The following is a 57,036-nucleotide window of genomic DNA, read 5'->3' on the forward strand; positions in this document are numbered from 1 at the left end:
GAAACAGATTGCAGCGTATAATCATGGGCATGATACATGGGGTTTGTCTTTTTATTCATCCCATTTCGTCTGTGTAACCAAACAAAATCTAATGCAACATATAGTTCTACTTAATATTTCAAATGAAATATGAGGATCTTTGTCTTTCATATTATAGGTCTCAGTTTTTTGCCATTAAAATTTTTATTAATTAGTTGGTTTTATCCACTGCTTGGTGTCGAGTCTTTAACCATGAGTTAGTTGTGCACTCAAGTCTAAATGAGTAGAAATCTTTGGAACCAAAAGAAAACTTTGCTGCCTCATCAAGGTTAACTTTTGATGCAAGCTAATCCATGAAAACGTAGATCCACTTAGGTTTGGTATTTAGTGGCAAATAACAAAGCACAAGCATTATTCAAAGTATCATTACAAGTCATTATGCATTGAGAAGTTTTAAGGAAAATTGAAAAAAAAAGACATGCCCAAAATGCCTTTAGTCAAATGTACGGTCATTTTATGCCTAGCTATGTCTTGAAACGAAACTATAAAATTTGGATAATGAGATAAGATAAGATAGTTTTAAATGAAATTTAAAAATTAAATAAAATATTGTTATAATATTATTTTTTTAATAATATTATTATTTTGATATTTAAAAAAGTTGAATTGGGATTTGGAAAAATTAAATTATTTATTATATTTTGTGTGAAAATTTAAAAAAATTGTAATAATAAAATGAGATGGATTAAGAGTGTTTCTTAATCCAAACGGCTTTTAATCTTTCTTTTTATTTTGAAGTATATCTGTCATTTTATATTAAGTCATATCAACCTAAAAAATATATTATTGTAAATTTCTTTTGGCAGACCTAACACTTCTAACATTTCGTTTACAAAATTAATCTCCTAGGTGGCTTTATTATTTATTTTTAGTTCTATTTTCGTTAAACAGCCATGGATGCCACCTTGCCAAAAAGTCCCTAAGCCATTCTTTGTCTTTTTCATTATATTTTCTTCAAATGTGGGCAACCCACTTTTTATTATGTTGCTTAATGTTTACTTATGCATCCGACCAATACCAACCCATTTCAAACCTTTTGATAATTCTACCTGCCTTACAATTTTCTAAACTTTAGGATTGTCTTTTTGGCTTTAAGACTTGACCTTCATACCAACGCTAAAAGCTCCAAGCCAGCCTTTTTCTTCCTTTCTTTATGGCTTCCATTTTCATCCAAATTTTTTTTCCCATTTGTTTATTCTCATCTGATGAGCCAATCTCCATTAACTTAATAGCTTCATCTTCATTTATTTTCTATTATTTTCTCTTATAAACTCACAAATGCCACCAAATATTATCTTTGAATATTGTCCTTTTTTCTGTCTTCTAGCCTTGAGTGTGATTTTTTTAACAAGTTTCAATTTACATCTTAAATTATTCATACATTATGTCTTTCTCTTTTTTTCTTTTTTTCTTTTAAAAAAATTATACACCTAGTGAAAAATTAACGATTTAACCAGTTTCGTATAGGGAAGTTTCTGAAGATGTGGTGCACGGGATCGAGATTTACTCCGTAGGGGTAGATTTGAAGAGCCCTGCGTTAAAGAGGTTTCCCAACATTAAAAAAAAAAAAAATAGTAGAGATTGAAAATATATAATTTAAGGTATCAATTAAAATTGTTGATAGTTTGGATTACAAATAAAGAAATAAGTGATAATTTGTAGATAAAAAGTATAATTTCCTTTTTTCTTTGACAAAGATGGGTAGATATTTAGATTTATGTGTCTAAGGTGCATGGCAAGGACAACAATATAGTTTAACTTGAATGGTCCTTGAGAACAGTTAAAGAGTTTTAGGTATGCCCAAATTATTGTTGGCTTGACTTCAGTCAACATTGACTCATTCTTTTTTCATGAATTAAAGTCTACATTCTTATTAATGCTTGAGGTGCCTAAGTCTCCACCATTCCCAGATCTTGTCCTCCAATATAGCAAGGTGTCATTTCCAACTTGTTTTGATTCCAAGGAAAGTATCCAAAGCAATAACTGCATACATTATATGATAGATACGAAGGAAAACCATTAATAATTTGTGTTTGTTTGATGGGATTTAATCATGTGAAACTTCCTAGGGTATTATTATATCTTCCAAAACCTCTTTAAATTTGTTTGAAATTTTCTTTTAAATTCAATAATTTGAATATGATATATCAACGGTAATAATATATAATGTGTGTCGTTCTACACACTAACTTACGAATGAAATGGCTCGAAATTGCGATAACTTAAACATGATAGTCACATTATAACATTCTTTTAATTATAAGTTAGAACATAGGTGAATTTGTAAATATATCATTTTATAACTCCCTTTAAGGTAAAAAAATAGCAAAAGAATTATCCAAAACATTATCCATACCTGTGGGTGGCGGTACTAGTGTTAAACTACAAACCAAATGCTTTCTATGCTTTGCTACAGACACACGTGACACAATCTTGTATGATTCGAACTAATACTGATATTTGCTTTAATTAAAAGGTTTTTTCAAGATCAGATGGAAGAGGTATAAATATTTTTAGGTCATCAAAATTCAATATATGAAATGATGTTCCTTACTCAAATTTAATTTTTATAAATAGTAGGTTTTATCTAAAAAATCTGAAGATGGGAATATTTATTTTTGTATAGAAAAATGATTCTGTATGCAGAATCACCAAGCAGTAAATCAATTATCATTACCAAACCATATTTTCATTTGCAAAATAAAAGATTAAAAACTAACGAAGGGTAAAAAGAATTGCTACAGAGATGGTGAATGAGTGAGTATCATGTGAGTTGCCTCTCTCTCTCTCTCTCTAACTCACTTTGAATCAAAAGCAACAAACTTACTCTTGTTTAACCCAACAATCACTTTTGCTATATGTTTTGAGCGCTGAGAGCTTCTTCTACTTCTTCTTCTTGGTTTCAATGGCTTCAAGCGCCTCTAGGTTCATTAAATGTGTGACAGTGGGAGATGGGGCTGTAGGGAAGACATGCATGCTTATTTGCTATACAAGTAACAAATTCCCTACTGTATGTTCTGGCTTCTTTCAAAGATCCAACTGGATCTTTCGCTTTTGGATTGTTTTTATCATCATTTTAATCGGTTTCGTTGTTCAATATCTGTGCTTTTTATGACTTATTATAGAAGAACTGCTCCCCCCCTCCTCTCTCTCGCGCCAAAAGCTCCCTGTGGCTTTTACATTCTATTTCATTTCTCCTAATAATTATGTGGGTTTTATGAAACGTTATTTTGGTTTCAACTCATGTTGTTTCAGGCTAAAATGGGGAAAGGATTTTTCTACTGTTCTTCTTGTCTTCTTAGACTCTGTAATTCTTAGTTTTTTTCTGAATTCATGGAAATTTTCTCTATCAGGATTATATACCCACTGTTTTTGATAACTTCAGTGCAAATGTGATAGTTGAAGGCACCACTGTCAACTTAGGCCTCTGGGACACAGCTGGTATACGTTCTTCGATGCCTACAATCACACTTTCAGCTTCATCTTTTATTTGCTTTCTTAAACTGATCCAAGAAGTTTTCACTTAGTTTTTTTCTACCATAAAACAGGTTTTCCAAACAAAATAAGTTTGTAATTTAACATCTGTTTTCATTGTACTTTTATAGGGCAAGAGGACTACAATAGATTAAGGCCATTGAGCTACAGAGGGGCAGATGTCTTTGTCTTAGCTTTCTCCTTAGTTAGTCGTGCAAGCTATGAAAATATACTGAAAAAGGTTTGACAAAAAATCTTTTCATTCTTGGGGGAGTTGTCTTTGACATCTTTAAATTTCATTGTCTTTGGTTTTTTTCCGATCTTTGTTCATTACATGAATCAGCTATTTGTAATATTAATTTCTTGATCAGTGGATCCCTGAACTTCATCATTATGCCCCTGGAGCTCCCGTGGTGCTGGTTGGCACCAAATCGGGTAAGTTACAAAAAATCTATAGATGCAATTACTGTAGCTGTGTTGGAAAATTGATATAGTAGGCGTGACCTCTATCAATCGAAACTGACCCTAATGTGAGAAGAAGTATGTTTTGTTAAAACATGGAGACGTGCATATTTCAAACAGTTCACAAATTTTACACGTTTTTTATTTTCAATCAGTAAAAATTGTAATATGGTTGGAAGAGCAAGATCCTTTGATAGGAACCCTGTTATGTTGACTCATGAATTTCATTTGGGTGGATGGAATGAGCGTGGTCTCCTTGAAAGGAACTAGGGGGTAAATATCATGGTAGGGAACATTCTGTACTCATTCTCTATTAACATACTGCTCTGAATGTGTTCTTTGTATGCCATTAATCGGATGTATATTTAACATTGCTGCAAACCTAATATTTGTCAAATATCTTTATTTTTCTCTTACATATTCATGAAACTGTAGATGGATCACACCATAAGGTTTGCAAGCTAACCAATTTTTTTCTCCCCTAAAGTCTTATTACCTTTGACATCCTGCTTCATTTGATATAAAGAGAGTGCAAGTTTAACATTTTGATAACCTCAATAGAATTGGGGTTGCAATTGTCCATTGTAATGGGTCTCCTATCGCTGAACATTATCTTCAAAACATATACTTGGAAGTCATTATTTAGGTCTCTATAATAAGCAGGAAGTACATAGAATTTAACTATTGTAAAGGAAAACATAGCAGACAATTTTAATTCATATTCTGGTAACAGCAAGAATATAAAATTTGCAAGTTAGAACTTACACAGAGTGTATTGTTATTCATCTGTCAATTAACTTGGTGCCTAGTCATGTGCACTGATTTCTGTAGTTAATATCTGGTTTTTAATGTGCAGATCTTCGCGAGGATAAGCACTATTTGGCAGATCATCCTGGATTGATGCCTGTGACAACTGCACAGGTGTGATTTTTTTCCATTGGCTGCTTTCTACATCTTGATGGTTATGGTTTGTGCCATTTATGGTAATGGTTTCATGTAATCAGGGTGAGGAACTCCGTAATCAGATCGGTGCTACATATTATATAGAATGCAGCTCAAAAACTCAGCAGGTACGAATGAACCAGGAATTTCTCAAAATGTAAATAATGCAGAAGTACATTTTCAGTTGCAAAAAACAGAAATGTAACATGCTCGTTCAACTGGAATAAACTCTATTGACTAGAGATATGAGGGAAATTTGACCAAAATCCCTGACAGTTTTCACCCTTTGCCAAAGGCCCAAATTAGGACTTTGAGTTTTTAATTTTAATAATTAAAGGTCTAAGATATTAGCCTTCTGTTAAATAATTCATTCTGTTCAGTTTTTAAATGAAGGAATGTCATGTATCAAAATGTACACATTAGACCAATCACTCATTACCACATGGCCAAGAAAAGAAAAAAAGTCCCAAAATGCAAGACCTCAAAAAGGGAGAACAGGTTTTTTCCTCTGGGTTTCTCTTTCATTTGTGGAGGAAGAAATAAAAAATAAAAAATAAAAAGAAAAATGAGGGCACCCCCATGTGCCACCCCCTGGGGTGGGGCCACTTTCCACAATCCCCCTTTTAGTGATCCCATCCCATGGGTGGTAAGGGAAGGGATCCCCTGCCCTACACCTCATCTCCACCATGGGATACAGGATAGGAATTGGAAATGGCATTGGGTTATGATATCAAAAAATTGAAAACTTGGGTGTTAGAATGTGACCGAATAAAGTGCTTGGTGTATGTGACCTACTTTCCCAGCTTAAAAAGTTTAGAATCATCATGAACTTATCTTAGAAAAAATATAAACTTACCATTCTCCATTGTTTTGGTTTAGTGGGATCCTAGAAATACAAAGGGATCAATTACCACTCAAGACCTTACAACATAACAAAAGTTCCATAGTCCGGCAAATACTTTAAATATGTCTGATGTATTATTGAAAAACCAGGTAAAATCCACTTTTTCACCCTCCAACTAGCAAATGTTTGATAGTTTGAGAGTGCAATGTGTTAGTTTTGATAGTTGGGGGTGCGAAGTTTCGGTTCCCCTTGATTCAGAGGGTGAAGAATGTATTTTTCCCAAAAGACCTTGACCAGTGAATATAATTTATTTCCAAATCAGATGTGCAGGTTCTGCAGATACTATTTTAAAAATTTTGGTAGCATGCCAATGACACAAAAAGGAATGCACGTCACTGACTCACTTATATTATGCTTTGCCATAATGATTTGACTCTTTCCCATACCAATAGTCTCGGATTTAGTTTTTGGCTATCTCACGATGTTTTTCCATTGCCAAAAGTCAAAAGAAGTGTTTTACATTTGCTCTTGTCAGCTGCACTGTTGATGGGTAATAGCAGATATTGATTACATGGGAGTGGCTGGGAAGCCTTTAAAATTTAGGTTCTTAATTTTTAAAATTTTAAATTGTGGCCATATTTTAGGGACAGAAGTAGTTTGTTCTGAAAAGAAATTTAATTCTCTTGAGACAAAATGCAGAAGCTACTAACTTGTCACCACAATGATCGCCTAATGATATATAGTTAGTATGCCAGTTTTCACCTATCGAAAAGAAATTTAAGATGCCAGTTTCCTCCAAATGATATTCTTGCAGCATTGCTTGGGTCTCTCCGAGAATGTATGCTAAAGACCTGTTATGAAATCCCTATCCAGAATGTGCTGCTTAGATACCTTATCGGCCTTCTAATACTCATTTAGAGTGGATATTTGCATTTCTAGTGATGCCTTTGGGTGGTTCATTATCTCACTTTTAAAGAATCCTATGTACCTCTCGACTTGCATGTATTTTGGTTGCTTGGGAGACTTATCTTCACTGTTCGCTCTTATGGGAACCTTGCTTTTTGTATCTGTCCTCATGCTGTAATTGTCTGTTTAAATTGCAATTGCAGAATGTGAAAGCAGTTTTTGATGCTGCAATCAAGGTGGTTATCAAGCCACAGCAGAAGCAAAAAGAGAAGAACAAGCCAAGTCGTGGATGCCTATTGTTAGTACCTTCTTTTCTCACAATTAAAAGGCTTGCTTACCATTCTTCACTTATTCATTGTTTTGGGCACTATATTCCATTATGGTTTTGGGCATTATGGATGGCTGATGTGCTCAGCTAAGGGAATGTATTTCTGTCATTACATGCATTGCACTATTATTAGCTTTCCTCTTAAATATTCTTCATATTTATCTTTCCCAATCTCAAAATTAAGCCTTAGCAAAATTGCTTTGATTCTGCATCATTTTCTCACATTACAGCCGCTTTAGATTTTTGTATAATATGCATCGTTGAATTGATACTACCTGATTAGTGCCTGGCTAGCTAAATATGGTGAGTAAAAAAAGTCATCTTTAGACTTTAACCATTCTGATTCTTGTACCTCTGGTTTCCTGATTCGTCAGTTTCTGGGGCATAATCTGTTACTTAAAACTGCAGAAATCTCTTTCGTGGGAGGAGTCTTGTGTGTCTCAAATGAAACCATCTACTCTGAAATTTCAGCGTTGGCCATCTCATCCAGAGGCTTTTCATTGCAGTGAGGCTGTAAGGATCGTGTTAGTTTGATTTTCCTCATAGTTTTTGAAATATACCTTAGCTTTGCTATCTCCAAAGGTCACCTGCTGTGTCTCTGTGACTATTTTATTTTACTGTTTTGGCTATAATTATCAGGAAAATGGTATACCCATCCTTTACTCTCTTTTCATTGTAAAGAATTGAAGATCAAAGTCTTTCCTTCTTTTTCCTTCTTTCCTTTTTGTCTTGCACAATACTGGTCTGCCTACCTGATTCTATTCACGATGTAGTCATGTTTCAAATTAGCTGCAAGATCTACTTCTATCAAGCTTCTCAACATGAACTTGTTTGAATTCACTTGCTTTCTCGTCTCATATATTTATTGTTGATTTTATGAAGAAAATACCGCAAATACGCCATGTACTGATTACAAACTTTGTTGTTTATCAACAAAGTGAAAAATAAAAAATAAAAAATCGTTGTAATCAGTAATAATACGCTTGTTGGAAACGTATGTGGTTGCTTCCCCCATATGGTTCAGTCAATTTGAGTCCCGGTTTCATTGATAAGTTATGCATGCATTCAAAGAGGTAAAATTCACAGGATTTTTGTCGGATGTTTGCCTGTTAACATGTAAACACACCACTTACTGTGAAACAAGAAATTTTAGAAACACAGGTATCTAAACGAAGGTCATAAGTGGGTGTACATTGGTTTATTTTTTTATTTTTTTATATTGGACCGGGTGTCTGGTAATAGTGTCCCGACTAATCTCTAGAATGTATAGGGATTCAACAATGAGTTTTTCCCAAGTGCAACTTCGAATAATTCAAAGATAAATGAAAAATTTGCTAACCTAATGGTCCTTATAGATTGTTTGTACCTAATAGAATTTGAACCTCGGACTTTGGAGAGAGAATATCACCAAGACCAACACCTTTACTACTTGATCCAACGCTCAGTGGTGTACGTTGGTTGCATTGGTAAAATCTTTCAAAAAGGGGACTTTATACCAATATCCTAGCTAATTGGATATCATAGTGGGTTTTACCTCCAAATCTTGTGGACGTGGACCCCGGTATCAAACCCCGCTAAGTAGAGATTTAGATAATGAGTTAAAATAAGATGAAAGTTGAATAAAATTTTATTAAAATATTATTTTTTTTAATATTATTTTTATTTTAAAATTTGAAAAATTGAATTTTTATTATATTTTATTTAAAAATTTTAAAAAAAATTATAATAATTAAATGGAATGAGTTGGGATACTTTTAGAATTAAAACAAGACTTAAATCTTGGTGTTTATTTCATTATATGCAGACACTACTAGCCAAGAATGCTTCTGCACCGTCCAACCTAGTTTTTTCGTTCATCATCGTCAGTTTCAAACCTAATCTCCATTTCTTTTCTTTCATGCCAGTTTCTGTTTAGTTGTCAAGAAGTGGGTGCTCGGGTACAGCTCCGTTGATTTCTGTTTTTGTTTTTCTGATTTCTTTTGGGAGATGATCTCTGTGTGTGTGTGTGTGTGTGTTCGTTCTTACAGTCCTCTAGGTATTACACCAAGTTTGTGTGGATTCTCACCTCCAAGCTGAGGTCCCTAAATGGACTGGTCCATTTTTAGAGAGGAAGACTATACTTGTGTGGCTGTCGACTCCCAGGTTCTGTTGAATGCTGAGAAATTTTGACTTCGGTGGACAAATGCCAAAGAACAGAGATTTAAGAATATGGTATGCCGAAGTACAGAGATTCTAGGTATTACTCCAAAGAATGTTGATAGTGATGATGATGAATCAGAGTTTGGATCATTTAGTGATGGTTTTGGGCATGAAGCATTGAAGGTTCTGGCATGTTCCTGCGGGTTTGCAACCTTAAAAGGAAAAACATACCTAAAAAAAAAAAAACCAGTTGACCCGACTCAGGTCGGGCAGGTTTGTACTAGCCTGGGAGAGGGTTGGGCCCAAGTACATACCGGATTGGTCGGGTTGCAGCCCTGTCTACCATATATTGTTATAGATCATCCAAGAAACAGTCGGCCGTCATGACCAAAAATAGCGTCAACCACTACTACTGGAATGTATTGTGAACAGGTTATTAAAATTGCTTTAAGAATCGATGGGGAGATTGGGTCTATTATTCCAAAGAGATTTATCAGCCTCCTCATGGCATTACTCATTCTTCACTATTTTTAACTTTCGTGGGTATTATTGAATAGAGTTTCTGTATTAAATATTGTTTATAGAAAATGAGTACAGATGATTTTCATGGAATTGTGCACCGGAAAGGTTAGATTTTTGAAAATTTCCCTTTCACAAATCATTTCCGATGGAAAATATAGACCCAACATTAAATATTAGAAAAACCCAATTTCTATATCTCTAGAGAAATGTTTCAATCTTTGTAATCTATTCAGCCACGTCAACAATCTTTGAGAAAATAAACACTGAAGAAATTAAAATGAACTGAAGAGTCTGAAGTAAACTGTATATAAAGTTGAAACAGAATGGTTTCGTGTTTCTTCTTTCCAAGGACCTGAACGCACCTAATGAAATTTCCTCACCTCAGAAAAATTCTTTTTGGCCAAAAGAAAGTAACCTTTCTCATGAATCACAATTAATGCAATATGTAACATGTTACCTTTCTTATTTAGCTAACGAGCAAAGGAAAAGGTTGCATACATGTGATGGAGAAAACACAAAAATTTCTCGTCATTTAGAAATTTACTCTTAAACAAAACCCTTTCCCATCTTTCCCCTTTGCACAATCCGAGAAACTTTACATAGACTCTCTTTCCCTCTCTGGTGACTTGGACTATGCACATTACAAGTGAGTGACAAACACAGAATCAAGAAACTGTTGTTTTCATGAATCACCAGATTGTGAGAATCTCAATTTTTTTTTCTTTTTTTCTTTTTTCTTTTTTTGTTACTGCCAAGGTGATTGCTTGTACCCATCCCAACCTCCCTCTGGCTCCTTCCTCTTCAAAACGCCACCAACTACCTGGTACGTCCTTGCTTGCTCGTTTGGAATAACCTGTGAACTGGCAACAGACTGCTGCCTTTGTGGAAGAGAAGTCTCCTCTCTCCCTTCAATATCTTGGCCTCCCGGACCAGCATTAAGGTCTAATGCACGCCTTCCCCATTTCCGACTGCTCTCACCACTACTGTTATTGCTACTGTCAGGATAACTAACAACATAAGGTCTGGGGAAATGGGATGAAACTGCACCAGCAGGTCCTAAAAACGGTGTATGGGCAGGGTAGCAAACCTTCCCAGCAGATGACGAATCCACATATGCTGTTGAAACACCTGAAAAACTGGCTGAAGGCAAAAGAAAGCTGCCAAAAGGGAAGACGGGGTACTGAAAAGGGCTAGAAGGGAAGGGCACTGCAGGAGCGGATGACAACACTGGCCCCCTATAGACATCAGGACTGAATGGGTTGCTGCCAGCAGTAGGACCCAACAACCTTTGCGCCCCACCAGTCGCAACAATTGGGAAATGATTCTCCCCTCTGTCAGGCATAATTGATACTGCTGAATAAGTGCCTCCTGAAGGAAACCACGGTGAAAAGTTTCCCAGTTCGGCATTGCTCATTCGAATGCTGGAAACAGGAGCCTGGACTGGCAAACTGCTCCTGGCAAGATGAACAAACGGTGAAGTTTCAGCACTCACCTCATCGACAACAGGCCCATTGTTTAAATCAAAATCCCGGTGGGCACTTGCTGCATCATTAAGAGGACCACCTGATGGTGATTTGACTGGGACAAGTGGGACATCCATTCTACGACCACTGCTGGTTGAGTGATTGCCCATATCCAAAGTATCAACAACACGGTTCAAATCGAGATCAAGACCTCCAGGGAATCGAACAGGTGCAGAGCCCATCAGTTCCTCACGTGCCATTCCGCGATTGTTTGTCAGGCCGGGTAAATTACCCTGCTCCTGTGCAGAATCTCGAGAAGCCAAGTCCTCGAGCATTCTTTCATCAGGGACATTCAAGTCAATATCCAAAGGGAGGCGACCATGCTTGCCAGCTGTAACATCAGGAAGAGGAATGAATGTGGTGCCCTGTGGCATCTCAGGAGCTTTCCGAGGTTCAGCTGGCCGAAAGGCACTAGTGGCTGCTGATCCCTTCCAACCAAGTTCTCCTTTACTCTTCAATAGGTCATCTGGTGGAACAAAGGGCCCTTTGGCAGCTGCAGTCACTGTAATTGAAGCAGGAAGACCACCAGACACAGAAGAAACAAGAAAAGGTAATGGGTTAACCCGAGGAGTGGCAGCTAAACATCGTGCTGCTGTCAAGTTATTTATCTCCCCAAGTTTTCCATCATCAACAGCAAAGCCTTCGTTCAAATCAAATTCCACTTTGGCATCCATATCTGACACCCCGGCAGCTGATATACAAGAAGCATCTGCAGTGGTTGATGTACATTCCTCAGCATCATCTGCTTCTGTACCAGTCAACTTGGACCCTCTGGACCTCTCACGCTGTTCCATTTCTTGCACAGGAGATGCAAGTGACACCTTGTCAGTAGCTGGTCTACCATGTTGCTCATTGACTCCTTTGCTTTCCAAATTCTCCTCCAGACACTCCCCATCATAATTAGTATGAACTGAACCTAAACCAACTAAAATCCGATTCTTAGGGCTTGCAGGAGCATTACCTTCAGACTCGTTATTTTCTATCTCAGTATGCTTAAAATGGCTCCTTGCATCTCTTTCCTCATACTTTTCAACCTTCATTTTGACATTTTCAGGAACCAAACCTTTTTCACCGCCAGAAGGACGCAGCACCTCTTCATCGTTTCCTTTCACAACCTCAGAATGGATTAACAAAGCAGGAGGCTTCTCTTCTGTCTTCACACCACTGTTCAACCCTTCATTCGTAGCCTTCTTGTTCGTGCCATCAATCTCTAGACATGGGTAAGACGAGGAGCCTTCAATGGCTTCCATTTGGACTTTTGGACTTGTAACCATATCACTGAACTTCTCTTTTTCCAACATAGGACCACCTGCTATTTCTTTAGCATCAAGAATGGCATTTGCAGTCACCCCATCAACTGCCTTTTCATTATGAAGAGGTTTGCCTCCTTCAATATCCATGGTTTCTTCCATTGTGCTTGCAGGGGAGGAAGCCACTGCAGCAGTTATTTCATTTGATTTTCCCTTGCTTTCTATGCATGGGTATGTAGTTGACTGCAAGTCCATACTTGAAGAATTAAATCGCCCACTATCCCCTCCAATAGCTCTTTCAACAGACAAAGACGCAGGATCACTTTCTCCATTTTTATGCCCAACTTTACTGAAAATTATAACCTGCTTCTCATCCTCAACATGAGCACCATCATTAGACTGGCTATTATTTGGAACAAGGTCATCAATGGGAGATGATTTGACTTTCAAATCACTAGCTGTACAGGAGGGCTCAACTGCAGGTGCCTCTCTTTGCGGAGAATCAGTGGGTGGAAGCAAATCAGACTTGGACATCTCTCCAGCAGCAACACTAGCAAGCAGGTTCATTCCAACATCATCTCCAATGGACATAGCTATATTAGATTCTGAGAACTTGACACAACTTTCAATCAAAGCATTCATAGAGCGCAAAGAAGCCTCGTGTGAATTACATGGTTTATGTTTGTTTCCTGATGATGATGAAGCAGCTTTAGCTTTTGCCAATTTTTTACCCTTGTTGCCAGTCCTAGGGCGCTCTTCATCTGTAACGGCAGCGGTTGATCCATCACCCTCATCAGAACCAGTCAGCACATCTTTGAAATCATTACTCTGCCACGATTCAGTATTCACATCTGAAGTATTATTGGCTCGATAGCCATCACTCTTATCCTTCAAGCTACAATCATACTGATCATGCTTCTCTGAAACCACAGGAGAAGAAGCTCTGCTATTCACAATTGAAGGGTCTTCAAATGATGCTCCACTGACACTTTGCGCAGGACTGCGAACTCGATTGGGAATCTTAACAATCAATTTATGACTGTTACCCTCAATGCCAGGCCCATCAAGTGCCTTTTCACATGACAATCCAGATTGTGATTGTTTTTCTGAGGCTGGATTTTTGTGCAAGGAACTTCTGCTTGAACCACTTTCCTTTTGAGCTCCAGAGTGTGTGGAGCCAGGGTGGCCATTTATTGGTTTCCGATGCCGTGAAGAACCACCTGATTTCCTATTTCCACTCACTGAACCAGCAGTAGGGCTCCTTTTGTCCTTCCCTGAAAGTCCTGTTTTAGTATGGTCACTAGAACAAGATTGACTGTTGTGAGACTGACTGGAACTGCTGCTTTTCTCATCCCTTGCAGTACTCAGAGGGAAATCAGAGGCAACACCAGCAGCATGTCGAGGCTGGCCATCTTTCAAGTTAGTAATTGAGTGTGCATTTGATGGCACTGGTTTCATGGACCCCGGAGATGCAGATACAGTCCGAGAAGTGCTCTCCCCCTGGACAACCTTAACTGAAGCAGTTTTAGATGCAGAGAGCTGTGGTACCGAGCTCTTTATAGCAACATCAGTGGATGCTCCTGAGTGTCTGTTCCCACCGTGGGAAACTTCATGAAGACGTGTTCTTGGCCAGGGAACAGGCTGATTTGAACCAGACCTTGAATCATTGATGTTCATCTCAGCCTCAACACGCTTCTTCCAGGTGTCAACTAAACTTCTTGCTTTCTTCTGAATTTCCAAGTTCTTATGAGTGCGCAAATGATTCACAGACTTCCCAATGTTGCACATTTGTAAGGCCTGAAGATTTACAGGGAGCTTATCAAGTGCACGAAGTAAAACCAAGAGAAACTCCTCAACAGATTTATCACCATCCTTGGAGACACTACCATCACCAAGTTTCCCTTTATGTATTTCTTGGAGCCATTCATCTAATACAGGCAAGCCCCTGAGCTGCACAAACCGACTAAGGCAATCGAACTTATCTGTGGCTGCTATAACACCAACAAGTATAGACCGCCCAGCCAGATCTATTATCTTCTCGGTTCTGTCAGCCTGCATGAGCTGCACCAGTCTCTCGACCCCTTGAGAGTCTATGAGCCCTCCTTTCTCAGTGATTTTGGCAGTCTCAGATTTTAAACTGCTTTCCGTTCTACTGTGGCAGGAATCCCCATCATCTGCTTTTGTGGTACGCTCTCGTTTGACAGGCTCAGAGGCCTGATCTCCCCTTTCCCTTTTCTTCCCCTTTACTAGAGAAGGAACAGACGAGGCACTATTCTGAACACTATCTGAGGCACCTTTCAACTGCGATGTTGATGTCGGACCACTCATCGGCTTAGGAGATCGACCGCCTGACTGCAATGTTGCATGCATTTCACTTTGCGTCTTACGTAATAGGTGATCTACTTCTTCCTGATGTTCCTGTAAAATGAAGGTATCACTATGCTAAACTTCAACATATGAGAGAAAAAGATGTCCAAAAGCATAAAAGGCTCACATTAATATAATCCTGATCAGTTAGCCACCATAAACACTTGTTTGTAACATCATAAACCTGCCGACACACAAATGATGAAAACCCTGATGGAAGCTCAACACCTTTAGGAAGGAATGCAACTTTACACGGATGGAGTAGCGATGCAGCAGGAATCTCATCCTTATGAAAGGAATAGAAAATTTCGTTTGGCGCAGCTTCCAACAGGACGCCTTTGCCAAGCTTTACTTCAGCAGGACGATATAGCCAGTTCACACCTAACTTCAATTTATCTTCTTTACTCACGGCCAACCAACGAATTATTCCAATGAAAGGTGGGGAATCCTGAGGTGGTTTAAAAAGAGCACAGTCACCAACACTGATCTTGCGTCCATCCTGAATGTATATCAGGGGGGAAATAAGACAACTTCAGTTAATCAAGAAAACTGTGATCTTGAGGAGAAGAAAACACACACACTTGCAGAATATATAGATTACAAACAGCTGGTGTTGCTAAGAAAGAGAATTTTCATTATTATTCTTAAGTTGACTTCCAGCTACATCCCATAACAAATTATTATTCCCAAGTTGAGTAACATATGACAGAGAGCAGAATTATTGTTAATGCAATAAAGAGGATCATCATTGATTAGTGATCCTAGTCTAAACCATAGAAATATAAGTATGTTTTAGTATCATAATTAGGAATCTTTGTTTTAGGATAAGACCAAGATAGGAATCGAGCAGTCCAAATTAGATTGCAAAAGAGCATTTTTTGAATAACAGAGTCCAAATAAAAATGTTAAAATAGCCACTTCATTGAAATGGAAACATTACAAAACTTCTTACAAGGATAACAAGGGCTCTTCTCGTAGCAAACTAATCCCTGATAATGTCTAGTCCCCTGTACCACAGGTACCAAGCTATTACAAATATATTCCCAATGACTGACCAGCAAAGAGGAAAGTATTTCAATCCGGATGAAACTTCTCGAGCTGCCTTAGCCCCAAGTTGAAGAGACAGAAATCTTAACCCCTTGGAATTACTACTAAATTCCAAGCCATGAATCCTATACGAGGAACCGATGTGTATAACATCTAAAAGAGAAGTCAAATTGTTTAAACTGACTCACTAACATATTGAACCTCTGGAAGGTGCACTGGTACCAGGCGAACCTAGAAATTTATGCAAGATAACTATGTAAACTTTAAAGACCATTTATGCAGTTATGATGCGCATCAGAAAGATTAGTACAAGATTTATAAACTTTTATCGACACAGATTGTATGTAAAGAGCTATACCTTGATGGTTATTGCATGCAATTAAACAATTTTCCTGATCTAAAAATTAGATTTGCAGAAGGTATATCCATACCGCCTTATGGAAAACAACATAAAAATTACAGGATTCCCAAGTTCAACATTCTGATAATTTAAAAAATACCCTTAAGACACCTCCTTTTGTACGCCATCAAAAATCCAGAATAACCAAGCAGATGAATTTTTATCTATTTCCATGATCAGAAAAGCCTGTCCTGTTTTAGCACCATCTGTGTTGAAAAAAGTCTATTCTTATTTCAGTCTTAAAAGAGTCTACCCTTATTTCAGTTTCTAAAAAGTTAATCAAAACTGTTTTTACTTAATCAATAAGAAACAAAATATCTGAGAAATAAATTCCCAGTTTTCTTAATACAACAAACGTGGACCCAAGCCTAGAAATCACTTTCACTTGCTCACCCATAGGTGGCACCATACAACTCATGTTTGGTGCTTTGTCCATCATCTAGAACCTGCATGTCTGCTCCATATTCTGGTATGGGGACAGGAACTGATGGAAATGTTGAGTCCACATTTAATTTGTGAAGACTGGAGCTCATATTCTCTAGATCTCTACATGCAGATAGTTCTAAATGCAGTTCCACTCAACTAGCATGCTAACAACATCGAACATATAAGTCAAGCAAAATAAAGTAGTGGTTCTTTTGCGTAGTGGTAAGAACCATATGCTATCCTGACTATAAACAAAGACCAGAAAACTGACATTATAAAACATCCATCAAGTAGAGGATGAGTAGACCACAGGGAACCCACTATTGCATAAGTTTTCCTAGACTTAGGGGACTATAAAGCGCATCTAACTGACAACACACAAACCTCCAGTACCGACATAAAACCAACAATACTCACTAAACCCATTTACAAAAAAAATACGGCTAAATCTTTCCGAAGTGGGAAAAGGAGGGAAGGCACGTTACAACTAACATGTTCCATGGGAAGAGGAAAATCCAGCAAAAGAGAGAAAAGAGTAAAGAAGAAGAAGAAGAAGAATGCAATAAAAAGAACCTTTATTTCCTCCAACACAATAAATCCCAAAACAAGCAGAGGCCTTTAGCAAATTCAAGCCCATTTAACTTCAGAAAACCGCATACCTTTTCACATTACACCCGTCAATCAACTCCACATAATCCATGATTCATTTCCTGAAATCCCCATTCCACTAAACGAATACCACGAATTTTTATTACAAAATAAGGTTTATTTCCTCAATTTATACCACTCAGTCCAATTCAAATAACTCACAAAAAAAAAAAAAAAATTATCATTCATTTCCTCGAATCCTCATCGCCAAAACCAATTAAGCATTTCTTTTCTCGGGAAATCAGTTTCATTTCCTACTTTCTATATCAACTAAACCCAAGCCACCACCTAAACGCAACACCCACAAAACCTCATACAAAATATAATAAAACCTAGCAAAAGTCAAAACAGAAAATTTGAGAAAAAATAAAAAGAAGCCAAAAAACCAAACCTTACAGAACGAATTAGCTGAAGGCGAAGAAGAACCATCGACTGTGGCAGCTACGATCGCACGAGTGGAGACTGTCCACATGTGCCGACTCCGTTTCCTCTCCTCAACAGCCCGCCCAATTCCATGCATAGCCTTGCATTTTCCCCAATCCCTCCTCCTTCGATCCCTCCTTCGATCCCTCCTTCAATCCCTTCCACGATAACCATCAATTCCCAACCTCCTTCACCACCCCAGAAACTTCCCTACCTCAAATTCTTCACCAATTCAAGCCCCACAAAACCCTAGATCGATATTTAATCCACGAACAAAACAGAAAGTCTAATACCCTCAATTCGAGTCGGATTCTGTCCGGATTAATCGGCCTAATTGAAGCTCAGATCCACCGAAATAGTGCGCTTTTTGGGGGCTAGAGAGAGGAAGTGCGGGAATCTAGAGAGAGAGCGAAACAAGGAAGGAGAGAGGCAGAAAGAAAGGGTAAAGGAAAGGTGTAGTTAGACTTGGCAACGGGGCCGAGGCTGGGGCCGGGTAGGGTCGGTTTCCAAATCCGCGTGAATACCCGAAACTATTCGACCCGTCTGATAATGAGAAATTTTAAGGTCCGTTTGGTTATAATGAGAAATTTTAAGGTCCGTTTGGTTATATATATGAGATGAGATATTTTAAATAGTAATTAATAAAATATTATTATAATATAATTTTTTAATATTAATTTTATATTAGCATTTGAAAAAGTAAAATTATTTATTATATTTTATATGAGGATTTAAAAAAGTTATAATAATGAATTGAAATGAGATGAGATGAAATGAGTTTTTTGATATTGTATAACCAATTCGGGCTTATATATATAATAGAGAAATTATTTATATAGTTTTAAGATGTGCAGATACTGCATATTCCATTTGAAAAAGATATATAAATATGATATACACGTAAAACACGTAAAAAAAATTAATATTTTAGTAAAGGAATTCATTTTTTCAAAGTAAATATATATCAACAGATTTATAGATTTCTAGTATGATTTTCATCATACTCACATGTAAAAAATATATATGTTTAGCATTGAAGTAACATAAATGCATAGGACAATGTAGTGAGTTTCCTTCCATGGAAGAAATGAAGTTAGTGAGTTTGGCGTTGATAGGGATAATTTTCCAAAAATATAGTAGTATGGTCTGTATTTTTTAGTGGACCACACAAATCGACATTGTTGTTTTATATAGTACGGGCAAATTTGATATGGAAAATGTTGAAATTTACATGGGACAATTTATTTTTGTGCATGTTCGTATAAATCCCACGAATTTATTTCATGGTTTCCATTTTTATCCTATAATTATGATATCAAAACATCATTCAAGATAATTTGAGGTCACTTAACTAAATTACTATGAAAAATGATAATTCGATTCATGTCTACTAAATAATTCAAGGCATAGATGATTTAATGGAAGAATTTAAAGGAGCTAATCAATGGAGTTCTGATACAAACATCATTAAAAGATGGAAAAACCTAATAGAATGATTCATTAAGGTTAATTTGGATACTGCAATAGATGAAGGTGATAAGAAAATGGGTATTGGCACTATTGTTCGTGATAGTGAAAGGGAGATATTGGCTTCACTTTTTGTTAAAAAGCAGTTCAACTCAAAACCAGTGCTAGCTGAATGCATTGCTTTGTGTAGAGTAATGGTATAATGTGTTATAATTAATTTCTGCAATGTAATCTTTGAAGGTGATGCACATACTGTTGTGAAGGTAGTAAATAGTAAAGATGAAAACTGACTTTGGTTTGGGCAAATAGGAAATGACATTAAGGTGATGCTTAAGAGAATGAAAGACTAGAAAGTGGTGTTGACACCTAGAACATGCAACTGTATGTTGCACACCAGCTAGTTAAGTTGAGTTTTTTTTTTTTTTTTTTTTTTTTTTTATGAGAATGAGATTGTAATGATCAAGGAGGGTTCTAGAATTATCTCAAATAATGTCTTATTAGACAAACTCTGTTATTGATCAAATTGTTATTAATGAAAAGTTCCTTTCAAATATATATATATATACATATATATACATGCCCACCAAATATGTCAACTCATATATATATATATATATATATATATATATTTCTTTTTTCTTAATGGTTAAGGAAATGATTATTAGTGAATTTATATATTTTTTTATTTTTTATTTTTCTTAATGGTTGAGTATGTTTAAAAAATGCTTAAAGAAAAAGAAAATAAAAAAGAAAATAAAAAAAAAATCATTTATACCATGGTACATATTTGGTAGTCATCTTAATATTGTCCAATTACTAAATGTGATTAGAGTATTGCATTGCACTCACTTTAAACATTAGTCGTGGCCTAATCATTCTTTAACCAAAATTTGATTAGGAAATTCATTTTTTCTAATTTAGTTAGCTACTTTTCAATAACATTAAATAACAAAATCTCTAAATCTATCATTATTATATTTAAATATCTATTTGTATTTTTATATATACAAATAGATAACAAATTCATCCCAACGCAGGGGTTTATGGCATATTTGGGGCTTATGGCATATATACAAATAGATAACAAATTCAACTCAACCCAACCCATGTTTGGATGTTTAATAATAAGAACAGAAACTAGAAACAGAAAGGAAGCAACAACAAAAAATTAAAAAAAAAAAACAGATGTCATATATCTTATAACAAATGCTCCACATACATTTACAGCAATACAGCTTCGTACCAAGACGAACAAAGCAATCTTTTAATTCCACTCTGCTTTAAGACATATTGATAATGACAATTGCATTCACTATCTAAACATTATGTGAGAACTTTAGCACCACAATTAAACTAAATAATAATTAAAAAAAAAAAAAAACTCCTTTTTGGGGTGCGCATAATCAAACAGAAGCTTCAAATTGAACCAAAAAAGGACCTCAAAATCTTAATAATGGAAAACCAAACAGCTCTAGGCGTGGCCCCTCAATGTAATTGAATGATGAGTGATAAAGATTGATAACCAGGTCTGACTGAAAATCGAACTGTCTCATATTAGTGTCAATAAACAAAATAATAAGAGTTATAATACAACATCAAGCACAGCAGTTAGACCATGCCACAACAAGAAAAGCTCAGTTGCCAAAATTCGGTGAACAGTCAATTTTATATATATGTGATTGGAAGGAAGAGAGTAAAGGCAAAGAGAAAAAAGCAAAAAGAAAAAAGAAAAAAAGAAAAAAAGAAAAAAAAAGGGTAAACAAAAAAATCACAAGGTGTTGGTTTAAAAGCAGTTCAGCAACCCAACCTCCATATGGGGAAGGGCAAAAAAGAAGGGATGCCTTGAGTCCAACGGAATATATCGGTGATGCAAAGAATACCAGAAATGCACCAATTTCGAATGTCTGGGTAACACAGACAGCATGCTTTCCAACAGTTAAAATATCTACAAAGGAAACCTGATCTGCAACCACCCAGAACAAATTCAAGGAAAAAATAGCTGGTGGACCCCAGATAGATTCCTTTAAAATACAATTTGATAAAGCGAAAGGATGGGAGTAGGAGACTACGAACAACATCAGGTAACTCACTTCTCACCCATCCTCCAAAAGCACACAAGTCAGGTGACGACCTCTGGGGATTAGCCAACACCCATCCTCATAGCACTGAAGAGAAATCACAACATAATTAAAATTAAAACATAAGTAATAAAAAATTTAGAATACGAAAGCTCTCATGTAAATATAAAATAGAAGAAAAAGGAAAAAAATATCATGACAACACGTATGGAGAAAAAATGTGTGAATAGAATAGGAAAAACTTAAGTTCTACAAAATATTTCTCCAAAGCATGCTAAAGGAAATAAGAGAGATCCTTTATCGCTCTTCTAGGTGACTGGACTTGCACGGGAGGTGCTATATACAGAAAATAAAACTTACAAGCTTGTCATGGATCACTAGATTGTTCCATTACTCATTCCTACTGCCACGAGGATTGCTTAAACCCATCCCAAGCTCCCTCAGGTTCCTTTCTCTTCAAAACACCACCTGTCATTTGGAGCATCCTTGCTTGCTCGTCACTGGAAACAGAAAGGTGCCTCAGTGGAAAAGTCATCTCGTCTCTCCCTTCCACATCTACGCCTCCAGGCCCAGCATTAAGGTCGAAACCCTGCCTTACCCATTGCCTACTGCTCTCACCACTACTGTTACTGCTACCATCAGGGAAGCTAACAACATAAGGCCTAGGGAATTGGGATGAAACAGCACCAGCAGGTCCTAAAAGGTGTGTACGGACTGCAGGAAAGCAAACCTTCCCTCCAGATGATGAGTCCACGTATGCTGTTGAACCACCAGGAAAAGTGGCCGATGGCAGTGGAAAGCTGGTACCAAAAGGGAAGACAGGGTACTGAAAATGACTGGAGGGGAAGGGCACCGCGGGAGCAGATGACAACACTGGCCCCCTGTAGACATCAGGACTAAATGGACTGCTGCCACCAGTGGGACCCAACATCCTCTGTGGCCCACCAGCTGCAACAATTGGGAAAGGCTGCTCCCCTCTATCAGGTATAATTGATGGAATAGTGACAGCAGAATATGTGCTTCCTGAAGGAAACCAGGGTGAGAAGTTCCCTCTCTCTGAATTGTTCATTCTAAGGCCAGAAAGCGGCGTTTGGGATGGCAGACTACTCCTTGCTTGTTGGCTAAATGGTGAAGGTTCAGCACACACCTCATCAGATACAGGTCCATTGTTCAAATCGAAGTCCCTGTGACCACTTGCTGCACCATTAAGAGCACTGCCTGATGATGATTTCATTGGAAAAAGTGTAACATCAACTCTACAGCTATTACTTGTGTAATTCCCTATATCAGAAGCATCATCAACTCGGTTCAAATCAAGATCAAGTCCTCCAGAACAACGAACAGTATTGGAACCTATCAGTAGTTCGTGTGCCATTTCATGACTAAATGGATGCCGAGATAAAGAATCAGGCTCCTGAGTGCAATTTCGTGAAGCCAGATCCTCAAGGATTCTCTCATCCGGTACATTCAAGTCAATATCCAAAGGAGGGCGACTCTGCTTGCCAGCTGTGGCATCAGGAAGGGAGATGCTTGCAGTGCCCTGTGACAGTTCTGGGCCCTTCCTGGGTTCAGCTGGCCGAAAGGCACTGGTGGCCGCTGATCCCTTCCAACCAAGTTCCCCTTTACTCCTCAGTAGGTCATCTGGCGGAACAAAGGGGCCCTTTGCAGCAGCAGTGATGGTAATTGAAGCAGGAAGTCCAATAGACACAGAAGAAACAGAAAAAGGTAATGGGCTGACCAAACGAATGGAAGTGGAACATCCCGGTGCTGGTGAGTCATTCTGTTCCCCAAATTTCCCATCATCTATAGTGAAGCCTTCGTTCAAATCAAATTCCACTTTCGAATCCATGTCTGACACCCCGGCGACAGAGATAGAAGTTGTATTGCCATTGGTTGTTGTGCATGCCTCTGCTTCTGTGCCAGTCCACTTGGGTCCCCAAGAGCTTTCAGGCTGTTCTGTTTCTTGCACAGTCAGTGCAGACGAAACTATGCGAGGAGCTGGTCTCCCATGTTGCGCAAGATCGTCCTTGCTTTCCAAATTCTCCCCCACATGCTCTCCATCTTGATCAGTATGAGTGGGAACCAAACCAACTGAAATTCGATTCTCCGGACTTGTAGGAGCATTACTGTCCCGCTCATTTCTTTCTTTGTCAGTCTGACTCGCAAAACTCCTCGCATCTGTTTCATCAATCTTTTCAGCCTTCAGTTCACTGACATTTTCTGAAAGCACGTCTTTCCCACCACCAGAAGGAAGCATGACTTCTTCATTGCATCCTTTCACATCTTCAGAATGCATTGTGGATGCAGGAGGCTTCTGCTCTGCCTGAACACCACCATCCAACCCTTCAACAGCTTCCATCTCAACCTCAAGACACACAACTTCATCATTCAACTTTTCTTCCTTCAGCAAAGTGCAACTTGTCTTTTCTAAAATATCTGGAGTCGCATCTACAACCACCCCACCAACCGCCTTTTTCTCCTCAAGTGGTTGGCCTCCTTCAATGTCCACACCTTTCTCTGTTGAGCTTACAGGGGAAGTATCCATTGAAGTAGCTACAGTTATTTCAGTAGATTTTTCATCAATTTCTACACATGACTCTGCAGTTTGCTGCATATGCCTACCAGAAGAATTTAGATGCCCATGGTACTCTCTTACAGGCTTCTCCTCACAAACCAAATAGGCAGAATTACCTTCTCCAGCCTTGGGCTCAAGATTACCAGAATTAACACCCTGCTTCTCATGCTCATCATTAGCACCATCATTGGACTGGCTTTCTTCTCTAGCAAGGTCATCTGCTCTAGCAAGGTCATCTCCTTGAGATGATTTAACCATGGGATCACTGCCTGTGCAGCAGTGCTCAGCTGCAGGTGTGTTTCTTTGTGGAGAATCAGAGGGTGAAACCAAATCCGACTTGGACATCTCACCGGCTGCCACACTAGCAAGGAGGTTCATTCCAACATCATCACCAATGGACATGGAGCCATTAGTTTCTGAGTACTTTACACAACTTTCAATTAAAGCATTAATAGAACGCAAAGAAGCTTCCTGCAAATTCCCTAATTCATGTTCTCCTGAAGGTGAGGAAGCAGCTTTAGTTTCTGCCATTTTTTTACTGTCTTCACCAGTCCTGCAACGCTCTTCATCAGTAATGGCCGCAGGGGATCCATCACCCTCATCAGACCCCGTCAGTACATCCTTAAAGTCGTTACTTTGCCAGGATTCAGTATTCACATCTGAAGTAATATTAGCTCGATAAGCATCACTCTTCTCTTTCAGATTACGATCAGACTGATCATGTTTTTCAGAAAGTACAGGAGAAGAAGCTCTGCTATTCATGATTGAAGGGTCCTCAATTGATCCTCCACTGGCACTTTGTGCTGGACTGCGGCTTCGATTTGGAATCTTAACAATCAATTTGTGACTGCTACCCTCAGCAGCAGGACCATCAAGTGTCTTCTCAGATGACAATGCAGACTGTGTTAGCTTCTCGGAAGCTGGATTTTTATGCAAGGAAGTTTTGGTTGAAGTGATTTCCCTTTGAACCCCAGATACGGCAGAGCCAGGGAATCCATTGACTGATTTCCGATACCGTGAAGAACCACCTGAGATCTTATTTCCACTCATTGAACCAGCAGTAGAACTCCTAGCATCCTCCTTCACTGAAAGCCCCCCAGTTTTAGCATGATCACTAGAACATGATTGACTGTTGTTGTGAGACTGACTAGAACTGCTGCTTTTCTCATCCCTCACTGTTGTCATAGGGAGATCAGAGGTTACACCAACAGCATTTCGAGCCTGGCCATCTCTTAGGTTAGTATTTACAGGTGCAGGTGATGGCACTGATTTCAAAGAACCTGGAGATGCAGATGGAGACCTAATTGCACTCTCCCCATGGGCAAGCTTTACTGAAGTAGTTTTGGATGCAGAGAGCTGCGTAACCGAGCTCTTCATTGCAGCATCAGTAGATGCACCTGAGTGTCTGTTCCCAACATGGGAAACTTCAGAAAGCCGCGGTCTTGAAGGCCAGGTAACAGCCTGATTTGAACCAGACCTTGCATCATTGATATTCATTTCAGCCTCCACACGTTTTTTCCACGTGTCAACCAAACTCCTTGCTTTCTTCTGGATTTCCATGCTCTTCTGAGTGCGCAAATGATTCACAGACTTTCCAATGTTGCACATTTGTAAGGCCTGAAGATTTACAGGCAGCTTTTCAAGAGCACGAAGCAAAACCAGGAGAAACTCCTCAACAGTTTTATCACCATCCTTGGGGCTACTACCATCACCAATCTTCCCCTTATGAACTTCTTGGAGCCATTCATCAAATACAAGCAGACCCCTGAGCTGCACAAACCTACTAAGGCAATCAAACTTATCTGTGGCTGCTATAACACCAGCAAGCATTGACCGGCAATTTAAATCTATTTTTTTCTCATTTCTTTCAGGTTGCATGAGTTGAACCAATCTCTCAACCCCTTCAGAGTCTACAAGCCCTCCTTTTTCTGTGATTTTTAAAATTTCTGATTTTAAATTGTTTTCAAGTCTACTATGTCCAGAATCCCCATCATCAATTTTTGTAGCACGCTCTCGTTTGACAGGTTCAGATACCTGATCTCCACGCTCCCTTTTTTTCCCCTTACTTTGAGCAGGAACAGAGGAGGCACTGTTCTGAACACTATCTGAACCAGCTTTCAACTGTGATGTTGATGTTGGACCACTCATTGGCTTTGGAGATCTGCCACTTGGTTGCAATGTTGCATGCATTTGCATCTGCGTCTTATATAACAGCTGATCTACCTCTTCCTGTCGTTCCTGCAAACAAAAATTATATTTTGTTTAAGACAAAAATGCATTAATGCCACAAATAATAAATAAACAGAAGCAAATAGATATATGTGCAAGTGCTAAAAACCAACATTAATGTAATCTTGATCAGTTAGCCACCATAAACACTTGTTTGTAATGTCAAAAACCCGCCGACACACAAATGACGAAATCCCTGGTGGAAGTTCAACGCCTTTGGGAAGGAATGCAACTTTACAAGGATGCAGTAACGATTCAGCAGGAATCTCATCCTTATGAAAAGAATAAAAGAGTTCGTTTGGCGTGGCCTCCAACAGCACGCCTTTGCCAAGCTTTACTTCAGCAGGCCGATATAGCCAATTCACACCTAACTTTATCTTGTTCTCTTTATCTGCAATCAACCAACGAATTATTCCGATGAAAGGTGGGGAATCCTGAGGTGGTTTGAAAAGAGCACAGTCGCCAACACTGATCTCGCGTCCATCCTAAGAAGTGAGAAAAGAATCAGGCAATTGTAAATTAAGTGTTCTTAAGAAAATAAATGCACATCCACAATCAAAGTAGAGTACAAACAGCTAGTGCCCGTTGTGTACAACCAAGTAAACAAAAAATCATGTACGAATAATCCATCTTGGTATAACACTTTAATATTTAAAGGGCCAATGAATTCAATCCCTATTTTAGCAAAGTCAGAAAGTTGGACATTACTTATAATAACTCAAATTATATCAGATTATAATTTTAGCCACTACACTGCAACAGGACATTACCATTTTTTATTTTTTGGGTCTGACCAGATGCCAAGGCCTCTTTGAGCACCCCCAAGCACGTCTAGGCCCCTATATCGCACATACTGGGCAATTACAAATTATCACAACCACCATCAAAGGTTTACATTGAAGGATTTTAACTTCAGTGATGCTTTTTGAGGCCTTAAACTCCATGCTGAGGAGCCATGAAGTCCAACACTTGGCATTAAAGAAATAATGCCAAAACATGTGCACCATACCAAGCAACAATACATTTTTTTTTATTTTTGTGTGTGTCTAAACCCACAAGCCAATATTTGAAGACCATTAAAGCATTTATGATGCACTTCTGCAACAATACTAGAAGATTTCCAAACTTTGTAGACATGTAATGATTGTCTAAAGCTTGTTGAATTTCCCATCTACTTGTATTCTGTCTAAGAAAAATACAAAAAATCTAAGGGTCATCCTGAAACCAGCCTCTTTTGCTACAGCATTAAAATAATTTTATACCAGTAAAAATATGAAAGCTGTGCAAACGCAGAAGGTTTCGGTTTATAGCTCAGCGATTAGCCAATATGTCATGCTCGCACTACTACTCCTAAGATTCTCATTTAATTTCACAAAACCGAGTTCAGGTTCCCACTACGTCAATCAGGCCAATCATAGATTACACTCAAAGCCTTCAGCCTCCATCGTGCAAGCGAATATGAAAATTCTTTTCCGCTAACCTCATTCTAACATACATAAATATATATATATATATATATATATATATATGTTTATATGTATGTTTATATGTATGTATGTATGTATTAAAAGGCTCACCTCGATTCCATATCAATCAAGCCATACCCATGATTCGACAAAAACTGGGCTCTATGCCTCGCTTTAACATCAATATAATTTCATAAAATTCACATATTTTCCTTCATTCCTCAATTTCTCCATTACCCAAACAAAAAAGAAAAAAACCTCACAAAATCAGATTCTTTCCAAATGGACGAAACAAAAATGCCCCACAATTCACGAAATATCACTCCATCTTCTCGACTGCTAAAAATTCTACTCCTCAAGTCCCGAACAGCACAACTTTACAGCCACCAAAGGATCAAAGCCAAATATCAAATCCAACATAAAAGTTGTAAGAAAAATAAAAAGCCCCAGAAAAGGGAAAAACTAAACCTTGGTAAACGAATTAGCTGAAGACAAATTCGAAGAAGAAGAACCATCAGCCGTGGCAGCTACGATCACACGCGTGGGGACTGTCCACATGTGCCGACTCCGTTTCCTTTCGTCACCAGCCTGCCCATGCATAGCCTTGCATTTTCCCCAATCCCTCCTTCGATCCCACCTTCAACCCTTACCACGAGTACCATCAATTCCAGACCTCTAATCGCACGCCACCAGTTCCACGTACATCAATTCCTCGCAAATTCACAGTCCCAGAAAACCCTAGATCGATCCAAAACCCCAGCTCCCAAAATTTCATCCGCGAAAAAACTCCAATCCCTAATTCATCCGCACCTCAATTCGATCCCGATTCCAGAGTTTTCCCGTCCGAACCAATCGATCGAATCAAACCTCAGATCCAGGGAAAGAAAAAAAAAAAAACAGAGCGAAATCGAGCCGGCTGTCGATCTAGAGAGAATAGAAGAGAAGAGAAAGAGGAGAGAGAAAACGAGACGTCAGAAAAAGGGAAAGGCGTACTGCTTGGTACTTGGTAGGGAAGGGAGGGGCAGATCGGGCAGGGCGGGCAGGAGAATGATAAGAGTAACAAGCGGGTGAGGCAGGTGAGATGACGTGAACAAATTATTATTATTATATTATATATTAAAATAGGGGAATGAGACTGACAGGCAGACTGACTGACTGACTGACAGACATGACTTTTTTCTGAATTATTTAATTAATTTATTTATTTTTAATTAAGATTGAAAGGGAACTCAGGAATGTTGACCGATCTGAGAGGAGAGCAGCACCCAATTGACTTTTCATTTTCTGGGTGGACGTTGAACCACAGGTGACGGAAGGAGAAAGGGAGGGAGGGTAAGATAGTAATTTAGGGGAGGGGACAGGCAACATGAATCCCATGACATCATGAGTTGAGGGCCGGACCGGGCCGGGAATGTAGATGATGAATGGTGTTAAGGTTGTCTGGCGTTGCTCCAACACACATTACTATGAACTACAAACTGTGTTAAGCAAAGCAAAACCAGCCCCTGCTGGTGATGTTAATTTTTTGTTCTGTTTTTTCTGACATCTAAAATCATTTTCTGATGTTCTTGCTTACCTCATCATGACATTCAAATTCCATGCGCTTTTCCTATTCTTAAAAACTCAAAAAAATTTAAAATTAAAATTAAAATTAAAAAAAAATGGACATTTCCTCTTTTATTATATTTCCCCATTTCCTTTTAAAAGTAGTTTGAAACAATTGGAAGATTGTCATATGTATTTCTATTTCCTAATAATAAGATACGAAATACATCACAATGTATCTATTCTTTTAGAGAAACTATGTGAAAGACTTGTATCACATGCATTTACTTAATGAGTATGTAATTTGTGATTTTTATTATTCTATTTTAATGCTTAAATATGAGTGTGTTTAAATATAATGATAAAAATAATAAATTACCTATTAATTAGGTCGATGTGTATTATGTAAGGGTTGCTTATAGCATTTCTCACTTTTTTATGAGTAATGCTAGCTACCATCATTATTACTATCATTCTCTCGTTATTTCATGATGTAGCAATGATTAGTGAATATTTCTATTCAAAGGCATTTACATTATACATTATCAACGTGACATAATTTGATTAGATCTATGGTGTAGAAGTCTTTAAATAGTATTTCTCTTAAAGACTATTTATTATGTCTTTTTTGTGGATTAGTTATTTAATGTCACGTTAAGAGATGTTGAGAATATATAAAATGAAAATTTATTTATCATTATCTTCTTAATATCTCTTGATGTGGTATTAAATAATAGATCCACAAATAAAATATAATAAGTAATCTCTGATAATTTAATATCACATAATGAAATAATAAGATAATGATAGTAAAAGTGACTATAAGTATAATGATAGATATAATTTTTCTTCTTTTATTTTGTGCATTATCATGGGTTTATACCAATAATTCATCATATTCATCGTCAACCAATTGGGAAAATAATCAAATAAATTTATTTTTCGAGCAATTCATCTTTATTGAATACCACGTTGTATTGGACTCTCCTACTCCGCTTACTCATTTTTGTTCTTTAATTATTAAGGTAGTTCTCTGTGAAATAACTCTGATGATTCTTTTCATATTAACGTCTTGTGGTGCAATTCACATGCATCTTATTTGGTCACATATCAATTCCATATCCCAATGATTTGCATAGGCGATTGTTTTAATCTCCGTTAATAGATGTGATTTCATATGAGAAAATTTTTCCTAACCGATGATTTTGAGAAAGGGAATACGAGTCTTTTCAAAAAATATCTCAAGACAATAAACTACAATGCGCCTTCAGCTTCCACCACCTCCAGCGGTGATTAAGCTGTAAAAAACTCGTCATTTAATACAGTGGCATCTTTGCAAGATATGGATAAGGACCAAATATTTGGTCCTAAGACTTACTTTGGTTGTTGTACCGAGGTGTTTGTTAGGGAACCCTACTTTCTCCTCATGTATCTCGTTTTCTATTATTTAAATGATATATTTGCTTACTTAAAAGAAAAAAGATAAAAGTCTATCAAATCAACTGATATAAAAATATTATAAAATTTTTATTTTTTCTATAAATACATTAATAAATAGCATAATGCTAATGTGCCGGTGGGTGGTACCACTTGGTGAATTTTTTTTTTTACTTAATAATTAAAAAAGTGATTTTAAATGTATTGGTGTTTTTTTTTTTTATTAAATATTTAAATATATTAAAAATGTGAAAAAAAAAACAAAAAACAAAAAAGAACTGGGTAGCATGCCCAACTGTAAAGTTGGGCGACACAGTAACCCAATCCTAATAAATAATATGTTTATACATTAACTCATAAATAGTAAAACTCTTTATATAGTCATAATGGCTAATAAGACTATTGGCAAGAGGTATTATCATAAAAGTGGGACATTTTTTACACTCCCACATGTTTTCTTCTCCCTAATGATTCAATTTTGTCGTTCTTTTGCACATGTAAATTATAACGGTGGAAAATCAAATAAAATCAAATGAAGAAATAGGAGAAGACATCATGATGACAAGATTAAGGGTTTAGTGAAGGTCTACAAATCAGATGTAAACATCATTTTCCAATATCTCCATTTTCTTTTTTTTCTTTTCTCTATCATGTCGTTTCAGGCATGTGGGGTGTGCTTAGTGTTTCTGATGGTAAGTCTGAGTTTGTCCATTTCTGGGTCCATCTTTTTCCCCAAAAAACACAGAAACGTGACAGCAAAGAAAGTCTGGAGCTTCTCATTGGTGTCAGTCAGGCCACAAAGGTTTGAGACCCACACGGATGGGATGGGAAATTACACATTCTTGGCTGTCTGTCTGTCTTAATCTCCAACTTGCTGTTCTTGTCTTTGGTGAGTGCGTGCACGTATATCCAAACTTGGCAACCAAATTGCATTTCCCATTTGTACCATTCCCTGTTGCTGCTGTATCCGTTTGAGGCTTTTAGTTTTGCATTCCAAAGTTAGAAATACATCATATTCTTTAGAGTTTTGCCATCTAAAGCAATGAAAACAGACCCAACGTTTTGCATCATCCATTGCTTTCCAATATGGCACCTACTAGTTCTAGAAGCAGAATAATTGAAAGATGACAGGAAATCAATTCCTAAACTTCAGATTTATGGTGATTTTTGCCCATGGAAAAGCAGTTTTTTTTCTCTAATTTTTTAGAAGGCTGTGGATACGTGTTTGTAGTAGTTTAATGTCTCAATCAACAGGAACAGATCACCCTGTGGTGAAAATTCTATAAATGAAAAGAGTTTGAAGTCAATAAGATGATCTAATTTGGCATTTTGATATCTTTTTTATGATACCATCCTCAACACTAAGAGAAAAGAGAAATTATATTTGCAATATTGAGTGGGGGTATTTATGAACGGGATAAAATGAGAAAAACCATCATTTTAAAAATGATTATTGTAATTTTAATTTTTTTTTAAATATAATTATATGGGCTTGTATTATCAATCCTCGTTTAGAGACTGTACGTAGACTAGCCAGAAAAAAATATATCAATTTTGATAATTTTCATTTAAAGTCATTAGAAGTACCTCGTAAGTAATGTATGCACAACACAAAGTTTGTGTATTTGGCACAATTCCAAAAAACTAAATGAAAATATCAATTTGTAAGCTCGATTTTGGACATTAAATGCACACTCAACGTGGAAGATAACATAAAAGATATTACGATTTTCGCTTTTCTTATTAATTTTAATTGATTTCATAATAAGTAATATCTTTATGCACCACCGACTTATAAGTAACAAAATTCAAAAAACTAATAGCACAAAAACACTCAAAAGTCCCAAAGATGAAAGATTTGAGGTAGGTACCGAAGACACAGGCAAGGCACATGAGGAAGTGGAGTTACATCCACTACAATGTTTAAGAAAATTAATTAAAAAATTGGTCCCTACCCATCCCCACGATTCTTTGAAGAACCATCTAAAATCTCAGTTTTAAACAATTCGATTGGCAGATTGCTGTAACACGGTTGAAAACTATGATGAGATGTGCAACAGATCACCACATTCTATTGCGTTGGACTGGCTGATGGATGGACAGACACGCTTTTCTACCGAAAGAGGTTGGCTTGAGATTAGGGAAGCAGTAATATACTTTATCTATTTATAGGTAGAATGCCAATTCTACTAGTTTCATGCGTGGCAGTGCATAAATCCCACGCGGTATATTCATGAGAGAGGTGTAGATCGGTAGGTAGTTGGAGAGTGGTGTAGATCAGCCTTTTGTGGACAGTCCCTACGCGTTAAACCCAGAATAATTTCAATATAATGTTAGTGTCATTTATGACAAACCTGCTCTTGTATATATTCTTGTCTTCCAAGCCAATAAGGACCACGAAAGAAGAAAGCTAAAAAATTATAACATTAGGATACTCAAACAGAACACATAGATGTTCTACTGCTGCATAAGCCACCAGCTACAAGTTTTGTTAATCGTGTGCTCAATTACCAGCACAATGAATTAGTCTGGTTGTAGATAAAAGAACCTAGTAATATGTAAATTCCCATGTATATTGAAATTTGTCCTTTTTCTCCACAACAGTGATACACCCAACTAAATCACCAGAAGCTGCAGACTTACAGAAAAATAGGGCCGTATAGCAGTCAACATCATCAATACGCTGTTCTGAGAACAAAACATCCTTAGAAGTCATCACAGAGCATTTATCATCCTCTTCATCTCAGCAGTTCTCCTGGGATCTGGGTCTTCAATCGCTCTCTCAGTGAGGACTTGCTTGATACGGCACATTGACTTCCTCACCTGAATTTTATGATTTGTTTATTAACAAACGAGAATCACCACTATAACAATTAGCAATTGGGGTTCCAGGAAGATAAAAGAAAAGAAGGAACAGATGTATCTTCATCACAATAAATTGGGTTTTAATATCACACATAAAACACAAACAATCAGCTTCTAGGGATGACTTCAAATACTACCCACTCCTTGCGTGGCCTCTCTTTGTCAGACCAATCCAAATGACTGCACAGAACGATTAACACGGACGGTTGTGGATAAAATTACTTACCAGGCCTATCTCACAACCCATCTATCAAAACAGTCAATGGCTCAGAATAAATCCAGCCGATAGAGTTGTCACTCGACCACCAAAAAAGACTTTGGCAGTTATGTTCTACCTCAGGGAGTAAAGAACAAGAAGAGGAGGATTCTCCAAAGATCCATGGCCTGGAAAAGGTTATTGCCTCTATCATCAGCCTGACAAACTTAAAGCATGGAACAACAGGGTTGTGGGTACTTTAGCTATTGACATCAGCAATGTTTAATGAAGGGAGGATATGAAGTTCTCAAGGAGAATGTTGTTCATCACAATGCAGGCATTTTCCATAGTCAAATATTGTATGTACCATTAACTTATAAAGTGCTGAGAAAAAATGAAAAATACAGAGAGAAGAAAAGAGAAACGATGATAAACCATTATGTTTTGCATAACCAAAGTTTCAGTTTGTGAAGAATTTGAGTTTTATTTTATTATTATTATTATTATTTTTGGTTTGGTTGGGGGGGGGGGGGGGGGGGGTGGGGGAAGGTCGCATTCTGCCCATTAAAAGGGTAATTCTTATAAATAATGATTTGAATACCACCCTTTCATCATAGCATGTACATGAGGAACCAAGAAAACAAGAATATTGTCCATACTGGTGCAGAACTTTTAATATCAATTTTCTATTGATCAAAAAACTTTTAATATCGATTTTCATTTCATATGATAACAAAGTCGTTCTGTTTAGCTCTCGTACTAGTATCAATTTCATTTTCATTGAATATCAATGTTTCAAGAGCTGTCATACTAGTAGCACAGGTTTTAGTGATGTCACGGGTTTGGAGAGGAAATGGGAATTTCATCTCAATGACACTAGGGTACGTTTTGGAGTACGAGATGAGATGAGAAATTCTCAATTTCTCACAATTTCCTTCCCAAAATCACTCAAACACAAAATACTTTTCAATTTCAATTTTCAACTTTTTCATCTAATTATTACCTTTTTTTATAGTAAAAAAATTGGGTATAAGATCCACCAAAGGTGGAGAGCCTTAACTTTATGTGTGGTAACAGGTAAGCCCGAAGGCTGTTCCTGTCCCTGGCAGGGAAGATGCCAACCGTCTCTCCTTTCTACGAACACTCTAATTATTACCTAATCATTACAAATTTTACATATAAAAAAAAAAAATCATTAAGAATTTTACAAACTTTAAAACAAAACACAAAAATCAATACAACTTTTTCAAATTTCAAAACAAAAATAATACTAAAAAATTATGTTCATGGAAAAATTAAAAACTTTGGGTGGTTGGCTTCTCACGGTAAAATTCTTACCATTGATAAGTTAAAAAAGCGTGGAATCATTGTATTAGATTGGTGCTTTATGTGCAAAAAATCGGGTGAATTGGAGGATCATCTTCTTTTGCATTGTGAAGTGTCAAAGGCTTTGTGGGATGAGGTATTTGCTAAGATGGGTATTGTTTGGGTGATGCCCAATAGGGTGGTGGAACACCTTGCATGTTGGAGAGGGCTTCTAGGAAATCATCAGATAACAACCATTTGGAATATGGTCCCTCTTTGTCTTATGTGGTGCATTTCGAATGAGAGGAACGGGCGCTGTTTTGAAAATAGAGAATGTTCAGTGGAAGGAATTAGAGCTTTCTTTTATCATACTTTGTTTCTTTGGGCTTCGACTACTGTCTAGGATGGGATTAGTTTTAATGACTTTTGTAATGTTTTTCAGGGTTAGCTTGTAATTAGGTGTCTCTCTGTGTACACTTCCTGTGTATTTGGGCTTCGCCTAATTACATTTATTAATATATTACTTCCTTATAAAAAAAAATTATATTCAAACAAAATTTTTTTTTGGATAAATATTCAAACAACTATTTAACTTTATAATAATTTTATTCTCATTTTTCTCTCCTTTCCCAAAACCAAACAAGCCATCTTAACTCAAACCATTTCACTACTATTCATAGAATTCTAAGATACTTCAAGTGTCCAAACAAGCCCTAAGCCCTCACATAGCTACCCAAGCATTCAACAAGCTAGATATGACAAGAATCACACATGCATAAAGGCAGATGCAAAATAATGAGGTTATACCTTGGGAATGCGCTCAGGATTAGGAAACCGTAGATTCTGTGCATGAAGCATTTGGCGTTGAGTCATTAGCATGTTTTTCTCCTTTAATAAAACATACCATAGCTTATGAAGATCGTCCCATGACTTCAGTCGTAGTTCAGAAGCCTTCCAACTTCGACCTGACGGCATTAAACAATCAATGGGGAAACGGTTTTCAATATATATACACTGGGAAAATAGATAGTTATCAAACTTGGAATTGTTTCAAGAAGTATAACTTCAAGTGCAAATTGACTTGAGATTTGAAACACCCAAATGAAAGACCCAAACCACATTGTCTATACCCCAAAAGGATTAGTCAATGATACAATTGGAGTCCCATTGGAATATTATAAAGAGCAAGAACTCCTCCTTCCCAAGGAATATGGGATCTTATTCACCACTTACCATTATCTTTATCATATGGGGTATCCCAAGATTGCATCAAATTTTATTTCCAAAAAAGAGTGAAAATATAAATCATTATCTAAATCTACAGAAAAATGTTTTAGAGGTACTTGTTTGACAGGAGGATTTGATATGATGAAAGCCAAAGTGTAAAACATACACTTGGTAAATGAGAGAACTAGATAAAGCACATGAGATGTGACTACCAGCCGTGAACCACTATGTATAATCTAATGCAGTACTGAGTTTGTTTAAACAAAAATTGTTCATTATTATATATTTTTAGCTGTATCTGGCTAACCTCTTGCATCAATTTAAAGTACTTCTCTTTTTCTTCCCCCTTTTCAACGTCAATGAACATCAAGCATTATCACATTGTTTTGATAGTTTACAACTTCAATAAACTGTCAGGTCTCACTAAATTATTAATCTTCCACCCTTATATTTCTTAGTTAGATAGAGAAAGCGGCTATATCATATAGCACAAGGCCATGAACAATAAATTTCAAGTAAAGGCATTGGTTAACCGGAAACAAGGAAAATGAAAGGCCTGTACCATAGACAACAGGTTTGTCGTCATCTACGCTTCTATCTGCCTCAAAGAACTCTTCCAGAGGGTTCCTAGCCGCAGACGCAGCTGCAGCTGTTGCAGCAGATGTTTCTGATTTAGCTGCAGCAAATAGAGTTCTCCCAAAAATTCTTGACAAAAACATGATAGTGAACAGATTGCTGCAAAACAATGCAACGGTAGATTAGAGTGGGGCGAAAAAGAATCAGAGAAAATCCTCACAGCCATAGTCTCCCACAAAACACGAACAAGCCACATGTGTTCCTATAGTTGCCTTACAAGCATGAAAAATGGCTGACCCAGAATCTTTTTTAAAAAAAAAAGCAAAAAGGAAATGAACAGATCAAATGTACTCGAACGAGATAGAGAGAGAACACGACGGGAGAAGGGATAGAGAAGACGAAGGGAAAAGAGAGATAGGGGCTTACCAGAAGAAAAAGATAGGCCGAGCGCTGTGATTCTGAGAGAGGCCGTGCGGTCGCTGGTGGGATTTTGAGAGAGAGGCCGCCCGGTACTGGGGGGGGTGGTGTGGAGGGAGAAGTCGCTCCTAGGTTAGAACTTGACTGCGGGCTGGGCTGCCATTTTGGCTCTTTTGGACCGGGCTGTTGGTTTTTTTTTTTTTTAAAACCCTAATTCAAACCTAAAAGCTTAATCTAAACCCTAAATCAATTTTAATCATTGTTTTAACTTTAAGTTTTTTATTTATGGCTTTTATAATTTTTTTTATCACTTAATTTTAATTGTTAGTTTTTATTATTAACAATTATTATTTAATTAGCATCTAATTACATATTATTATACTATAATATTACATGTTATTAATTCATTATAATATTTTATACTAATTTCTAATTTATTTATATTAGTATTACATACTTTTTTTTTCTTAAATAAATAGAAGGTGAAGGTGACCAGCGTAGCAAGCCTCTATGGACGTAATCATAGGAGTCTCTCTCATTATGAAATGTTCAGTTTGAGCCATAATTACTGCCTGCAAGTTCATCACCATAGTACCCCCAATGTATCCAACTAATCTAAAGCCTATCTTATGGCCTAAAGTTCAATTTTATTACCACAGGTAATTTCAACTTATGTCATTACTCAAACTCTTAGGTTCTGCTTGGCTACTGAGAATTTTTAGATGAGAATTTTGAGTTTTAAGATTAAATATTAAAATATTATTATTGTATTGAGATTTGAAAAGGTTAAAAAAAAGTTAAATTATTTATTATATTTTGTATGGGGATTTGAAAAAGTTGTAATGATGAGATGAGAATTTTATGTTTGAGATGAAAATTTCTTGGGGCCAAGCAGAACCTAATATCGAAGTCATGAAACACCAATTCGTACCAACTAGGCTTCCATCTTAGTAGTTATTATTATTATTATTATAGACTTGTACTATAGTATTTAATTACATGTCATTGTACTAAATTATTACATATTATTATATTAGCTTCTGACTTAATTATATACTAGACTTACTATTATATGTTTGATGTTATTAGGTATTAATATTACATGTTATTATATATTGGTTATTATATATTACTATTATATGTTATTATACTTTAATTATTATACATTACTATTACATGTTATTATACATTAATAATTTTGTGTTACATGGTAGTAATATTATAATAGTATAATGTTTACTTATACTAAATTACTATTAGTCAATTTAGTCTATATATATTATAGTATAAATATATTATTTTATAATAATTAGCTTATGCTAGTATGGTATTAAGTTTAACTAAATTATATAAGACATAGTTATATAAAATTTATATTATTAATATATAAAAAATATATATATATTTTTATAAAATATGTACAATATTAAAATGAGAGTTGGTCGAACTCCACCACTGACTCCGACTTTCTAGCTAAAAAAATCTCCTAACTCCTACTCTTCAGAACCAAAACGGAATAGAAGGCCAGTGCTATGGGGTTTTAGAGACTCCTATGCAGGTTTCAGGGTAAGGGGCTGGTGCTCGAAGCCCAATCGGCATAGAACCAAATTACATCTGCTTGAAGCCCAATTACCTTTAACTCCAACCCAATGGGCCAAACCTCATACTATTCAAGATCCCTATCTCTTTTAAGGCCCATGATAGATATTTAAATTTGAAAATGATAAACATTGATTAGAGTATAATTCATATCGTTGTAAGTTAAATACTCTAAAAATAATTAAATGATGCGACAAGGCACCAATAGAGTAACTAAGATACAAATATGAGATGGTCATGGCAGAACTAAAAAATTAGAGAAATGTTTGGTCTACATGCAAATATTATACGAAGAAATTTATATACTGATATAATTTAATGTGATTAGTCAGCATGTAAATTTTTTTATGTAAGATTTGTGTGTAGACTTAACGGTTCTTAAAAAATTAACATGGAGGCAAGACTTAAAAAATCTTTTGGAGGGGTGGAACTAAGTTTTATAAAATTTACCTTATAAAAAAGCCTCGATAATTAAATAATTTAGAATTTTCTCTGTTAAAGCTTGGAGATTAGGCCTCGTTTGGTAACATAAGTATTTTTAAATATTCTCAAATATCTCATTTCCAAACATCACTTGAACACAAAACATCTTTTTATTTTAAATTTTTAACTTTTTCATCTAATTATTACTTAATTATTATAACTTTTCTGAAATTCCAAACAAAACATAAAACAATACAATTTTTTCAAATATCAAAATAAAAATAATATTAAAAAATTATATTCAAATAACTTTTTTAATTTTATAATATTTTTATTCAAGTTTTGTCTCTTTTCCCAAAATTTAATAAAATATCTTAATTCAAATAATTTTATCATTATTTACAAATTATTTTACTACTATCCCACGTATCATAATTACAAAAATCCGAACAAAATATATAGGGTATGGAATTCGTTTGTGTTGAGTTCATGTTATAAAATAATAAATGAAAAACTAAAAATATAAGTTTTTATATGTGTATATTACTTATTTCAATGAACAAAATCAGAAATAAAAGAATCTATATCCATTATGCTATCTCTCCTTCTCTTTTTCATTTTTTTTTTGTCACTCTCTCTTTTATTTTTTGTCTTTTTTAGATGCAATACGACATGTCAAGCAATAATTTGAAATAAAAATTAGAATAAATAAATTAAAATTTGGAATCTTACAAAAGAAAAAAGGTAGAAGGGGCTATTTTTTCTAGAATTTTAGGTGCATATAAATTATAATAATTACAGGCTGGTGATGAATAGATAGAGCATCAGCTATGTCCAATCATAAGAGTAGAGTGTATGTGTAGAGTAGAGGGAGAACCTTTGCAATTTCAACCATATCTCCAAAAATATTTAAGAAGGCAAGGCAACACCAACCACCCTACCCATTTCCATAAATTTGCCAAACTCGTGGTCCCAATTCATGGTGAAGGGTTGCATGGTAGACTGTAGAGTATCCCCTAAAGCACTGAAAGCGACCCCCACGTTCTATCCCTTGGTTTTTGTCTCTCCCTTTTTAACACCTTTTCTCCATCCTCCTTTTTTCACTCTTTAATTACCCTACCCATCTTATAACATGGTCATAATCTTTGAGATTCCTATCGGTTTCTTGAATCGAACGTAGGATTTATTGAATTGAAACTTCCTACACTTTGAAAAGAGATAAATATAACATATAGACTTTACTACATGGAATACAGTGATAAGATTCACAAACTGTGCCAATTTCTCAGTTAAATATAGGTATAGTATTTAGATTGAATGGTCTATGTTATAAGAATCACGTAACGTATCTATCATTCACCAAAATTAAGCCATCGAATCCGAATAACTTCTTAGCTACTCATTTGTCTATTGCCAAAGGTTAGGTGCTTTGATTTAATATCTGATGGGCATCCACCAATAGGAGATTGACATGTGCCCTCTAAAGTGCCCACAAAGGTTGACAAACTAGGGTAGCTCCTATCCCAAATGAATCATATTATATTTCACAAAGATTCAAATCACATTTATTTATAATTAGAAAGTTTGAAAAAGTTGTACATGGTCCAATAATCAATGTGCCCCCAATCAACCTTTCAAGATGACATAATTGAACTATCATGTGGGTGTAATCAATTATATATATGGGTACATGATTATATCTATCTATCTTTTTTTTAAATGTCTCCAATGCACAATTACTTTATTCTTGTCCTCATCACCTTTTATTGGCAAAAAAAGAAGAAGACGACCTTTTTCAATCATTAAACTTGAAATTCAAACTAACCTATCCCAAATGCTCACCAACTGCCATTTGTGAGTGTTTTTTTTTTTTTCTTTAAATATATATATTCCTTTGCATTTCACTAACAGTTACAACATGTTGTTAATTGTTTTTGATTGACCATACCCGAAAATGACTTGGACAATCAATCAGTGATTCAATGTTGATAGACCATTTTTTCAGCATTAGTGAAACACTGATAATTAAATATAAAAAAAATATTTTAGCCATAAATAGATTTTATAAAATTAAATTCACAAACTGATGTGACATGGTATAATATGTTAATGTACAACTACTTTTATTATAAAATATATTTAATAGGTCAAATGAAGTCATGTCATTTTATCTATTTACTGGCGTGCGATTTTTGTGATTATAGTACTTCTTTTCAATATAATCTCACGAAAGAAAAATATTGTTCTTCATTTTGAATTTTGTTATTTTAATTATACTGGTTAATATGATGCATTTTAAATAATTCTCTATTTAAGTAGTACCAATAATGCAATAAATAAGCGGGTATGACTTAATATATATAAAAAATTTAGATTAAAATGTATTATTACTCCTTTTAAAAAGAACCCATATGCCTTATTTGCTTTTTTTTTTTTTTTAAATAAGCAAATTGTATTAAATTAAAAGTAGAGGTAGGTTGAGGTGCCATGACAAAAACAAAAAGAATAGAAAAAGGCCTCATTACAGTAGTCAACCAATAATTTGGGCCCCTATTAAAAGGTTAAATAGGAGACTGTGATAAGTTATTATAAAAAAAAAAATTATATATTTGTGATGAATTATTTACAGTAAAATAAATTAATTTTAAGATTATAATCTTTATTTGAAACGGTTGATGCAAGTTCATGTAATTATGTTTAAAAAACTGTTAAAATTATATTAATATTTTTTTAAAAATGATATTTTTTTTCCTTTTATCTTTATTTATCAGAATTGTAAATAAAATTTTTTTAATTTTAATAAAAAATAAGTGACAATAATAAATAATTTTCTTATACCATGGACAGCTTAATATTATTTAAAAAAGTTTTACTATATATAAGCACGGTCGCGTATTAATCTGTATATTAATACTGATTTATTTATACTTAAAATTTAAATTAACACTATTTTTAATAAAATTTACTTTTTAACTAATCATATTATATTAATATACAGATTAATATATAATTATATTTATAATTATATTTTTCCTATCTAAAAAGTGAAATGAAAGATTGTAGCAGTGTAAGCAATCATTTTGACGCGTTTATCGAATAATTATTTCACGCATTAGTCCAAAATCGTACTTTCTTATTTGAAAATGAAATCTTGATATGTAAATTTAAAGACTCACTTTCCATGAAGGTGCTGGGAGGAAAAGTCGGAGATAATAATTCAAAGAGACTCTGTTTTGTCAAAGTTATAACTCATGTACGTACTGCAGGATTTGAGGAATCTCACGCTTCATGTGCGTCAAAAAGCTTCTCCACTGGTCGTCCTTAATGTCTGGACGCATTCAAATCCGACAGCATACCTTCACAAATTTTAATTGCAGATTACTACACAGTTACCTTGTCCAACTCTCACCAACTCGAAAGACAATGTCACGAGAAAAGGCCCTAGCGTCTCTCCTTGCCCCTCCCCACCGTCAGATCTTTTCAAATTTGACATTTGTAATGTCTTGCCAACATATTTCGAAATTGGATTTTATTTTATAAAATAAAGTCACGTATTGATTTGCATATTAATATTAATTTTTTTATACTTAAAATTTAAATTAACACTATTTTTAATAAAATTTATTTTTTGACTAATTACAATAAATTAATGTATAATTACACTTATAACTAGATTTTTCTTTCAAAATTTGTCAGAATTGATTTACACTGTAATTTATCTTTTTTATAACTATCTTACTACTTTTTTTTAGTTGTTAATTAAAATAAAATAAAAAAAATTTATGTCTAAGACTTTTATTTGTAGAGATTAAAAATCATCTTCTTCTATAAAGTGTGAGGTTGAACTGTCTTTTAGACGTTTGTCTGTAAAAAATATCAACAATAATGAAAATCAGACCGATCACAAAAAAGTAATATACTAGTTGAGCTGAAAATGTATTATTTTGATTTATAATGTCATATTTAATATGAAAATATTTCAGAATGTATCCACTCATAGATATAAGTTTATTAATGAATAAATTATGTTAGTTTCTTTAAAAAAAAAAAAAAAAAAACCCCTCACTGACTTTTTCTTATTTCCAAGACTTTATTAATAGTAAGGCCTCTTTTATTTACACATACGAGATGAGACGAGATAAAATTTAAAAATTAAATAAAATATTATTATAATATAATAATAATAATTATTATTTATTTAGAATTTAAAAAAATTGAATTATTTATTATATTTTATGTATGAATTTAAAAAAATTATAATAATTAGATGAGATAAGATGATATAATTTGTGAAAACAAACTAAGTCTAATTCTCTTCCACGTGAAAAGAAAAAAAGGTTTGGATGTTGACTATATATGGATAGAAATAAAGAATCTTACCAAAATCAGTAAGACAAAGTATTAGGATTGATTTTTATGGTACTAGATTAATAAGACCAGTCCAAAGCAAAGAATTATTTGTACACCCATGTCATATTTGACGCGTGGCCTATAAGTAAACTTCAATCGATCACGCCTAAAGAAAATTTTGAATTTGAATTTGAATTTGCAATTATTAAAATAGAAAAATTATATTTATAGTAGAGATAAGCGCGTAAACGTCACATATTTTTAAAAAAAAATTGAGTAAATATGAGATTCACATAAAAAATTAATAATAGAGTTCACTTTTTCTCAAAAGAAAAATATAACACTTTCACAATCTATAACTTTATGTAATATTACTCATAAAAATATAAATAATAACTCATTTATTGGACTTCAAAATATATCCTTAATTTTAGTAATGCTAGGAGTGCGATATAAGTTTTCATATATAGTCTTTTTACATATTTATTTATTATCCATTAAAGACTAAACTTAAAAAATAAGTTAACTTATTATAAAAAAAGTTAAACTCATCATTCCTATACTAGACACCACACGTGATTTTTAAAATTTTTTCCTTACTAAATATATAGTATATGAATAATGAATATAATAATTTATTTAGTTTAGCAATAATAAAACAAAAATAAAAATCAAGTATAATGTATGATATAGAGATGTTATAGCTATCGACCACCTTTCATTAAAGTTGATTTGGATTCAGAAATAAGATGATATAATTTTAAATAAAAGATGAAAGTTAAATTAAATATTATTATAATATTATTTTTTAATATTATTATTATTTTAAGATTTAAAAAATTGAACTGTTTATTATATTTTGCATGAGAATTTAAAAAAATTATAATGATGATAAGATGAGATGTTTTTCGAATTAGGATAAATATATAATATAATAATAAAAAAGAAGGTTTATATAATAAAATTTATTGAGAATTTAATATTTATTTATTTTTGGCTGGAGCAAATTTCCCACCATCTGTGTCTTATTTTGCAGTAGATCTTCTGGCGCTCATCAGATTTCATCAGAAAGTGATGGAAATATTTTTATAATTGTAATGGAATTTGAAATCCATCACTACAATAAAATTAAAAAATAAAATAAAAACTTGTCGTGTAAGGGACCAACAACAATTCGACATCAGTCAAATCAGACTTATAAGATAAGATTGGGGGTATGCCCAAAATATTTTATATCTTTGTATCTTAGGATAACATCCAAAAACTAAAAATAAAAATAACTTGTGAAAGTTGGTTTCCTCTTTTTCTTCTTCAAGACGGGTCTCAAAGCCAAAGTCCTTCTGCTCAAGTTGACGATCAAAACTTTGTAAATAACAACATTATCTCATGCACATTAAATACTAGAAAGAATAAACCCTCGTTCGATTATACAAATAAAATAAAATTAGATAAAAAAATTTATAAATAATAATTAACTAATTTGTATTAAGATGTTTTTTGAATTATTGGAAAGTGAGAGAAAAATAAATAAATAAAAAAATTATAAAATTAAAAGAGAATTAAAATGTAATTTTTTAGTATAACTTTTGTTTTGAGATTTAAAAAAGTTGAATTGTTTTTTTGTGTTTTGTTAGGAAGTTTGGAAGAGTTATAATGATTAAGTAATAATTAAATGAAACAACTGAAAAGTTCAAAATTTAAAATTTAAAAGCATTTGTGTTTAGATAATATTTAAATGTTAGAATAAGATAAAATGGTTTGAAATGTTTGTGAAATTAAACCAATGAGTACGAAGAGGAGATCAATGATCATATAAGAAAATAAAAAATTATATTTATTATCCCTACACGTCACTTATAATTTTTTAATTTTTAATTTTTTTCTCTTATTAAATATGTAGTATATAAATTATGAGTATAATAATTCAATTAATTTAAGAAGAATAAAACTAAAAACATTTAAAAAAAATGTGAAGCACAAAGATGATGATGATGATTAACAAAACATTAAAAAAAACAATCCTCAAACCAATAGATCACACTAACAGCTGTCATTTTGGTAGCTAACTATGGGATAAGACCAATTATTGGATATCATTTCTCGATCTGTGTTTTATTTCATGAATAGTATCGATGAATTTGAGGTTATCTGTCTAGAATTTCTACTCTTTCTTAATGAATCTTCTTTTATTAAGTAATGCAGTTATCTGGATTGGAAAAAAAAAGGACAACGAGCCCTTCTTGCAGACCGCCGCTTTATTTTTTGTGCAATTTTAATGATTGTGAGTAAATGTAAGTTGAATGGAGAATAGAATGTTAAAACTGAATTGGTTGAACAGAAAGAGTGTGCTGAAAGGGAAAAACAACGCAAGGGTTGCCCAGTTGTAACTAACTGAAATGCATAAGAAGAAAGGAGGGAAGGAGAGTCTGACAGTCCCCACCGGATGATTGGTGGGGACTTGACTTTGCTGAATTAGGGTTCAGTAGGGAAGAATTGCTAAGCATACAAATATATTATATAAAAATAAATTTATAAATTGATGTAATTTTACATAATATATTAGATTTATTTTATATTAAAAATAATTTTATAATATGACGCATTACATTAAACTACATCAATTTATAAATTTATTTTTATATAATTTTTTTTATAATGAAAATATTTCTTTTTATAGGTACAAGTGAACAACTCTCTCTCTCTTTCACCCAAGCTCCCCCGTCTCCAAAATATCTCCTCTTCTACCTTCCGTTTGAAAGGTGAGGTGATTTTAGATGATTTGAATTAATTTATAAATATTAGTATTTTATAACTCTTATTGAAATATATTTAAATATAAATTAATTGAAATATATATTTGAATATATAAAATATATTGAGATAAGTTTAATTTTTATAAAAATTTAAAAAGTAGTTATCAATTATTAATTTGAGATAAATTTAATAACCAACATAGCCTTAATATCAGAGGCACAGTACATACGCAATTATTTTTACATTTTTATACCATTATGTTTTAAAATAATAGTATTTATATTAAATAATGTTATTTTATAAAAATATTTATACTTTTAAAATAAAATTATGTAAATGATTATAAAAAATATATTATTGACGTTAAATTATCAAATTTCTCTATTGTTTTTTAGATCAAGCCTTTTACAGTTTTCTAAATTAAATATTTTTATCTTTTGAAGGAATATAGAATCAATATTTAAAATTTCCTGTATTTAATGTCAAGACTCATATAATTTATAAACAATATATAATAAGTTTTATTACGTATAAGTAAATTCGTGTATCGATCTGCATATCAACGTTACTATTTTCATATTTAAAATTTAAATTGACGTGATTTTTATTAAAATTTAATTTTCTGACCAATAATATTAAATGAATACGAGTAGTGGTATATAGAACTACCTATAACCAAATTTTTTTGTATATAATATTGTGACATTTTATATATATAAAAAAAGAAAAAGAAAATCAAGAAGGATATATATAATTTCAATTTTTCATAATTATTCTAAAAGGTGAAAACATCATGTTGTGTTCTACAACACAAAATTAACTTTTACGAAAAATGTTTAATATTGTGACGTTCAAATACTCAATACCGTTTGAATATTATTATTTTTTTGTTAACGGGAAAAAAAATGTTGTGGATTGACATTTGACTGCATAAACAATTGTGAAGAATGGTTGGTAGATCGGGAAGTAATGTCGCCGACGCAAACTCCGTCCAGCTGGGTTACTTATATTAAATAACAACTCTATTATATTAGAGTCACCGGACTTTTCTGCGAAGAGTAATAATAGCTATAAGTTTGAATAATTTTTTTATATTTTTTCTTAAGTGTAGTTTACTCTTAATAAAAATTTGTATGAGATCTATTTAAAATTTATATAAATTAATTTTTTTTTACGATTTTTATTAATATAAGTGCATTTAATATTTATTTTATATTAAAAAATGAGGTATATATAATTTTTATTAAATAAACTTGTTACGATTAAACGGCGTCGTTTTTCATCCCTTACTTCTACGTAGTAGTCAGCCTGTAGTTATCACCGTCCCCCACTGGGCACTGTGGTTGGTGATAGACCCCTATTCTGTCTTTTGTGTAACTGATTAGTAGTGCTAAAAAAAAAAAAAGGAATAAAATAAATGGAAATGTATATTTTATTATTATTATTTTCTTTTCTTAGGGTAAATTTATTTAAAACATTGCTGTTTTTTTACTCAAGTAATTAATTAATAAAATTATTTAAAATATATCACATAATTCAATTTGACTAAAGATAACAAAAAATATTAAAATTAAGAAAAATATTACTCAAAGTTTTTACCTAATTACACCTCCCACACCATTTTAAGACTCTCTTTAAAAATTAAAAAAAAAATGAAAAATAAAAATCATTCCTTAGTGACATTTGAGCTGTGGGGAAGTACATATGGGAATTATTTACCTTTTATAAGGCTTTTTGCCGCCCACTTGATTTTCCTTCAGAAAGATGGTTAAAAGGGAGCTGTCTTTGCCTTTCTTGGTCCCATTTTCTCATTTCCCTTCAATTACTGGAAGTCCATTATGCCTTAACTATTATAATAATCGATAATTTGTATCGATCAACTTTTTGGATTAAATTAGCATTTTCCTTATAATAACTCTATCAAGAACCCTCTAGTTACACTATCATTTTCCACTTCCATTTTCTTTTCTTGCAACTCAAACACCTCTGTTATTTACTTCTTCTCTATATTTAGTGGGTTTCCATCTGTCTTCAATGTCATGGATCCTCTCCTTCATGTTGTTAACTGTTTAGTTTTCAGGATTCGAAGCTCATTTTAGTGGTTTCCTCTAGATTTAAGATCTGGGTTGTGGTTAGATTTGGGTTTTGTGGAGCTTCTTTATGGTAACTTGTGCTTGTAGGTTCTCTGTTCTTTAGAGAGTTTTGTAGAAAGAGAAAGTTCGAGTAAGGAAGAGATCAATGGCAGGAGGAGGAGGAGGTGGTGGGGGTGGAAAAGCAGAGGAGCCACAGCCACACCCACCGAAGGATCAGCTACCCTACATTTCTTACTGCATTACCAGTCCACCTCCATGGCGTGAGTTTCTATCTCTCTCTCTCTCTCTCTCTCTCTCTCTCTCTGTGACACCCACACACGAGTTCCTTTTTCTTTGTGGATTCCGACTTTCTAACTTGGATTCTGAATTACTGTTTTATTTTGGGAAGTTTAGTGTTAGATTAGTCGTGGTGGGTGGTAGTTTCTAAATCTGATTCTTCTGAATCTATCTGGTATATCTAAGGCAGGTTTTGTTATAAGTTAGTCTGATTACGGATACACTATCTATATGTTTAACCGTTCAAAAGTATCTTTTCTGAGTTCTCTCTTTTTCTCTGGCCGATACCCCCTCTTTTCGAAAAAGTAAAGCTCCATTAATTTTAAATAAACCTCATCCTTGTACTGAAAAATTCTGATTCTGTTTTCCTCCCCACTTTTTGAAGAACTGCTTTCCGCTGAACTTGTGTACTTTTTATTTGGTGGGAAGTTTTTAGTGATTTATTTATTTTTTAAGTTGCAGCCATTTTAGTTCCATTTCGTTTACTTATCAAAAACTATCCTCAGAAATTTTCTCTAGTTTTTATGTTTGGATTTTTCTTTCTTTCTTTTTCTCTGGTTCATTAGACTACGGTTTACACGGTTCAGTGCAAGAATGCCTCTTTCTGACCATTTGGGGATGGCTATCCTAATCTGCGTTTTGCCATTTTCATCTACTTAAAAAAGTTATATTTCAAATACGTTGTCGCAGTTCAGACATTGGGTAATTTCTTATTTTCAAATTACATCGGTACCTCTAGTTCCAAGTTTTCTCCATTGCTTTCAACTGCAAACCATTAAAGGCTTTACTAATATGGGAAATGACGCAGCTGAAGCTATCCTTCTTGGGTTTCAACACTATCTTGTGATGCTTGGCACTACGGTTCTTATCCCCACTGCTCTGGTTCCCCAAATGGGAGGTGGAAATGTAAGCCTCCAAAAAACATTTGAAAATTTGTTGATTTCAATTAAATATTGGTACTTTTATTCTAGGTGTCTCGAATAATTGTTACACGTCCTTATTGTAGGAGGAGAAGGCAAAGGTGATCCAAACCCTACTCTTTGTTGCTGGTTTGAACACGTTGCAGCAGTCATTGTTTGGGACTCGACTGCCTGCGGTCATTGGAGGGTCATATACCTTTGTCCCGACCACAATTTCTATCATCCTTTCTGGTCGGTTCAGCAATGTCACAGACCCTATAGAGGTTTTGTGATCTCAAACCCATCCCATAATAATTGATGGTAGTTGTATACGTTGCTGAATTGCTTGTTAATATAGCGTACATGATTAGTGCAAGTGTCGTACATAACTAGTATGCAGCACATGAAATTGCTAGAAATAATTGCCTATATTTCCCCTAAATTGGATAGGCATACAATCACTGCCAGAAATCTATATGGTGAAAAGATTCTTATTGTAATTGGCTGAAATGTAAAGAGGAAGAGGGATGTCATGCATTTGAGCTTATTTACGTATTAAATAGTATAAATGTTCAAATTATAATCTATTTGGAAAAGTAAAGAGGAAGATAAAAATCACGCAATCAAACATGGAATAAATCTTATTGATGTTGCACCAGCTTAGTTGTAACCACTTAACTCTCCTTGCCCATACAGAAATTTAAGAGGACAATGCGAGCAATCCAGGGTGCTCTTATTGTTGCTTCTACCCTTCAGATTGTCCTAGGCTTCAGTGGCCTGTGGCGCAATGTTGCAAGGTTAGTTCAGAGCCTACACAATTACATTATATGAAAAACATCCTTAGACATTGTGTATGATTTTAGTTGGCTGGATTCTGTTTGGTTGGACATTGTGTAAAATACAACTATATGTTATGTTTCATGCATTGATTTTTATGGTTAGTATTAATTTCACTTCAGTTCTCTGAACCAAACCGATCTCTGGAACAGAGATTTATTTATCTTGTCAGCTTCACACAGATGCACTTAAAACATTTTCTCCAAAAGTGTCTGCTCAAGCCAGATAACTGAATACTTGGTTGTGACTATGTTCTTACTACAATCTGTGAAGTTATTTTGTTTGACATATCTGTTCTTCAGGTTCTTAAGTCCACTTTCAGTTGTTCCTTTGGTAGCATTGGTTGGATTTGGGCTTTTCGAGTTAGGTTTTCCTGGGGTAAGTTTGCTTTTGCTGCAATGTGCACTCACGAATTTGCTAGATTGTGAGTTACTCTTGGATGCTGACTCTTGTCATGTCTAGGTTGCAAAATGTGTGGAGATTGGGCTGCCAGAGCTTATTGTATTAGTTTTTATTTCACAGGTACATCTCATACGTTCCAGACACTCAGTTCTCATGGTTTTAAATTTCTTATGTATTTTGATCTCTTGCGTTTCTGTGAATTTTGTCTGTGGAACCTTCAGAGTAATGGTTATTGTTATTTAATACTTTTTTATGCAGTACATGCCCCATGTGCTAGATAGAGGAAAACATATCTTTGACCGGTTTGCAGTCATTTTCTCCGTGGTGATTGTTTGGATCTATGCTCACCTACTCACTGTAGGTGGGGCGTATAATGGCGCAGCACCAAAAACACAAGCAAGCTGTCGTACTGATCGTGCTGGACTTATAAGTGGTGCTCCATGGTAAGGGGGTTGTTTCATTTTAGAAATTTCTCTTTACCTATCAATAAAATTCATTAAAGAAATTGTCGTATAAGAGTTTATTCTGTGAAAACTGATAGTTTGATTATTGATTCATGAAGTACGAGGCCTTGACATTTGGTTCAATGTGATGGATCTATTTAATGGTTCATGGAAATCCCTTTTCATAATCATTAATTTGTAACTCAAGCTGGTTATGGGTCTTAGTCCTCTATTTTCACAACTTTTAATTCATTCGATGAAGTATGCGCCAAAACTCTCTCAATTAAACTTAGTTGTTCACTTGTTACTCTTTGGTGCTTGTAGGAAACGGGTTCGGTAATTTCTTTTATTCGTGAATCAAAACTAAGCTTTGAGCATTTATTACATGGACTATGAGGAGAAATTCCTCCTTTTTCGTTTGGTGGGGGGGTTATTTGAGTTTCTGCATTGATGATTTGTTCAAAACAGTTGCCTCATTCAAACAATTAGGCAAACATTGTAATTCTGCATTGTAACTGCGAACTATCTTTCAGAAATACTTTTAGAAAATTATGGCTAAAGTTACCAACCCCTATTAGTTTAGAAAAATTCGTGGAGCTGAAACCACTTGGCATACGATTAATTTCAGTTGAGTTATTATCTTTAACTTTATTGCTAGTATTTATCTAATTATCTTTTGATTACAAGCTCAGGATTGCTTTTCTCCCATGTCAACGCATCTCAACAAACATAAATTAGTGTTTCCATTTGATGGACTCAATTTTGGGGTTTGGGTTTGCAGGATACGAGTTCCATATCCCTTTCAATGGGGAGCTCCTTCATTTGATGCTGGTGAAGCCTTTGCCATGATGATGGCTTCTTTTGTTGCTCTTGTAGAGGTGTGATTTCTTTCTTTTTATTCTTCTTCTTTAGAGTGCTTCAAACTCGGTAACAAAACACATAATAGTATTTTTTTTTGGGCATAATTTCTCTTGCACTTATTTTTTTTGTAACTTGAACTAGTTTATGAAAGACTATATATTCCTCATCAGGGATCCACAATATCTTTAAATTGAATATTAACCTTTTAACCTTAAATCAAGCATTACAATGTTGCAGAGTCAGAAATTCTTATTGCAAGCTAATATTTCATTATCTACCAATCAAGAAAAATATTGCATCACTTGAACATCATTATCTCTAATTATGTTTGTATTATTTGATCTCTTGAGGTAGTCATTTCTGATTTATGTTGGATGATTTGAGCAGTCCACTGGTGCTTTCATTGTGGTATCAAGGTTTGGAAGTGCGACTATGTTGCCACCTTCCATTCTCAGCCGTGGAGTTGGTTGGCAGGTAAATAGATAGGATTGTCCTTTATATTTTCTGTCATTTGATTCCTGTCTTTAATTCATCACTCTTAGAATGTATTTAGGTGTTCTTATGTATATTTCTTGTATACACGGGCTATGCTCATTTCATTTAGATCAATAATATTTATCTCTTACTTATCAAAAAAAAAAAAAAAACTGTCATTTGACTTGCTGGAAAATGCAAAATCCCCTCCCCCCCACCACCCCCCCGGTAGAGGATTCCTGATCTCACATGGGGGCATATCACATGCACATAAAGAAGAGAAGAAACAGAATTGCAAATTCTCTATTGGTGTAAAAAAAATATAATCATTTATAAGAACGAGAGACAAAACAGGGAATTGCACTATAGGCATTTTGCTATAAAGAATGTATGCTAATGTAATCATAAAAAAAAAGATGCATGTTAATGCTTCCCCTTCATCCACTATATGGTCTACCAGTCTTTAAACTTCAGCCTGTCCATGTTTATCAGGTATACATCCTATCCAACTGATCTGATTAAACTACTATTTTGGTGCAAACCCTTAGGGGTTGGCGCAAGTGGTAAAGGCCTTGGTCTTGGAGCTATGCTCCCTCCAGGTCTAAGGTTTGAATCCCACTGGGGGCAAACAATCTCTATGAGCTATCAGACTGCGGGATTCTTTCATTGAATTACCCGATGTGTACTTGCGGGAAACTCCTTGTCGAGGGCCTTTGCACCCCCGGGATTAGTTGGGATGCTGTTCCTGGACACCCGGTGCCAATAAAAAAAACTATTTTGGTGCAAAAGATTTTCATTCAAAGATGAACAGAAGAAAATGGTTCAAAAGTGAAATCATGAAAAAACCAAAACAAAGTTCAGAGAATTGTCATTATTACCATCCCTATTGGGGTTGGTTGCTGAAGGCTACAATTAATTCTGGTACTTGGGCTATGTGACTTTTTTTATTAGCAAAATGCTCCTCTAGGTCAAACAAAATGGCCAAATACCATTCTGCAAGTTTCCTAAAGTCTGGTTTCAAGTAAAAATGGAAATCTTATCGTGTGTTAATTGTTTTTTTCTCTCAGGGAGTTGGCATCCTACTTTCTGGGTTATTTGGAACCGTGAATGGGTCCTCAGTGTCTGTGTAAGACTCGAAATAGGGAACATCTATGCTGTTGACTATTCTATTCTAATCTAGTGAAAACAAGCTCTGAAACCTTTGCTTGGCTTATGTACAGAGAGAACGCTGGTCTTTTGGCCTTGACTCGTGTGGGTAGCCGAAGGGTAGTGCAAATATCTGCTGGATTCATGATATTCTTTTCCATTCTTGGTAAGTTGTTGATATTCAAGATAGTCTAAAATGTATGAAAATTGAAAATAATTTTTCAATTAGCGTGTCTTTCCAAAAATTTTGCACCTTTTAACCTTTCAACTTCTCATCATTGGACAGGGAAATTTGGAGCAGTCTTTGCTTCAATCCCAGGACCCATTGTTGCTGCTCTGTACTGCCTTTTCTTTGCTTACGTGGGTATGTCTTCCTGATTTAACAGGTTAACAATCAGAGATGCTAACATCTGATTTATTATCATCATTCTTAGTTATGTTTCTTGTGCATCCGCAGGTTCGGGGGGCGTTAGCTTTCTTCAGTTCTGCAACCTAAACAGCTTCAGAACAAAGTTCATCTTGGGTTTCTCTGTCTTCATGGGATTGTCTGTGCCACAGTACTTCAATGAGTACACAGCCGTCAATGGCTATGGTCCGGTCCACACAAGCGCAAGATGGGTATGGATGACATATGTCAACCCTGAATCTATCCTGATCTAGCTAGCTTTTCTTAAAATCAAGTCATAGGTTTTGAGCTCCATTAACGAGCATTATCCTTCTATTGGCAGTTCAACGATATTGTGAATGTCCCTCTATCATCAGAAGCTTTTGTTGCGGGCTGCTTGGCGTATTTCCTAGACAACACTCTGCATCGGGATAGCGCAATCCGGAAAGATAGAGGTAAACATTGGTGGGACAAGTTCAGAACCTACAAGGGTGATCCAAGGACTCAGGAGTTTTATTCGCTACCCTTCAATCTGAACAAGTATTTCCCATCTGTATGAGACAAGCATCGCTAAGTTACAAGATCTTCTTATCATAAATTACTCTGTTGAAAGTTCTCTAAACCACTTTGTCGGTTCAGTGATCATGTTATAAATTGTTGTTATTTCCATTACCTGTGAATCTTGTCACATGCTACAGCAGTATAAGATAGTGTTTTCCATTATAGGATGCCTTAGAACATTTATTTGATCGTTCTCTTTTCTGTAAATCCAATGGCAGAACTGGATTTGAACTAGTTATGAAGCAGTTTTATTTCTCTCCATTCCTCTATACTATGTCCTGATTTTCTTTTACAATCATCAGTTACTCAATGCCCGGCAGTTAAATTTATTCGATTTTGAATCATATTTCAGCTGCATGATTTGAAAGCCGCCGCCTGAAAATTATGTTGATGTGTCCTTGGCGGGTATTTGAATCACATTGTTCTTGTGAAATGCTTTAATCTTGTGATATAATAACTAATAAGCATAATAGATGAGGATGACAGCCATGGTTTCAAATGAATCATTATTCTTTTCCATGGGATGAGTGTCAAGAAAAAGTTACTGTATCAATATTTCTATTTCTTTGAGTTTTAACATTTATCATTATTTATGTTATTGTGTCACGTTTTTCTTAAGTTAAAAATGGCGATGCGACCAAATTTAAGTATTGAGATTTAAATCATTTTATACAACAAAAATTAAAAATATTTAGAAATTTGAGAAGATCAACACAAATCTTCAGAGGACTCTGGTGTGGCTACAAATATGCAGCGTGTCAGGTTTTGAAAATAGAATTGATATTATTTGGCATGCCTTTTCTTCTCAACAAATCAGAGAATTGGGGAGTACCCTATAATTGATGAGAGTAACTTCTTATTTAATCTGGTGATAGAGTCCTCCTAATCTGCATGAATTGCGACAGATCAACCACCTCGGCTAGCCTTTTTAAAGTCCAATTGACCCAATGACAAGAGAATTGTGATGCAGCAGCCAAGGGGGACATTTCTGTGCTTGGAATAACCATGTTAAAGCTTTTTTTTGCTTTATTTTAAATGGTTGAAACTTATGAATCGTGGAAACAAATTATATAATCCACAAGAACTTGAGTCTTGACCACCCTGCTTTAATAATTGTCTTATTATGACAGATTCTCCTAATTATTGGGACCTTTCATTCAAAGAAAGAAAGGTCTTTATATGGACCATAAGCACATAGAAATATGTTACAAGCAATTCTTATACATGTTTTGAAAAATATAAGGAGTAATTTTTAAAAGAAATGCTGTTTTTCATTTTTCACTTGTCTTTTCCAATCATATCGGTTAAAATTCTTAAAAATGCCCCAATCTTGATAAAGATGTGTTTGCTCTGTCTTGTATACACTGTTTCTCCTTGCTGAGGGAGGACCCCAATTTGTCACCAATATTTGACCATTCAAGTGGCTAGAAAAGTAGTGTAAACAATAGCTGAAGCCGATGCTACTTCTGCAACTGGTGGTATGGTAAAAAAATTTTCTGTGTTCCATTTCAGAAATGTTAAAAGGATAGTACTAACTTATTGAAAGAGTATCTATCCTCCTTTTCTACCTTCCCAGAAAATAAGTTCAGTGCTCAGTGCTCATTGCTCAACCATTTTTGTTAGCTTATGGATAGTTTATTTAACTATCCACTAATTAGATGGTTAGTACAGGTCAAATGAAGAAAGAGTGCTCATGGAAGAGCAAACAACATCATTATTATAGTTGTCATTACTTGCTATAATTATGTTAAAAAATGATAATTTTTTAGTGAGATCTTAACAACCAGATTGCTGTTCTCCAAGTTAAGATGAATTTGAACCTAAATTTGAAACTCTAATATGACAAAACATTCTGTTATTGTTTGCATCTATGTTTGCCTTTTTCCTAAGGACACAGGCACAAATGTATAAATGTTGCACTGGGCTAACTTCTTGGATTGTTTCAAGTTTTCTAAGTACATAAGGTGAAAGAGACAAAAATAATCTACTCACAAAAATACTCTTCATGCTGTTTGGTGAGGAAGTTCTGATCAGCATGTTAAATGCCAAAGTAATGACAATGGACCCACAAATGTTGCACCCACCCAATTCAATTCATGAAAAGGAGGAGGAACTAAATGCTACCCACTAGTTTTATACCCAAATCAAAGCACAAATAATGGAAATGTTGAACTTTTCTTATAAAATATATGGTTGCGGAGATGCTGTGCAAAAGAAGGTAAGATCTTTCTTGAAATATTTAATGTATGTAGCCCACCACCGTTAGTAACATTTTGGGCATGGAAAAAGTGCATCATTTAAGGTTGGAACTTGGAAGCCTTTCACATGGGTAGATACACTTGAGTATTAAGAAATGCTTTCTAGGATTTTGGCTGATCAAATTGGGTTAGCATTATTGGCAAAAGTGTTC

At 34.9% G+C, this 57,036-nt stretch overlaps 5 protein-coding genes and 1 non-coding gene across 9 annotated transcripts; 2 read left to right on the plus strand and 4 right to left on the minus strand.

Moving 5' to 3' along the window:
* The first annotated feature begins 2,786 nt into the window (after positions 1–2,786).
* Positions 2,787–7,835, plus strand: LOC122282045 (rac-like GTP-binding protein 3). The gene is made up of 8 exons (XM_043093964.1): positions 2,787–3,049; positions 3,393–3,480; positions 3,645–3,754; positions 3,885–3,948; positions 4,832–4,896; positions 4,980–5,045; positions 6,871–6,965; positions 7,404–7,835. Exons 1-8 carry the CDS (start codon positions 2,945–2,947, stop codon positions 7,441–7,443), a joined length of 633 nt encoding a protein of 210 aa, XP_042949898.1. The 5' UTR covers positions 2,787–2,944; the 3' UTR covers positions 7,444–7,835.
* A 2,254-nt stretch (positions 7,836–10,089) lies between these two features.
* On the minus strand, positions 10,090–18,180 carry LOC122282044. 4 transcript variants are annotated; one of them, XM_043093963.1, is made up of 3 exons: positions 17,714–18,180; positions 14,924–15,244; positions 10,090–14,847 (listed from the first exon to the last, which is right to left on the minus strand). In XM_043093963.1, exons 1-3 carry the CDS (start codon positions 17,744–17,746, stop codon positions 10,402–10,404), a joined length of 4,800 nt encoding a protein of 1,599 aa, XP_042949897.1. In that variant the 5' UTR covers positions 17,747–18,180; the 3' UTR covers positions 10,090–10,401. The 4 variants fall into 4 exon arrangements, with proteins under 4 accessions (XP_042949897.1, XP_042949896.1, XP_042949895.1 ...); XM_043093962.1 differs by having other exon boundaries at positions 14,924–15,295; XM_043093961.1 differs by having other exon boundaries at positions 17,709–18,180.
* A 2,674-nt stretch (positions 18,181–20,854) lies between these two features.
* On the minus strand, positions 20,855–28,532 carry LOC122282992. The gene is made up of 4 exons (XM_043095103.1): positions 28,024–28,532; positions 26,203–26,574; positions 21,646–26,098; positions 20,855–21,372 (listed from the first exon to the last, which is right to left on the minus strand). The coding sequence occupies exons 1-3, from the start codon at positions 28,153–28,155 to the stop codon at positions 21,686–21,688; spliced, it is 4,917 nt and encodes a 1,638-aa protein (XP_042951037.1). The 5' UTR covers positions 28,156–28,532; the 3' UTR covers positions 20,855–21,372; positions 21,646–21,685.
* A 4,407-nt stretch (positions 28,533–32,939) lies between these two features.
* LOC122282993 (39S ribosomal protein L47, mitochondrial) lies at positions 32,940–37,292 on the minus strand. The gene is made up of 4 exons (XM_043095104.1): positions 37,133–37,292; positions 36,693–36,865; positions 35,711–35,868; positions 32,940–33,360 (listed from the first exon to the last, which is right to left on the minus strand). The coding sequence occupies exons 2-4, from the start codon at positions 36,847–36,849 to the stop codon at positions 33,253–33,255; spliced, it is 423 nt and encodes a 140-aa protein (XP_042951038.1). The 5' UTR covers positions 36,850–36,865; positions 37,133–37,292; the 3' UTR covers positions 32,940–33,252.
* On the minus strand, positions 34,615–34,742 carry LOC122283609. Its single transcript, XR_006231006.1, has one exon. It is a non-coding gene; the product is annotated as a U6atac minor spliceosomal RNA (small nuclear RNA).
* A 10,761-nt stretch (positions 37,293–48,053) lies between the features above and the next one.
* On the plus strand, positions 48,054–54,887 carry LOC122282994 (nucleobase-ascorbate transporter 6). Its single transcript, XM_043095105.1, has 14 exons — positions 48,054–48,602; positions 49,427–49,524; positions 49,625–49,801; positions 50,214–50,314; positions 50,657–50,732; positions 50,817–50,876; positions 51,015–51,199; positions 51,981–52,077; positions 52,448–52,534; positions 53,602–53,660; positions 53,755–53,846; positions 53,967–54,044; positions 54,138–54,298; positions 54,409–54,887. The coding sequence occupies exons 1-14, from the start codon at positions 48,488–48,490 to the stop codon at positions 54,622–54,624; spliced, it is 1,602 nt and encodes a 533-aa protein (XP_042951039.1). The 5' UTR covers positions 48,054–48,487; the 3' UTR covers positions 54,625–54,887.
* The last annotated feature ends 2,149 nt before the right edge of the window (positions 54,888–57,036 follow it).

The sequence above is a fragment of the Carya illinoinensis genome, chromosome 11 (genome assembly GCF_018687715.1).
Source record: "Carya illinoinensis cultivar Pawnee chromosome 11, C.illinoinensisPawnee_v1, whole genome shotgun sequence".
In the NCBI taxonomy this organism is placed as follows: Eukaryota; Viridiplantae; Streptophyta; class Magnoliopsida; order Fagales; family Juglandaceae; genus Carya; species Carya illinoinensis.

Excerpts from the sequence above, each read along its gene's own strand:
- LOC122282993 (XM_043095104.1), bottom strand. The coding sequence starts at position 36,849 with ATGTTTTTGTCAAGAATTTTTGGGAGAACTCTATTTGCTGCAGCTAAA. Across the intron at positions 35,869-36,692 it reads CGACAAACCTGTTGTCTATG|GTCGAAGTTGGAAGGCTTCT; the intron begins GTACAGGCCTTT and ends TAATGCCGTCAG. Across the intron at positions 33,361-35,710 it reads ATCCTGAGCGCATTCCCAAG|GTGAGGAAGTCAATGTGCCG; the intron begins GTATAACCTCAT and ends CATAAAATTCAG.
- LOC122282994 (XM_043095105.1), top strand. The coding sequence starts at position 48,488 with ATGGCAGGAGGAGGAGGAGGTGGTGGGGGTGGAAAAGCAGAGGAGCCA. Across the intron at positions 48,603-49,426 it reads TACCAGTCCACCTCCATGGC|CTGAAGCTATCCTTCTTGGG; the intron begins GTGAGTTTCTAT and ends GAAATGACGCAG. Across the intron at positions 50,733-50,816 it reads TCGAGTTAGGTTTTCCTGGG|GTTGCAAAATGTGTGGAGAT; the intron begins GTAAGTTTGCTT and ends TGTCATGTCTAG.
- LOC122282992 (XM_043095103.1), bottom strand. The coding sequence starts at position 28,155 with ATGCATGGGCAGGCTGGTGACGAAAGGAAACGGAGTCGGCACATGTGG. Across the intron at positions 26,575-28,023 it reads CAGCTAATTCGTTTACCAAG|GATGGACGCGAGATCAGTGT; the intron begins GTTTAGTTTTTC and ends CTCACTTCTTAG. Across the intron at positions 26,099-26,202 it reads CTGATCAAGATTACATTAAT|GAACGACAGGAAGAGGTAGA; the intron begins GTTGGTTTTTAG and ends TTTTGTTTGCAG.
- LOC122282045 (XM_043093964.1), top strand. The coding sequence starts at position 2,945 with ATGGCTTCAAGCGCCTCTAGGTTCATTAAATGTGTGACAGTGGGAGAT. Across the intron at positions 5,046-6,870 it reads GCAGCTCAAAAACTCAGCAG|AATGTGAAAGCAGTTTTTGA; the intron begins GTACGAATGAAC and ends TTGCAATTGCAG. Across the intron at positions 6,966-7,403 it reads CCAAGTCGTGGATGCCTATT|AAATCTCTTTCGTGGGAGGA; the intron begins GTTAGTACCTTC and ends TTAAAACTGCAG.
- LOC122282044 (XM_043093959.1), bottom strand. The coding sequence starts at position 17,837 with ATGCATGGAATTGGGCGGGCTGTTGAGGAGAGGAAACGGAGTCGGCAC. Across the intron at positions 15,296-17,708 it reads CAGCTAATTCGTTCTGTAAG|GATGGACGCAAGATCAGTGT; the intron begins GTTTGGTTTTTT and ends ATATACATTCAG. Across the intron at positions 14,848-14,923 it reads CTGATCAGGATTATATTAAT|GAACATCAGGAAGAAGTAGA; the intron begins GTGAGCCTTTTA and ends TTCATTTTACAG.